General features: G+C 40.2%; 2 protein-coding genes across 3 annotated transcripts; both read right to left on the bottom strand.

The window, feature by feature from the left end:
- Positions 1-15532: 15532 nt before the first annotated feature.
- On the bottom strand, positions 15533-18975 carry DPH3 (diphthamide biosynthesis 3). The gene is made up of 3 exons (XM_075262800.1): positions 18808-18975; positions 17633-17707; positions 15533-15988 (listed from the first exon to the last, which is right to left on the bottom strand). Exons 1-3 carry the CDS (start codon positions 18913-18915, stop codon positions 15920-15922), a joined length of 252 nt encoding a protein of 83 aa, XP_075118901.1. The 5' UTR covers positions 18916-18975; the 3' UTR covers positions 15533-15919.
- A 5742-nt stretch (positions 18976-24717) lies between these two features.
- Positions 24718-67595, bottom strand: SEPTIN10 (septin 10). 2 transcript variants are annotated; one of them, XM_075265083.1, is made up of 11 exons: positions 67498-67595; positions 56974-57045; positions 53914-54031; positions 47806-48001; positions 45633-45819; positions 44678-44839; positions 44154-44250; positions 43446-43614; positions 30798-30930; positions 27761-27945; positions 24718-25715 (listed from the first exon to the last, which is right to left on the bottom strand). In XM_075265083.1, exons 1-11 carry the CDS (start codon positions 67528-67530, stop codon positions 25706-25708), a joined length of 1362 nt encoding a protein of 453 aa, XP_075121184.1. In that variant the 5' UTR covers positions 67531-67595; the 3' UTR covers positions 24718-25705. The 2 variants fall into 2 exon arrangements, with proteins under 2 accessions (XP_075121184.1, XP_075121185.1); XM_075265084.1 differs by having other exon boundaries at positions 53914-54028.
- Between the last annotated feature and the right edge of the window lie 4494 nt (positions 67596-72089).

Below are 72089 nucleotides of genomic sequence, written 5' to 3'. Positions count from 1 at the left end.
TGAAGACTCCGACGACCCGACTGATGACCTCCCCTCACACTCCTGCACCCACTATTATGGGGAATAATACTTTGTGCAGGAGCCAGTATGGGGCATAATTTATGCCCAATAGTGGCCCCTGAACTAAGTATTATGACCCATAGTAGCCCTTGCACACAGTATTATGACCCATTGTGGCCCCTGCACACAGTGTCATGCCCCATAGTGGCCACTTCACATAGTATTATGTTCCATAGTGTGGCCTACACACAGTATTATGCCCCATTGTGGACACCCATGAACAATTATTACACTCTGGGGTCTTTTTAGGCCCCAGAGTATAAAAATTGGAGAAACAGGGGAGCAAAAAAAATAAAAACCTCTCCCTGGTTCCGACACACTCTCTGCAGATGTTGGCCATCTTCACTGATGTACGGGACGTCATGTGGGCAGGGGCTTGCGTCGCGATGCATAAGGATGCAAGCCCCGGCCCATGTGACGTTTGGGACGTCACCAAGTTGGCCTGAAGCCTTTCGGAGCCAGGAGAGGTAAGTAACATTGTTTTTTATGTTTTGCATTCTGGGTCAGACAATTTCATAGTTTATAACCACTGTGTACAACAATAACTCAGATCTGAGAAAAATAACCTGTTCTTGGATGACCCCAGTATTTACCAGTAACTCAGATTGTGCTCATTAACTCCAACAAGAGAGTATATTGTGAGTTTATGGCTTTGTGGTATCATCTTTATTTAGAGGTTCGTTTCCAGGGTCTGTAATTATTTAGGGGAATTGTCAGATTTGTTGTGCTGCTGCAGAAGCTTTTAATGGCTTCAGAAATGAGGGGCCACGGCAGCAAACTGGAGGTAGTTAGGGGGCCAAAGATGTTTTGGCAGCATAGTCTATAGTCACCAGGAGATGTTGTTGTGGCAATCTAGGCATAGTGTAGAACAGGGGTAGGCAACCTTTTTTGTTCGGCGTGCCGATTTAAATTAAAAAATCAAAGATGAGGTCCTCGGAGTGCCGGGCAATAATTGTAAAGCTGACGACACCTACACTAAAGTCATATAGCACAAACCACAACATAGGGGTGCTGTCATACTGCGCTCCGAGCCACATGCGCTTACCACTATTTGCCTGGATACACATGTTCTTTTCCTTTAGAAGCAATGTAAGTACATGCGTAACCCACAATTAGTGGTAATGTATGTGACTGGGAGCAGAGTAAGGTCATACCTGTAAAAAGCTGACACACAATGTACCTGTATGCTCCATCCAGTCCTTGGCCGTTAGTAACTTCAGTTTTCTGTAAGGGAGCGTTCACACTATCGTCGGTGTCCGACAGCTAGTGTCCGCTGCTAATGTCCATTCAAAATCTTGTGCGGATATTAGTATCGGATACTAGCTGTGTCCGTGACATTTTGCATTGATTTAAATGGACACCGGGTGCGTTCTTTTACTGTTTGTGGGTGTCCTTAAGTGTCCGTTCCCAAAGATGTCCGACTTTTCAAGCGGACAGCAAAACCCGACATGTAGGTTTTTCTGTCCGCTTGAAAAGTCGGACATCTTTGGGAACGGACACTTAAGGACACCCACAGACAGTAAAAGAACGCACCCGATTTAAATCAAATGCAAAATGTCACAGACACAGCTAGTGTCCGATGCTAATGTCCACACAAGATTTTGAACAGACATTAGCAGCGGACATTGCCTGACGGACACAGACGGTAGTGTGAACGCTCCCTAAGTGAAACGCAGATTAATTTGTCACTTTTAGTTGCTGTCGGTGCAGTAACAGCAAAACCCCAGCCAGAAATTAATCAGTGTCACACTTTCAACAAAGTGGCCGCACTGGTGCCCAGGAACTGGATTTGGCTATAATTGCATCTAGTTACAGTGTCACCACCCAATAGAATCACACTAAGGGTGCATTCACACTGAGTAAACGCTAGCTTATTCTGAATGTAAAACACGTTCAGAATAAGCGGCGTCTAAAGCAGCTCCATTCATTTCTATGGGAGCGGGGATACGAGCGTTCCCCATAGAAATGAATGGGCTGCTTCTTTCACTCCGTGCAGTCCCATTGAAGTGAATGGGGAGTGCCGGCGTGTACGCTCCGGCATGAGCAGAGCTTGCCGTATACGCCGGCACTCCCCATTCACTTCAATGGGACTGCACGGAGTGAAAGAAGCAGCCCATTCATTTCTATGGGGAGCGCTCGTATCCCCGCTCCCATAGAAATGAATGGAGCTGCTTTAGACGCCGCTTATTCTGAACGTGTTTTACGTTCAGAATAAGCTAGCATTTACTCAGTGTGAATGCACCCTAAGGCTGAGGCCCCACATTACAAAAATGCAGCTTTTTTATTGCAGATTTAGCTGCGGGTTTTTTTTACGTCAAAGCCAAGAATGGCTAGAAAACGAATGGGAAATATATAGGAAGCATCTTATATGTCTCCCTCCTGCTCAATCTACTCCTGGCTTCGGCTCAAAAAAACCCCTGCAAAATCTGCAACGAAAAAAAGCTGTTTCTGCAACGTGGGGCTTTAGCCTAAGGCCCCCACGTTGTTGGAACACAGCTTTTTTTGTTACATATTTTGCTGCGTTTTTCTGAGCTTGAGCCAGGAGTGGATTGAGCAGAAGGGAAACGTATAAGAAGCTTCCTATATATTTCCCATTCCTTCTGTAGCCATTTTTAGCTTTGGTTGAAATAAACCGCATCAAAATCTGCTACAAAAATGCTGCATTTCTGCAACGTGGGGCCTCAGCCTTAGGCCTCCTGCATACAAATGGCAAGGATGTGGTTTTCACTGACCTATATGTTAAAAATGAATTGACAGGGCTGCAAATGCAGACAGATATAGGGGATGTATAGGGCAGATATAGGGGACGTATAGGACTGATATAGGGTACGTATAGGACAGATATAGGGGATGTATAGGACAGATATAGGGTATGTATAGGGCAGATATAGGGGACGTATAGGACTGATATAGGGTACGTATAGGACAGATATAGGGTATGTATAGGGCAGATATAGGGGACGTATAGGACTGATATAGGGTACGTATAGGACAGATATAGGGGATGTATAGGACAGATATAGGGTATGTATAGGGCAGATATAGGGGACGTATAGGACTGATATAGGGTACGTATAGGACAGATATAGGGTATGTATAGGGCAGATATAGGGGACATATAGGACTGATATAGGGTACGTATAGGACAGATATAGGGGATGTATAGGACAGATATAGGGGATGTATAGGACAGATATAGGGGATGTATAGGACAGATATAGGACCTGCTCAATAGTTTTCAGCTCTCCAATTTGGCCCAGATACACAGCCACAAAAAGAATGGCTGTATATATGGGTCAATTGAAATATATACAGTCCTATGAAAAAGTTTGGGCACCCCTATTAAGCTTAATCATTTTTTGTTCTAAATATTTTGGTGTTTGCAACAGCCATTTCAGTTTGATATATCTAATAACTGATGGACACAGTAATATTTCAGGATTGAAATGAGGTTTATTGTACTAACAGAAAATGTGCAATATGCATTAAACCCAAATTTGACCAGTGCAAAAGTATGGGCACCCTTATCATTTTATTGATTTGAATTCCCCTAACTACTTTTTACTGACTTACTGAAGCACAAAATTGGTTTTGTAACCTCAGTGAGCTTTGAACTTCATAGCCAGATGTATCCAATCATAAGAAAAGGTATTTAAGGTGGCCAATTGCAAGTTGATCTCCTATTTGAATCTCCTCTGAAGAGTGGCATCATGGGCTACTCAAAACAACTCTCAAATGATCTGAAAACAAAGATTGTTCAACATAGTTGTTCAGGGGAAGGATACAAAAAGTTGTCTCAGAGATTTAACCTGTCAGTTTCCACTGTGAGGAACATAGTAAGGAAATGGAAGACCACAGGGACAGTTCTTGTTAAGCCCAAAAGTGGCAGGCCAAGAAAAATATCAGAAAGGCAGAGAAGAAGAATGGTGAGAACAGTCAAGGACAATCCACAGACCACCTCCAAAGAGCTGCAGCATCATCTTGCTGCAGATGGTGTCACTGTGCATCGGTCAACTATACAGCGCACTTTGCACAAATAGAAGCTGTATGGGAGAGTGATGAGAAAGAAGCCGTTTCTGCACGTACGCCACAAATAGAGTTGCCTGAGGTATGAAAAAGCACATTTGGACAAGGCAGCTTCATTTTGGAAACAAAAATTGAGTTGTTTGGTTCTAAAAAAAGGCGTTATGCATGGCGTCCAAAAAGAAACAGCATTCCAAGAAAAACACATGCTACCTACTGTAAAATTTGGTGGAGGTTCCATCATGCTTTGGGGCTGTGTGGCCAATGCCGGCATCGGGAATCTTGTTAAAGTTGAGAGTCGCATGGATTCCACTCAGTATCAGCAGATTCTTGAGAATAATGTTCAAGAATCAGTGACGAAGTTGAAGTTACGCCGGGGATGGATATTTCAGCAAGACAATGATCCAAAACACCGCTCCAAATCCTCAGGCATTCATGCAGAGGAACAATTACAATGTTCTGGAATGGCCATCCCAGTCCCCAGACCTGAATATCATTGAACATCTGTGGGATGATTTGAAGCGGGCTGTCCATGCTCGGCGACCATCTAACTTAACTGAACTTGAATTGTTTGTCCAAAATACCTTTATCCAGGATCCAGGAACTGATTAAAAGCTACAGGAAGCGACTAGAGGCTATTATCTTTGCAAAAGGAGGATCTACTAAATATTAATGTCACTTTTCTGTTGAGGTGCCCATACTTTTGCACCGGTCAAATTTTGGTTTAATGCATATTGCACATTTTCTGTTAGTACAATAAACCTCATTTCAATCCTGAAATATTACTGTGTCCATCAGTTATTAGATATATCAAACTGAAATGGCTGTTATAAACACCAAAATATTTAGAACTAAAAATGATTAAGATTAATAGGAGTGCCCAAACTTTTTCATAGGACTGTAGGTCTGTACTTTTATCCACAGTTGTAGATAGAGTCTGGTCATGTGCATTGCAGGTTACAACTCAATGTGCCTCATATTAATAGCAGTTAACCCCATCATGTCCTTCACATTAACCCCCTGTGTGCTTTACATAAGGGACACTGATATGTGAGACATATGGAGGTAATAAGTGAACATCTTCATTATATAGGTCCTTTATTAGTACCCCCATATGTCTCACACATCAGTAACCCTTATGTGAGCCACACAGGGTTAATGTGAGGGACATGATGGGGTTAACTGCTATTAATGTGAGGCACATGGGGTTACTAAAACTAAATTAATAACCCCAAATGCCTGACATTAATAAGAATAGTTAGTAACACACGTACCTGGTGTTTTTACTTTCACTTTGCTCCCCGAAGCTTCCTCTCCTATTCAGGGCTGCAGACGGCAGGAGCTCCTCCTCACATGTAGCAGCAGGTCCAGAGAGCCCTTATCCTGTGCAGTGAGAGGCTCGCCTCTGATTGGTGGCAGGGAGAGAAGGGGGCGTGTCCTACACCGCAGCTCTACCAGAGCACTGAAGGGACGCTCTCTCTCTCAATTTGTATGAAAGTTGCGGGCTGGCTACCGTGCCAGCAAAATATGCCTCGCGTGCCAGTCTTGGCACGCATGCCAGGGGTTGCCGACCCCTGGTGTAGAATAAAATGAAAGATAACACTGGCAGTCAGAGAAGATGTCACCTGTGAGTCACTGGATTTATAGATGTACTGTATCTGTTATAATAAATACTTGCATTCCATAAGAACTATGCAGAAGGCCTCAGAACAGTCCAGACCACTTGTCAATACTAGCGCATGGCAATTGTGGTTAAAAGCAGAGATGGCCCAGGTTATGGGAACAGCCCAGGGTCTATGGTATATTTAATTGTCCGCTGGAGACACACTACCAGAAGGTAGTGTAATGCAATTTTGTGATAAATTCCCTCATAATGTCTATATTGCATGACTCCAGTCACCTTAGTTTATTTTTCTGAAATAGTCATATATGTAACATTAGGTTATTGTCCACATTAACATGTATTTCACATTGCCAGTTTTTGCAAGTAACAATATGCAGCAATACAATAACATTTGCACAATATAAAATATGACACATGAGTTTACAATGTTTCTACTTGTATAAACATATTTTATGGTACACCCTAGAACACAGACAGCTCTGTCCAAGAATGGCACGCTTCACCAGCAGTAAGCATTGACTTATATGTGACAGATACCAGAGCGTTGTGTCATGTTTGTAATTTATGCCAGATTAACCACATGGCATTTTTGTTCCGACTATGGCTAAGCAAAAAAAAAGCCATTTTAGGTATTGTTACATACTTGTTAATTTTTTTTTTTCTTGTTCTATTTTTGAAACTCAACTGTCTTACATTAGTTACACATGGAATATGTACCAAATTAAATGTGAGAAGTTTACAACTATGAACGCATATTGAATTTCAAGATTAATTTGACCCAACCTGATGTTCTGAAAAGGGTTGACAATTTTGGGTATGTTCACATGGAAGAATTTGGAGAGGAATTCAAGGTGGTCTTCCACCTCAAAATCCTCTCCAAAGACCAGACAGAATCTACCTCCCATTTGACACAGTTTCTGCAGCTCTACTTCAGCTAACACTAGCACTTCCACTGCTCTGTTCAAAATGGGGGGACAAAACGTCGCTGTTGTCCTGAGCAGTGGAAGATGGACCCCACCAATATGCAGGTTATACTGTATCCTTTGAATAGGGGATAACTTCTGACAACTTCCCATTGGTCAGTTTTAAAACCCATTAAAAGCAAACTGCTGATGTCTGTATGTAGCCTCTCCACCTGGAAACCATTTTTTTTGGCTGGACGCAAAGTGGTACATGCAGGACTTTGTGTCCGGCCAAAAAAATACAATTCTCCAGTGGAGAGGTTGCATACAGATGACGGCAGTTTGCTTTTAAAACCCATTCAAACAAATGAGTTTTAAAACTGACCACCAGGAAGTTGTCCCCTGTCTAGTTCCACTTAGAAGGGAAACCTCACGGAATGACACAAGGCGCACAGGGGCACAAGTGTGAACGCCCTCTAAGACTTCTGCTTTTTAAGTAAAATGGGAAAGGATATTAGACATCACTACAAACCTATAGACAATATGTACATGACCGGGTGTGCATCTGAGGTAGGGGTGAGTTTGCAGTAGAATGCAGTCAGATGGTACCCAAAGTGACATCCGAGTGAAATTCTGTGATGCCCTTGCATCTATGGGGGATTCCCTGGATATATGTCCATTCTACAGACAACCTGAATGCACAACTTGTGATGTTATTATGCTAGAAAAAGGCATCCAGATCATTCTTAGATACAAGGTATCAACCGTCACAACATTGTGTAGTAGATAATTCCATACTTTCACTGTTCTTACAATAAAGACTCCTCCCTATTATAAAGTAAAACCTTTTTTCTTCCCGAGGATATACCCTTGTCGTTGTTACAGACTTTAATGTAAAAAGATTATTAGAAATATTTTAGTTGAAGCACAAATATTCTAGTAGCGTGTTCACATCCAAACTCAAAGAGCCAAGCCCATGACAGCTTTCTTTTTATTGCCACTTGTCTGTACAATTTCTATTACATTATCAGCATCTGTTCTATTGGGATTATATTACCAAGGCTAGTTTAGGCCCTGCAATGTCAGGTCACTAAGCAGAAGACAATCCTATTTGAAACAGTGTTGACCATTGAATTCTCGGTCTGACTCGGTCTGACTTTTAAGGTATGGTGCAACATTGATCTTGGCCACCTTTTTTCATCCTTACCATCTGGAGGATCGTAGGAAATTAATTTTTAATTCTGCAATTGATTATTAATAGATAATCCATCTTTCCTGCATGCACTGATGAGCCATAACATTAAAATCTAAAATATAGTGTAGGTCTTGCTCAGATCACCAAAAGAATTATGACCATTGAGACAGGAATTACACAAGACTTCTGACAGCAACCTGTATCTGCAACCATGATTTTAAAACCATATGCCTCTGAATCCAGTATATTGTGAAGTGAGGTTTCCATAGATTAGACTTGTTGTTCTAGTACATCTTACAAAGGCTTGAAAAGATTGAGATATGAGGAATTTGAAGGGTAAACCTTAACCTCTCTGTTATGTTCCTCAAGCCATTCTGAAACCATTTTTGTAGTGTGGCAAGGTGCATTAATACTGTTTGGAAGTGGCCACTGCAAGAAAACTGTAGAAGTACTCTTTAAGTAGCCACACTTGTGCCATTAAGGAGTGTGCTTGGTGTGAAACAATGTTTAGGTAGAAAAGTTTTTTTAAAAAAAAGTGATCCTGCATCATACATAAAATCCACACTTAAAACATAAAGCAGGTCAATATATACAAATCTACATAAAACTTATGCGTTTTGATTTTAATTTATTTACTGCAGCATTGAATCTAAGTATGAATATGGCCACCCGGTTTGCATCTGTTTTTAGCACCCACTTCAAGAACTACGGGCACCGCACGGAAAACACACGGACTCCTTTATAGTCTATGGGGTCCATGCGCTTTCATTACTCTCCGCTTTTTAATGCGTTTGGTATTCCGTCCCCAAGCAGACTCCCAAAATGGAATACCGAACACAGATGTGAACCAGGCCTAATTTTTTAAAAGCTATCAAAACATTGCAAATACTGTATAAGTTTAGTATTGTTGTGATTGTACTGACCCACAGAATACAGGTGACATGTCATTTTTACCACACAGTGAAGGCTGTAAAAATTCAAACCATTCCCAGTATATTGTACAGGATATTGATTGGTGCCATTACAAAGTACAATTTGTTTCGGAAACAAAAAGCCATCAAGTGAATCTGTGAACTGAAAGCTAAAAAGTTATGGCTCTTGGAATGTGGAGAGATAACAACGAAAATGTAAAAACGAAAATTGTCCTGGTCCTTAAGGGGTTAAATCTGTCAGCAGATCTTAACAGGTAACATTGAACATAAAGAGATAGGAAAACAAGAAAAGAGAACACATAGATTTGGGGGAGAATTAATTTGGGGTAATAGGAAATGGTTTGCAATCATTATAAGGGGCATGTATGGTTTGCCACAACCTGCTAGTTCATTTTTTAAAGGTTTTAGGGTTCCCTATGTCAGGCACTTACCCATCAGCTGGAAGGAGAACTAAATGGCGTAGAATAGCTGAGATTGTTTTATACAACATGCAAACTGCAGAACTCTTTACAATGTTTAATGAAAACCAATTACATAAAGCATTTTAGTCCATAATACATGTATGTTAATAAAAATTGTCAAAAGGTGACCATAGATTTTAATTGTGTAATAATTTAGTCTTCGTTCAACTTCTTAAAAATGAAGGTTAGACCACTTCCAAATTTGGCTATGGATTTTTAAGAGTCAGGGCTCGTTCACATCTGCGTTCTCCTCTCATTCATTTGAATGGGTGAGAAAGCTGTCCGGCCGTGAGCGGCAGAGAGCATAAAACCCTCACCGCCGCTCACAGCCAGACCCGGTCTGTGGTTTCCGTCTTATGGCATGCAGAAGACAGAAACCACAGAACGGAGACCCTGAACGCAGGTGTGAACCTAGCGTCATAAAGAAGAAAGAGATCAGTTTTTGATTCTTATAAAGAATGCCTTAAACAGGCTTATTAGGGTATGTACACACTAAAAGACTCAATACATTAGGAAAAATCAGAAATGGGGTTGTCTATATGTCTTTGCAAAATACATGCACAATAAAGTGGCTTTTGTTATGGCTCTTCCTTTGGGCTGCATTGCAACGGCTGAAAGCTGCAGGGAAAATCCATAGCATAAACTGGCGTTCTCTGGGTCATTTTGGGCCATTCACATCACATTTACATCCATTTAGCAGATCTGTTTAATGGATGTTAAAAACAGATGCAATTCAACAGCTATGTGTTTACACAGACATCAATGTAAAAAAAAAAAAAAAAAAAGGTTTTTTTTTGTCAGTGGTATACTACTCTTTTTTGTTTCTGAAAAAAATGGATGGAAACTGATCCTTTTCTATACACTGACATCACATAAACATACAGTCATCTGTTTGCGACTAGAGATGAGCGAACACTGTTCGGAACAGCCGTTCCGAACAGCACGCTCCCATAGAAATGAATGGAAGCAACCAGCTGCCGGCAAAGTCTGCGTGACAGGTGCTTCCATTCATTTCTATGGGAGCGTGCTGTTCGGATCGGCTGATCCGAACAGTGTTCGCTCATCTCTATTTGCAACCATTGAATAGATTTGGATGATTCTGAGTAGAGATTCCTATAGTTCCTACTCAAGCAAAGACCAATAACAGTATTAATAACACTCCAGCAAAGCTGACCCACTGTCTTGTCAGGGGCCTAAGGGGGCAGCTTATAACATAGGGTTACAAAAAACTGGACTGTTACTTTCATTATTATAATATAATGCATTGCTAATAACTAATATATGTGACATTGCTGTAATATATTTTACACAATACAAAAGAAATGTGCATTTCTTTTACTGTACAAGCAGACTAGAAGTATTATATTGTTCAATTATTTTCCATCAAGTCAGTCCTAATAATAATAGTAGAGTACAAATAGTATGATGAATGCATAGGTGGCTGTATATCATACAAGCAATACATTTCCTTAGGAATCTGGCGTGCTGCCAGTCAGAGCTTCTGTTTGGTGATTCCTTCCAGGAGGCTTTTCCACAGAGAATATTTATGGGCTGCTCAGAAACATGCAGCTTCTCAATATACTAAATAATGTCATGACATGAAGATTTCCCAGAAAATCTGGATATAGTCAGGGATAAGTGGAAGAGCTAAACTATTGTGAAACTGGTCTTTTCTGTATTTAAAGGAGTTGTCCAGACTTAGCTAAATCTTGGTGCTGCCCATATGCACAATCCAATGGATCTGGTGCCTGGACTATATACTGGGAGTTAAGGGCACCCCTCTACACAAGTCAGTAAACTAGACACATTTTAGAACTTAGAAGGTTCGCTCTTCAGTCCTCTATGGACGCAGATGTGTTGAATCCGGGACATACCTCCCGTCGACCTGGACTGTGGGACAGGTACCAGAATCTGGGACTGTCTCACTGAATCCGGGACGGTTGGGAGGTATGGTTAACCTTCCTAATGAGGGCCCTATGGTCAGGAGGTGTGGGTAATAAATACTAATACCTATGAAATCACCATCATGCTACTACTCTCAGCAGGCACCATCCCCAGGTTACCTATGTTTCTTGCAGTGCAGCCTGTGCTTTTTCATGTAGTCATTTTTCTTCTTGAAGATGCACGTGGACCCACCCACAAGGAGAACATGCCCTCTCTCCCAGCAACTTTACAGTTTAACAGACACACTTGTAGACTCTGCAGTCAGTCCCAGAATGTTCTGGTCTAGTTATACCTGTTTAGTCATCTGTCCGATGCTTAAATGACATAGGTTCTTGGATATCAATTTCCTGCACGGCTTTCATGTTTGTATTCTGGCTTGATTTCTGACTTTGGTTCTGATACTGTCCCTGATCTGCTATTACTCTTGCACGACTTCCAATCATACCTACATCTCCGCTGTCTGCCCGACCTTCATGAAAAAAAGACAATGGTGCCGCACACTCACAAATTTAGAAAGTGTGGTGCAGACGTCAAAGGGTCCTTCGACCCCACAATCAGATTAATCAAAAAATGTTGTCGCACACACAGGTTTTGTTGCCAAAAAGGGAAATAAATTTATTTACAACATCGTGTACATCATTTGTTGTGCCTTTGGATATAGGGGTCGCAGTAATATATAAAAGACTAATAGATCACAATAGTTAACTATTGTGATCTATTAGTCTTTTTCATATTACTGCGACCCCTATGTCCAAAGGCACAACAAATGATGTACACGATGTTGTAAATAAATTTATTTCCCTTTTTGGCAACAAAACCTATGTGTGCGACAACATTTTTTGATTAATCTGCCCCTGACCTTCAGACCAGACTCCACCAGTCTTTTGCCTGATCCTCTCGTTTTTGGGTCAGCTGTTAGCTATACTGGGACCATTTCTAGTAGTATACAGGACTCAGGACTAGCCCAAAGTCAAATAGTTTAGGTGGCACAGTGGGTCTACAATCTGCTTTACATTACACTTATTCTTTGGTGTCATATTCACATATTTTGTTTATGTCATTTTTTATATTTATGAATTGATATTATTATTGTGATATGTTTAATATTGCTTATATTGTTTTTTAGCCATATATCATTCTAAGTAATAGCTCTATATAGTTTCACCATTTTCCGATCATACTGGACTTTAATTTATTTGATATATTTTTCCAACTAATGGTTGAGTCTTGAGTGCCATATCAGTATCTTTTATGACAATTTACATTATTAGACTAAGGGCCCATGTAGAATCCTGCAGCAAAAATGTGACGTCAGTTGTTCAATAGGTCTGTAGTTATAGCAACGCTATGTGAACAATGAGAGGAATAAGTTCACAAAGCAGGCAAACAAAGCAGCATTTCTAAAAAAAAAAAATATTTAGGAAAAGTCTTCAATTAACAAAAGCTACCAGTATAGATAGGATCCTTGAGATGGGACAACCCCTTTAAACACATTACGTCAAAATGTATCAACCATCTTGAAAATGCACAAACAATTTTGTAATAGATGGTGCCTATACCTTACTAAACTTTCTAGAATCTTTCCAAAATGCTAGAAACATAATTCATATGAAGGTTCTTTGCTTACATGTATGGAGGACTTGTAACTCAATAGCTTATATGTGAAAAGAAGTGCTCCATTTAATATCAGGAATAACTAGCTTCCAGATACAACCTGATCCAAGTCCAGCTCTTCTTTCATTTAAACTAGTCAGCATGGCTGGTCGTTTTTATACAGTAACTAGCCAAAAAATTACATTTCACTGGAAGAAGCAAAAATTCTAACAGGAGTCAATGATAATTGCGGATGTGAAAGCATGCATGCTTCACCTAGTAAAAATAGAAATGTCTACTACTGGCTCATAAGTATATACAATGTGTGTGTATATACATATATATAGTTAATTATTCCTCCCTCTGACTGAAAATTGTCCTATTTATTTTGACACTTTCCAGATTCCTTGTAAATCCATGGTTGTCATAACCATACATTTCAATCAACTCTATTAATAGATTTTGCTTTTCCAGTTTTTTCTTTCTGAGGATATATTCATTTGCTTTTATATTGCATACTATAATGTACTTTATGGTAAGACTTGAAAAATATTAAATAAAAACTAATGCTTCAGAAAAAAAAAAAAAAAGAACAAAACTCAAGGGTAGAAAAAAATGTCCCTACACTGCCACCTACTGTTCAATTTGTTTTCTGCAAGCTTCAGACTTAAAAAGTAAAACAGTGGAAGATCATATATATTTTAACATAAATTTCAGTAATAAGAACAGAGCAGAGCAGCATGGTGGCGGGGTCATGCACAGTTACATATTCGGAACTACCAATACACAAGACATCTTCCTAGTCTCTTGTGACTCTTCTAATGTATAATTTATTTGGAGTTTCTATATACTGTATGATACAGTAACTCTAGAATTCACTGTACTTCACATACAACAGAACATAGACTGTATACATCAGAAAACATCTAGCAGCGCCTGCATATACTGTATAAGGTATATTAATATTCCACACCAAAGAGTTATAAATGTATAATTGACAGCTTTTGTTTAGAAAAAATTGATTTAATAAACAGCATGTGATTTATATTGCTCACATATAAAACCTTTGGTAATTAAATAATATAGATGAGAACAATGTAAAGGGCAAAACAAAGTGACCATTATATGATAAATAAAAGATGCTGTGAATAATTCTGCCCATCTCTCCACTTGTGTTGTCATATCCCTGTGGTCATGCGAGAAGCTTCCCATCGGGCATGCACTAAGTTATTTCGAAGTTCACACCTGTTTTGGGGTTTCCTTTCTTCAGGTCCTTTCTTCAGGTGCACTTAATAACCATAGTCCACTGGGTTTCCGCCTGAAAAATGCAGAGAGAGAAGTCCTGCTTGCAGGACTTTTCTCTCCAAATTTTTCAAGTAAAATGGGGTACGAAATCCTCAAATGGTCACCCAGTGGAGGTGTAACTATAGCCTTAGGCTAAGGCTCCATGTAAAAGGCTGCAGCAAAAAAGCGCTGTGGGAAAAACGCAGCGGAAACACATCACAGTTTTTCCTGCATCGCATTCTGGTTCCATTATACTTATGAGGAACCGCCAGTGTTTCTGTAGGTATAACTGACATGCTGCAATTTCCAAAACTGTGACCGTTTAGGAAATTGTAGAGTAACTGCTGCGTATATTTTTCAGCAATGTGTGGATGGGATCCGCTAGAATTCCATCCACTTTGCAGCGAGTGTAAAACGCCTCAGCCTAAAGGAGGAAAAATATCAGTGTGGTTTTTGATTGCATTGGAAGTTTTTGTTTTACTTTTTTTTATGACAGAAAATAAAACCGAAAGGTACTCTCCTCCACCCACACAGCTTTGTATCAATACCTGTAATCAGAAAACACATTACTATAGTGGAATAGGTGTCAGTCTATACAAGAGCTCCAGGGGACTATTTAATAAAAGACTATGCAGGAACTAAACTTGAGTCTCGGATTCACACAGCACACCTCACACCAGTACATAAGAGATTAAACCAGGTGATGATGTGCCATTCTTGATAACATTCGCCAGTTATGTTGATTCTCCCTTTATCACTCTTATTTATATGCAGGGGATCTGTAGACAAACTACATTTCCCACGATTCATCTGCCTGCTCTCACTCTGTGTGCCCTTCCCTTCTTCCCTGCAAAGAAATCACTTGTAATACACATAAAAAAAAAACAAACAAACATGACAGCAGTATGTGACCTTGGATGTGGGAGTGATTTCTTTGCAGGGGAGTAGGGACGGGTACAAAGAGAATGAGAGCAGGTAGATGAATCATGGGAAATGTACATTGTCCACGGATTTATGTAAATAACAATAAAACAAGAAGAAGCAAGTAAAATAAAGCCAAGCAAAGGCTACATAAGTGAATATTTTAGAACCGCTCTGGATGTATTTGCAGATAACTTTTCAAAGCTGGATGATTCCCTTTAATATTGCCGAATGCTGTACTTCAGCCATCTCCAGTACCCCCACTAAAGATAGGGGGGAGTCTGCATCTACCAGGTGTCACTCCTTGAGACTGCATTTATAACCGGAGTAAACACCTCCAGTTTTCAGGATTGGTGGGGGCCTCAGCGGTCCTTCCCCTCTCCCTCTTGTCTTGACAAGGGGATGTGTGTCTATAGTGGGAAAATCCCTTTAGAAAATTAGTGCAGTCAGTACTTGGACAGGACAAAGCAAACCATAGGATAGCATGTATGCTTAGTATGACCACTTACACCATGCGCCCTGACATTTCCAGCATATGTAAATATGTAATATTTATGCTTTGTGAATACCACATTAATTTAAGCCCTCAATGATGACAATAAAAATATATTTTTATTAAAATAAATATAAACAGGTTGCATTTAACATTGCCATGGTTTGTAATATCAGTATGTATGTAACTCCAGACTAACATAAATAATGTCCTTATATAGTTTGCGAGTCTCCAGGGATTCACTACAAAGCTATAACCAACCTCACGTCATGTTCAAGCAGCAAAATATTTCAAGGTGTTTGGAAATCTCCAGAAATGTACCTCAGATATGCTAAATTGACATAAAAAGTTCAGATTTTGATTTAAAAAAAAGTTGGAAAGAAATAAAAAATAAATCTTCTGAAGTTAAGGTTTGAAATCCGAAAAGTACTGATAGTCGGTAGACTTCGTCTCTGGAGAACTGGAGAAGTTTCCTCTGCGATGGGAGTCAGCACTTTAATAGCTCAGTTGTGCTTGCTGCAGGTTCAGAGATGACCTCTCCTGCCATAAATTCATCCTGTAATAAAAGGAAATCACATTTACTTAAAAAAAAGAGAAGAAAATAGCATTTTCCAATTTAGTTAAAAAGACTAGTATACAATTAAGAAAACATGGCTGCCCGACCGACCGATCAGATATTAAGGACATATCCTGCAGAAAAAAATTGCCTGGAAAATGTCTTTATGTCCTGTTCCCACACTGCTGCAAACGTAAGGAACAAGCATAAATGCATTAATGCAATTTACCATACATTTATGGCGTACAAAGTTTGTTGATCACTTGCTGTTGCAACGAGTGGAAATATAGCAGTTATGATCCTGGCAGTTTAGCTCCTTACATGCTGTGATGGATAGAGACTGTCACAACAATCATAACTGGGCAGCTATGATAGATACGAGGAGTTTGGAGGAGTCACAGAAACAGTTAAAAAAATGTTATACATACACACATACACACACACACACACACACACACACACACAGTAAAGACCAAAAGTTTGGACACACCTACTCATTCAAAGAGTTTTCTGTATTTTCATGACTATGAAAATTGTAGTCTGTACTATATATATATATATATATATATATATATATATATATATATATATATATATTTGTAAAACACTTTACCAGTGTTCGTTTAGCATGTATGGTGCAAGTTATACAAGTGGGAGGAAACCCACACAAACACTCGGAGAATATACAATCTTTTTGCAGATGTTGTCTTTAGTCAGATTTGAACCTAAGGCTTCAGCGCTGCAAGAATGTAGGGCTAATAACTGTTTCTGTTGTTTTTTATATTCAAGCCCACAAATCTTTACATTTTACCGCTGCAGTAGAGAAATATTAAATGATGTTGTTGAAAAATATTACTTGGTCCATTAATAAACATGACCTCATATGACTATATTAACGGAAAAAAAAAAATATAAGGCTCATTATGGTTTATAGCATAACATTTCCTCCCTCTGACATTAATGGTCCATTCACACGGAGGAAAATGGTGAGGAATTTGGTGTAGAATTTCAGCGCTAAAAAAAAGCCTCCTATTGAAGTCAATGGGAGGCTTTTTTTCAGCGCTGAAATTCCACACCAAATTCCTCACCATTTTTCTCCATGTGAATGCACCCTAAAGGGGTTGATTGGGCTGTTGATTTTTTTTTTTTTTTTACAAATACATGTACAAATATATGATTGGTAGGGGGCTGGCTGGCCTGATCCTTTGTACAGAGCCACTTCTTGCACCTGAACAGTACACAATACGGGGCCGAAAGCAGAAAACAGTGAAGGCAGAGCTTTCTACTTCCAGCTGTGTATTGTTTACAGGACGAGAACCAGAAATAGCTCTGTACAGATGATAGGTGTAGGGGCTAGGTATCGGCCCTCAACTGGTCAAATATTTATGGCCTATCCTGAAATAGGCCATTAAAAAAAAATAGAATAAAAAATGATCATAACATGTAACTAGAGATGAGCGAACCCTGTTCGGATCAGCCGATCTGAACAGCACGCTCCCATAGAAATGAATGGAAGCACCTGTGACGCTGACTTTGCCGGCGGCCGGCGTCACAGGTGCTTCCATTCATTTCTATGGGTGCGTGCTGTTCGGTTCTGCTGATCCGAACAGTGTTCGCTCATCTCTACATGTAACCAGTACGTACCTTGTCATAGATAACTCTTACAATCAGTGAACAGCTTGGACAAGTTGCAACTTCTTCTCCATTTTCAAGGTCTTCCTAAAATACACAATGTAATAGATACAAGCGTCACTGAAGACATATGGGACATTGTACGTGATCTACGACCAGTCTAAAAGAATATCCCAGCACTTTCACAAGATATAAGCAATGGCCTAGATTATCTAATAGTTAGACAGTCAGTCTGAAAATACACCAGATTTATTACAGTGGCTGATGCTGGAGGATAAATCAGGCGAATCTTTAAATGTATACTGTGCGTTTATACTACGTTTTGCTGGCTTAGTTTGAGCCAGTATTTAATGACACAATGCTGATCCACAACTGATTCAGCCATAGAATGAGTGACACTAGACACAGCTCACTAGCCCCATTGTATCTACGAGTAAAGTCAAAGCACTGCTTCAATTTTCAGTCACAGAAAGAATCAGGAATCTGGGGCAGAAGACGCCTCAAATTCCTCTTCAAATTGTGTCCTGTGAACCCGACCCAAGACAACTATTGGTTAATTTAATACAACTACAGAAAATCTGTAAATATAAGACATAAGCAAGATACTAATATAGTTACTGTATGTCAAATCAGGGCGGTTTCACACCTGTGCCTGCTCTCCGCTTTCGGGTTTCCATCTTCTGCCGAGAGAAACTTGAATGGGTTTGCAAAGTGACCGCCCGTGAGCGTCTTCTGCCTCTCTGTGTCCAGTTAAAAGAAAACGGTTTCGCCGCAGAGAGGCAGAAGACGCTCACGGGCGGTCACTTTGCAAACCCATTCAAGTGAATGGGTTTGAAAACTGACTGCCGGGTTTCCGTCTCCTGTCCAGTTTCTCATGACAGAAGACAGAAACCTGAAAACGAATTCTGGGCGCAGGAGTGAAGCTATCATCTTGTGATGACGTCATTCAATAGCTGGCACAGTCATTACTATTATCATATCAGCTTGTCACCAGCCACAGATACTCCATGATGACATCACTGAATGGGGAGAGATTGGACCATTAGAATTTTCTACAGTTTCTTCAGATTACTTAAAACACCAAGAAACCTCCTTTAAGACATTTCTGAGTTACTTCCCAAGGATTCTCCAGTGAGCCACGAGCGCTAAGTAATCCTTCAGGTTAAAGCTTTAGCAGTGTAGTGTACCTTGGTAATGGCGAATCTATCTCCACACGGACATGGGTAGTAATAGGTCTCAGTGTCGTCGTCATACTCGAAGTCCTCGATCTCCACCTCGTCGTGGTACACGGACATCCCGGCGCCTGCACAGGCGATCCCAGCTTGTCACACCCGGTATCAGCGTGGTCTCCACATCTACACGTCACTGCCTGGTCTTCAGATTAATACGTCATTTCCCGACATAAATCTTCGGCCATTTTTGATTCCGGCGACCGCACGCTATACACGGAGTCACCGCTAGGTGGCGCCTGTGACTTTGCCAGTGCTATCGCAGCTTGTGAGATACAGCAGGCTGGCGGTGGGCGGTGCTAGCGAGCTGTCTATAGCGCCGTGTACCTGAGATAGCCGCAGAGACGGTAGAGAGGGCTATATATATTATTCTGACATTTGTCTATGACGGCTGAGAACAGGGAAGGATACCTTGCATGTTAGATCAGTGAATGGACAAGTTTAGGGTCCTGTTCACAAAATGCTCTGATTTTTAAATATACATTTTTATTTTTGGGGATAAAGGCTACCTCCTGAAAAGTGCCTTGCTATAAATTTCTAGGGTTAAAGGGGGGTTACATTACATGGTGACAAGTAAGATGAGTGACTGCTTGTGTAATGGAGGACGTGTCGAGGCAACCAGCAGCTTCTATATAGTGTCCCAAGTATACAGGCCTCTATGATGTGTCTATGGGTGCTTTTACATGTGCCAAAATGCTGTACCATGTGACAAAGCCATGTGCCTTTTACTGTAGAAACAACTGTAAGCTCTTAGGCCGAGACCACACGTGGCGTAGTCACATCGCTATACAGTACCAGTCTTGTGGATAGGTCACTCTCACTAAAACATCAGTGGAGATAGGACTCCCTCATCCTGTTCTCTTCTATGGGACAAGCCGCCATTAAACAAATACCATACAGTGTAAGCAATGAAGGGGTTTCAGCACCATGGCCCCCTTCTAACTGCTGATCAGCGAAGGTCATCCCTAAAAAAGATCTGGACAGTGCCGGAATCAAATTTGATTCACACACTGCTGACAAACCCACAACACAAAGGAAGCTTCAGTCTCAGATGATAACTTGGTTATTTGGACCAACCTAGGAAAATGGACATGTTGGACAAGTTCTATTTTTGTCCATTGTCATGGATCCATCAAGTCTATGAGGGATCTATAAAAACAGCTGCACCACAGATGCAAAACAGCTCTAAAATAAATTGATTTTGCATCTGCTTTTTACGAGTATCCTAACAACTTTCATGATATGTATTTCTCTCCATTCCCATGTGAAAAAAGATGAGGTGTATCACTGAAAAATGTGTAAAATTCTGCTGAACCCATAGACAATACAAATTACTTAGCTGGGACAGTGGGTTTCTTGCATACAACAAGTATGCAAATGTCCAAGTTGCCAAAATTCACCAGACAGATCCCTTTATTAATTTTCAATATCTGGTAAAGAAATCTTTGTTTGCTATCGACGATGCTGGCACTATTTGTTACTGTGGTTGGATTTATCCATAGTTTCTACACTGACAGACAAAATTTGAGGACAATAATAATAAAAAATAAAACGTGAAAGATTGACAGTGAACAAAGAATACATGGCTCATCCAGTCTGCCCTTATGTTATTACCATTTTGTTTTAGGAGAGACATGTTTATCCCTGCTATGCTTAAATCCACTTAAAGCTGAGGCCCCACGTTGCGTAAACGCAGCTTCTTTTGTTTCAGTTTTTGCTGTGGTTTTTTGAGCCAAAGCCAAGAATGGCTACAGAGGGAATGGGAGATATAAAGGAAGTTCTTATACTTCTCCCTTCTGCTTAATCCAATCCTGGCTTTGGCTCAAGAAACCACAGCAAAATCTGCAACAAAAGAAGCTGTGTTTCTGAAACGTGGGGCCTTAGCCTAAGGCCCCGCCTTGCAGAAATGAGGCTTTTTTTCTTGCAGATTTTGTTTCCATTTTTTGAGCCAAGAATGGTTACAAAAGGAATGGGGAATATATAGAAAGCTTCTTATACTTATATCTTCTGCTCAATCCACTCCTGGCTTTGGCTCAAAAAACCGCAACAAATTCTGCAACCAAAAAAGCTGCGTTTCTGCAATGTGGGGCCTTAGCCTAAAGGGGTTTTCCCATGAAGATAACTATTTTTAATTTTTTGGATAATTAAAAGTTAAACATTTTTGCAAATATAAGTAATTAAACATTTTGCAGTTTTAAAGATTTTCTCAAAATATCTTTTGGTCACAGTCTGTTGTCTTGATCGGTTGCCAATGGATACTACTATGAATGCAGGAACTTTCTAAGATCAGAAACTCTGCTAAGATTTCCTTATTGTGGCAGGATATCTTGTCATATATGTAGAGATAACGGATGCAAAAAAACTGATGCAAAATGCTGGGCATCTGTTTACATAGAGATCAGTGCATAATAGGATTCTGTGTCCTTGTTTTTGCGCTCATTCTTTACATCTGATAAATGGATATGCTGAACAGATGTTAAAAAAAAAAAAAACAATATGAATGGAGCCTAATGCTTGGTTCACACATCAGTATGCCATTCGTCAGTTTGAATTCAGTTTGAGACTAAAAACGGACTGATGCACATACTGATTGTATACTGACGCTAGGTTCACACCTGCGTTCGGGTCTCCGTTCTGTGCTTTCCGTCTTCTACATGCAAGAAGACAGAAAGCACAGACCGGGTCCGGCCGTGAGCGGTGGTGAACCTTTTATGCTCTCCTGTGGGGCATAATAGAGGTTGCAGGGGCCACAGTGGCCATGGCAGTCCAAAGGGAAGACATCTAGAAATGAGGAAGCCTGGAAATGTGGGAAGATGTCTCCTATAACAAAATATTACTGCACGGTATTCACTGTAATGTTACCGCTAGGACACACACCTTACCCCTGTTACCTGATGCAAACGGATCAAAAGAAAAACCTAATCGCGCCACCCCCGCCCCATAACCCTGATCCCCCTTGTCTTCAGTCCGGGGGGGGGGGGGGGTGCCTCTTTTGATCATCCGCCTCAGGCAGCAGAGGGGCTAGGTTCACCACTGGTTGGGTAATCTATTGTTCGGGAGTACCAGATGACAGAGAGCCGGACAGGTAAAACAGCAGTTACCGATAGAACCCATAGACTGTAATGGGGTCCACCAGGCTTTATACTGAAACTGGCGGAGAGAAAAGATTTCCTCTGTGCATTTTCTGCAGTTTGATATGAACCTAGCCTTAGTCAGGTGTTCTGGATAGAAGGAGTAATAAAGTGACGGTGCACATTCTGATAGAGGCTTTCTTCTGTTGTGTTTGTCATTATTTTGTGTACACAGAAATTTTTCTGATTGCAAAGTAAATAAACAAGATAGAGGTCATTAAAGTCAATGATGATGGATGCAGAAAACATGTACCATCTGTATCTGTCATGTTATTACTTTTTCAGTCCATTGTTCTGATCTTATGAAGGATAAAAACAATGGACTAAACAGGGGAACCGTGAACTAAGGGTCCTTAATGCAGAAACACAACATTTTTGTTGAAGATTTTGCTGCAGGCTTTTGAACCAAACTCAGGTACGAAAAGACAATGGTACTGCACATTCGCAGTTGCAGAAATCAGGTCCTTCGACCCCACAGCAAATACAAAGAAATGCTGCTGCACACACTAATTGTGAAAAAAGTACGATAATTTTATTGAGAAGATACAAAAAAAGTTGTGACGAACTGCTATGTTATGGACATTGAAAAAAATTTCCATAAGTGAAAAGGACTAGATCAGAAGATTAACGTTTCGGTCATGCGACCTTCATCAGAATTGATCTAGTATGGAAACAGCAGGTGTATGCTACACACGCCTTGGATAGCATACACCTGCCATTTCCATACTAGATCAATTCTTATGAAGGTCGCATGACCGAAACGTTAATCTTCTGATCTAGTCCTTTTCACTTATGGCAATATTTTTCAATGTCCATGGCGTAGCAATTTGTCACAACTTTTTTTGTATCTTTTCAATAAAATTATCTTACTTTTTTTCACAATTAGTGTGTGCAGCAGCATTTCTTTGTATTTAAACAAAACTCAGGCCATTCCTGACATTGGCCTAAAAAAATGTAGCAAAATCTACAACAAAAAAATCCAAAACAACGCATTTCCGCAATGTGGGGAGTTAGCTCACATTTCCCCTGTTATTCTATTCTTTTAATCTTTCATAAGCCTAAACCTTACTCATTCAGCAAAAAACAAGCCCTCATATGACTATATTGATCGGAAAATGAAAAAATAATGGGTCTCTGAGTACAATAAAAAATAAGGGTTTTTTCCCTTTAAAACTTAATTGTGAAAAAAAAATTAAACAGTTTGTTTACAATAAAGTTAATTATATTTTTACTGCATGGTAAATAGCAGGAAAAAAAAAAACAAAAACATATTGACAGACGGATTCTGCAATGAAAAAAACAACAACTCATTAAGCAGCAAATATGCCTAGCCATTAAGGGGTTAAATATATTGCAGACATATATGCTGTATCTAATCTTCATAGTCTGCTTATTTTTCTGACCCTTAAAGGGATTCTATCATTAAAATTGTATTTTTTCTGCCTACCACATTGGAATAGGCTATTAGGCTATTCTCCTACCTTTAGAAGTCTTCTCCTGGCCGCCGTTCGGTGGAAATCCCGATTGTCATCAGTATGCAAATGAGTTCTCCCACAGCACTGGGGGCGTCCCCAATGCTGCGAGAGAAATCTCCAGCGCCACCTTCATCTGGAACGGCCTCTCTTCGCGTCTTCTTCCAGAGCAGGGTTCAAACTTATAGGCCTCGGGCAAAGCCGACTGCGCATGCCCGCTGGCCACAAGAAAATGGCCACTTACACTTACTGTACTGCGGCGGAAAAAATCACAGCGTTGTACAGTACTTGCAAAGTGGATGGGATTCATGCGAATCCCATGCCCACTTTGCCAAAAAAAATAAATAAAAATATTGCAGTTTTGAAAATCGCAGCATGTCAATTACATCTACAGAAATGCCGGCGGCTTTCCCATAGATATAACTGTAACAGAGAGTCTGCGGAGGAAAACTCTGTGAACTTTCTGTTCAAAGCGCTGCGGGAAGAACCGCAATTCGTTCACGCCGCGGTTATTCCCACAGTGCTTTGGCACAGCAGTTCCGACCCGTGGGGCCTTAGGATACATTCACACAGAGAAAAATGGTGAGGAATTTGGTGTGGAATTTCAGCGCTTAAAAAGTAAAAGTAAACCCATTGAACCCATTAGCAGTAAAAGGAACCCATTGAAGTCAAAGGGAGGCTTTTTTTTTTCAGTGCTGAAATTCCACACCAAATTCCTCACCATTTTCCTCTGTGTGAATGCACCCTTGACGCAAAATCACGGCCGCACTTTACTCCGTGTGAACTCACCCTAAAACTTCTTGCTGGATTGGTGGTCACTTGCTGAGAAACTGAAGCTGCATCGCCCTCCTCACTTTCTTTGACTTACTGTTTTGCAATATATACAAAATCCCAGCAGGCCAGGAAAAAAATACTACAGCTTGTTGAAAATGGATAACATAATATTGCAAAGTTTTACATATTCACTTGTATTATTGATTTAGGCACGCTTTAAGATGATATTTGGAATGTAAACAACAGAATAGCTATCAGCAGCTGAAAGAAACAGGTACATTTTTTGGTTAGCCCATAATAAATGATATGGCCGGGAACTATTAAAAGAAAAAAAAAAATCACAAAACACCAAATATTATTTTATGTTGTTTAAACAAAATGTAACAACAACTTTAAAAAAAATGCAATAAGCATGTAAAAAACTGTTCTATGTTTAAATGATGCTGGAAGGTTACTAAAGGAGATTGGAAATTATTATTTAGTATATACATATACAAATAATAAACCCTTTACTGATATGTTAGAACATTTTTCATGTGTGGAATTTATAAATTCATCTAAACAGATCCAAATATGACCTGAATGAATAAAAACTTTTAGGATAAGGCTCCATGTAGCAAAATGCAGCTAGAAAACACATTGCGGTTTTTCCGCAGTGGTTTTCATTGCATTTTTTGTGTTTTTCTCTGCAGCTTTTCTTACCTTATTAAATGTATAGGGAATATGCCTGTGCTGCTGCACGTAAAATTGTCATGTTGCGTTTTGTCACCCATGCATTTCTGAAAACACAGCTTTTTATTTTTCCGCACTGTGTGGATGGGATTAGCCAGAATCTCATTCACTTTGTTAGTACTGTAAAACACAGTTTGTTTGATTTTTGCTGCGTTTCCACCGAAAGCAAAATGTTAGGTTTCTGCAATGCGGGGCCTTAATCTTAAGTAATTTAGAAAGGAGAGGAATGTATAAGATATGTTTTTACTGTGTAAAAGTCATCCATATGAATGCAGTTTGGGGCACGGAATCCTGCTATCTCCTCTGTGACAATATACTGTATATGACAACGTGTGGACAACACTTTCTTCTGCAGCTTTGTAACAAGTGTGAATTCAATATAAAATATCCCATAGTCTTTCCAGATTGCACATGCTAACCTTACATATAACCAATCACGAATCCTCTTATTACATACAATTGTTCCACCAAACACATTCAAAGTATAAACAGTCTTGTAACAAAGCTGTAACCCAACAGTCTTTTATTTTCCTTTGGTATGAGCGAGCTCCAGAAGTTTAAAGGACACAGTGGTTTGATGGTCGGCGTGCTATGAATCTGAGGTGGTGATTGTCCTTTTTGCTGGCAGTATTCATTGCTTCTTGTTATTTGCTTAAAGTGGTCAGGGAATCAGGAATACATTTTTGTAAAAAAAAAAATTAAAAAAGCAAACGCCTACATTTGTAGTATCATATGGGTTCCATCGGATTACATGAAACTGCAAAACAAAGAACCAACAAATATTACGGAAACAGACATGGTATACTAAGTTTCCAACAACCTTAGTCTTTTCTATCCTCTCACTTTGTGATATCATGTGAATGTGACTTCATTAGAATTACTATCTCCATATGTTGTGATGATACGGTTATATCCCTGTGCTAGGATGTCATAGTAGGCATTATCACTGTACTGTACTGGACAGTTGGTATTAGCGGTGAGGTATGTCTTACATATATGGCATGATGTAACATTGCTGGATGGTATTGGTATATACACTGTTTTACTAATAGGACCGGAATTTCAACATTGATTCACTAAATGTCTGATTCTCATAGATGGTCCGTATGTTATATATGGTGCTTACACTGTATCCTACCCATCCATGTTCATTACATAGCTTTTAACTCATATCTATTATATAATATGTACTACCCACCCCTTTGGTACACTAGTATTATGACTTCATAGTCCTCCCTGGTCTTGTCTGTGACCTCATATCTATGGCGCTCCCATTGAGGTAAATACGAGAAGGGATGCATCTCTCTCCACCAGGGAAATTGGGTACTTTTCATGCAGCTGCGTTCCCAACAGGGGTATCTTTGGGGGTCTTAGTGGTCAGTCCCCCATTGATAAACAACTAATCCTTTCTCCTATGGATAGGGGATAAATATATTTTGTGGCATGCATGCAGTTTTTAAAAGGGGTTTTCCCCACATGCACATCAGTTTTTGTATAAAACTTGAGTAATTATTTTGATTAACCGTCTTCACAGTAACTGTGGTTTCACCAACGTCCTATGTGGCTTCTCTTCCTCTTTTCTTATGCACCCCATAACTCTATAACAATTGTCAGCCTACAATGATACTTACTGTACTATGCAGCATGTGACTGTCGGCTTCACTAGTAAAAACTACATTTCTCAGGTGCACCTTGCTCTGTATGAGTCCTAACTGCTGTACTGACCATTCCTCCTAATAGAAATGATTCATATGTAGCACCTGCACCATCTGTTGGGACATGTATGATTATATAGCACTGATCTAATAAGAAGCTAAAAGTTAGGAAGGAAACTGAGCATTCTTGTCCTGGATGATGATGGACTACAGGGCATATCCAGGGGCAACAGTGCTCAAACAGTGATAAGGAAAGGGGGATTTCATTAAGGTTTTTCTAGAGATATATACAATTTGGCTAATTATTGTCAATGATATATTGCAAAGTACTTTTATAGGAAATTTGATTGTTGTTTTGGGAATGCCCCTTTACGTAAAAAAGCTGTTAGGCCCCATGAGCACGAACATATTTTTCATTTACTGTATGTGCTATTCATTACTATGGATTCGTAATAGCGGTGATTATATGGACCCACTAACTTCTATGGACAATATACATGTCTGTAGTTTTTACGGATCTGTCTGGGAGCCACTTGTTATATCCTTATCCAATTTTGCAGTTTGGTTTTCCTATTCTGTTAACAGGGTCTGTCAAAAACACAGATTACACAGGTTTTCATCCCTGTGCTGTCTGTTCCATTCTCAACACATCTGCATGACTACATTCGTGTGCGTGGGCCCTAAACTCAGCCTTAATTTATATGCCTCAAGAATTCTGTGTTAGCTCCTAGAAACAGTAGTCTAGAAAATAAAGGATATCCATCTGTAGCTGGCCATGTGTATTACAACTAAGAGGGGCTTCCAGGGGAGATGTAAGAGTTGTCACACAAAGATCTAAATATTTTAGTATTGTTAAATAATATTAGGGGTTCCAGCCTCTTGATAACTCCGGCACACCAGGGAAGGTGCCATGCACCAGAACTGAAATGTAAACCAGTCAGGGCCTGGCATAGACTTCAGTTATGAAGGTTTACCCACGTTGAGTGCCGTCCTACTTTACCCACCTTTCTCTGGCTTTGAAAGCAGGTTGAAAAGTAGACAATGTGGCACATTATTGGTACGTTTTTCACAAAAGGTCATGGATCAAAATTGTTTCTCAGCAGCAGTAAAGGTACAGACAATTAACAAACTGCATGAATGATCTTACGTTTTGCGGTCCTTTTTCAAGCTGGTGTTGGCAACACTTCCAAATGCTTGTCCTTGTAGCAGATCTGTTGCTGCCTTACGTTTAGTAAATGCATTTATTTCCTCTTGCAACTCTTTCCTTTTCTCCTCTAGGCTCGTCCTTTCATCATGATGAAGTCTCTTCAACTGCTCAAATCTGTTCTGAAGCTATATAAATCACACGTTATCAATAAGGGTATAATATTCAATATAACAGCTCTTTATAAGGGCCGTTATACATTTTTTGATTAATATATTAATAGAATATGAAATCATAGAGTTTTCTAATGAACCATGAGGACAATGGGATAAATGTTTTATGCCCATATAGCAGAAAAGTTGAGTAAAATTGGTGCAAACTCAAGGTGCAAGGCCCTTGCAAGCTGTTGCAAATGGCATTTTTACTTTGCCATCCCAAATTTTTTGAAAGTAGGTGTAGTGTGGGCGGGGACATTGGCCCATTTAGATTTATCATTATTAATGCCAGTTTTCTAGATGCCTGGAAGCTGGCACCACATGTTGACAACAATGCATGATGCTATGCACCTTCAGTTACTGAGGGTCCATTCACAAGGAGGAAAATGGCGCTGAATTTCAGCGCTGAAAAAAAATCCTCCCATTGACTTCAATGGGTTCCAAAGGAACCTATTGAAGTCAATGGGAGGATTTTTTTCCAGCGCTGAAATTCAGCACCAAATTCAGTGCCATTTTCCTCCATGTGAATGAACCCTAATACTGTATAAGTTGTACACTTCAACAGACTACTGTTCACCCGTGCGATACCTGGACAGTGATAATTGAATACCAGGGGGTCACATGATTAATTCCAACTTTAGCCCATTTTGATTAACATGGACTCCTACCATTCTTTTTTTTCTAGAGAGCCCTACTACATAAGTATAAGGTATGTCAGCAAATAAATAAATTTACATTAGAAAATTGTATGATATCCTATTCTACAAATAAATAAATACAAACTGCACACCCCTTAAAAGTTAGGGTTTGCCATGTTCTTTGTTATTTAAACTCCTTCCACATTCCCGAGCTGAAGTATATTTGTGTTGGTAGCTAGCATTTCCTTTCTGTACTGCAGAACTAAAAAAATACATTTCATAATTGGAATTATTTCTCCAACAAATGCATAGATTTTTTTCATATCCCATTTAGAAATTTCTGCAAGAAATCGAAGTGTAAATATACCCTTAAAAAGCTTGTCCAGGCAAAAATTTTATTTTTAAACAGGCTGGGGAAGGTGGAAAAAAAAAAAAAAAAACATGCTCGCCTGTTACAGATGCCTTCCAGCATGGTCCAGTCGTGCTGGTCCATTGTTGTCTTCTGACAGAAGTCCCCGTTGAATGTGTCCGCTGAGGCCACTAATTGGCCTGGGACATCACAGACCGCGAGGAATTTCACTTCAAGAAGACAGCTGAGCAACAAGACCGGATGCACTTAGAGGACACTGGAGCAGCAGGGACAGGCGAGTATGATTTTTTTTCACCTCCCCTTTTTTGCCTAGACAGCCTCTTTAATGGCCACTTTACATGTAATGTTAACAAATGCATTACAGATTTATATAGTTTAAATTACTAATGTATCTTTATTAGAGATGAGCGAGTACTATTCGAAATGGTAGTTTCGAATAGCACGCTCCCATAGGAATGAATGGGAGTGGCCGGCGAGCAGGGGGTTAAGGGGTAAGATGCTGGCCCCGGCTGCATCCATTCGTTCCTATGGGAGCGTGCTATTAGTACTCGCTCATCTCTAATCTTTATTATTATTTTAGGTTTTGGGCAGGACTGACTATGCTAGATGCAACCCACCTTTATTTGAAATTCACTTTGCCTGCACTAGTTTCATGCATACCCAAGAGCTGCACAAGTGCACATAAAAACTTTGTGTAACACAGTGGTGTAACTGGGAATACCTGGGCCCTAAGGCAGACATTTCACATGGCCCCAAATTATAATGATCAGAGACCCAGGGGATGATATAAAAAACACTGTTACCTACCTCTCCCTGGCTCCGGCGCACTCCCTGCTACTCTCGATCATCTTCAATGTTGGGACACACGTCACATGAGCCAGGCATAATGGCGCATGTCCTGCCCACATGACATCTGGAATGTCACCAAACAGACCCGAAGCCTGCCGAAAGGCAGGAGAGGTAAATAATACAGATGAGCGAATATACTCGATCGAATACCTCTTCTGCCTAGCTCCCATTGAAAAAACACTTCCAGGGCTTTGCATTTTTACTGCAATGCGGCAGAGATATTCGATCGAGTATATTCGCTCATCTCTAGTAAATAACCACATTTTTTTATGTTCCCTCACCTCCCCTGGTCCTCCGATCATTATATTCTGAGGCTTTATACATGAGGCTTTCACTTACCGATCCCTGCTCCTGCTCACAGCAGGCAGGCGTGAACAGGAGCGGGGATTGGTAAGTAAATAGGGCTCATCACCTGCTGGGATTACTCCAGCAGGTAACGGCCTATTGAAAAAAAAACAAACAAACATAAGTAGCCCAACGGGCCCCGTAATGTCCCAGGCCCTGTGGCAGCTGCTACTGCTGCTACCCCAGTAGTTATGCCACTGGTGTAACACCTTCATCTGCACTTAGGCAGCTTGAGGAATTCAGATCCAGTATTAGTATAAGTCCTTCCTCAGACAGCACCAATAGGCCAGGTTTTGAAGATGTTCTGTAGAAGGAATATATGTGTCACTCACTTTTATAGTCCCTTGTCCTAAATATGTGAAAGCCTCATGTATTCTTTCTATTGAACTTCTTTAAAGAGACATTCCAGTGATTATTTTTGACTCCTTAATAAAAGTTTCTACTCGCAGTTGTCTTTGCTCATCCTGCTTTTCTTCTGAATTTCAGACACAGATTATTAATTGTTGGGGCGCAACCTGTCCAGATTTATTGAACACAATACTTCTATACTAACAAAGCAGTTCTTAGTGTTGAGTCTATTAAACAGTGTGAGGGATAAAAGGGGTTTGGAATGAGCACAATACCTCTCTCTCCGCTTCTTTCAAAACGGTCTCTTTTTCTCTTACTCTTTGCACAAACGTCTGTCTCATCTCTTCCTCCTTCCTCTGTAGTTCCTCGAAGAACTCTTGGCGCTTTGCTTCATAAGTTTCTTGCAAACTGAAGTACAAACAAACCATAGTGTGATTCCACTGAGCTGAGGGTCATAGATTGGCCAATAGTGCATATCTATCCTCAAGTATTTAGTTCTTTAAGTATTTACTTATTTAAGGGTGATGTAAAGAATATGAATCCAAATTTACAGGACCTGATAGATCTACTCTAACATTCACTACTTACTCTGCGGAGAATATGCAAATCTGTCTCCCAAGATGTAAACAGGGAGACAGTGCCTCTGTTATGCTGCCCTCTATAGCAAGCACCCTGAACAACATGCCCGACTTCCCAGAAGCCTTTACTGCATGATGCAAGGTTATAACCAAATCAATTTCTCAGCTACGGACGGCACCGTTTCTGTCTCTTTGGACTTCATCAGCGCAGCCTAGAGAGAATTGATTTGGTTTAAGTGAGAGGCTGAAAGACCAGATTGTCGTTATTGGATAGACGTTATCCCCACAATCTACTTACTCTGCATCATATTAAAAACAACTGGGTTTACAGTACACCCTCTGTTGGAATATTTTATCTACAGTGTAATATATTTCCATTGACTTATTTCAATGTCGTTTTCCACTTTATGGCATGTACTGGGCTGACACAGACAATAGCAATGTTTTTTTTATAATGAAAACAAAAGCAAGCTGTATACATCAGGTATACAAGTTTTCAACAAGCCGCATTACAAAGGAGAGACACTATTTAATCACAACATGCTGAAGGTCTATTAGGCATACCTATCTATAGCACTACAAGGGTACTATATCATACTAGTCCTTGTGTGACATGAAGATTTCTTGGAAGCGATGGCATTTGAGGATTTGCAACATAAGCATTTTAAATGGCTGCTATCGACAAAATATTAATTTATTTCAAAATATGCAAATATGGTGCACCAAGTGTGACTCCATTACAATGCCCCGCACTGTTCTAATACGCCCTCCTTCCCCCTTTCCATCTTTGACAGACAGAGCCACGTGAGATTTTAGCATAGTTTGCTGATCCTGTCAAAAAAAAAAAAAAAAAAAGCGCTACAGTCAGGGGCGCCTGACCTACCTACCTGTGTTTCTGGTTTAGTAAGCTTCACCTAGGTGGCAAACTCCCTTAAAGACTAATTCACATAGAAATGGAACCCGTACAGCGACAATGACTACTATTTGTAATGTATTTTTCTCACCAAGGGACTCAAAGCGCAAACATGGGGAGAACATAGAAGCTACACGCAGATGTTGCCTTTGGTCAGATTGAAAGTGTTGCAAGGCACCACTTTTATTGGAGACCTGTAGGCCTTCTGTGTGTAGCTATATGGTGCCTCTGTTAGCAATGCTTCCTAGGTAAAGCCAGGATGACATGGAGTGGGGGACAGAATTGGGAAACAACGGGTATAATTTATTGGATATGTATTAAAGCTCCAAATTCACTGAGATTATTAAAACACTATTATAATACCAGCAGAGAGAAAAAAAAATGGGCTGTTACATTGTAACACTTATGCGTGATTGATAGCACAGTTTGAGAACTATGCAGCTCAGTTAAGGACTCCCTGTCTGTGATATTGTGGTTATGCCTGCTGGAATGCACATTTTGCCATGTATCATGAAAGAGGCTGGGTACCAAATATACTATTGTTAAATATAGCAAGTCAGAAAATGGGTACAGTGGTAGTGTTCTGGGTGGATACATATCCATAAGGACTGCATTACAATATTACAGCCCATTTTTCTATCTACTGGGTTTAGAATGGTGTTTTTAATAACAATGAACTTTACCTCCGTCAGCCCTTCTAACACAGATTCCTCCCCCTCATTATGTGAATTGATTTATTACTCTGTAATCTCTCAATGTAATACAGATCTATAATGCATTTGATTGTATGAGTCCTAAAATTTTATAACAATTGTTCCAGTGTCTATTCAGTCTACTAGAAATTGCATAAAAGAGTGCTGTATTAAAACAGAAATAAATGTTTCAGTTTATAATTTAGTTTATCTTTTTATCAATCTTTATTATACAATTTGTTACAAATATAATAAAGAAAGGAAGTAAAGAAGTAAAAAATGACATACATATTCTCCAACCTTAGATGGCAGTAGACATACAGTAGAAGATTTACAGCTTCATTGCTTTATTACTTCTATTCAGCCTCTCGCTTTCAAAAACAGGCTTTGTCAGCATATACTTTCAATATATCTACCATATAATATACAATATTTAATATTTTTAGATAATTGATAACAAATAAGGGCAATTACAAGAGGAACTAAAGTCCTGTCCAATTCTCAACTGTATCCCAAGCACATGTCTGTAACAGACACTATTGTGCTGCTATTCATGCTGCACAAAAGCGTTACTGAATATGTGATTAGCAGTGGAAAACCCTATAGGCGGAGGCTGCATCTGATGTTAACCCATCACCCAGTAGCTAACATCCCTTGTATATCCAACCTCTTTTGCTGGTCAATGTGATCCCCTATTTTATATGCTGAAATGAGTGCTAGTAACATACAGAAAACCACAGAGAGCTTAGCTCTAGTATCCTAATAGTAGTGACACTGGTTATAATATTCTTGATAGCCTGGTAAATTTACTAAATGCAATTCTAAGGATGTGCTCAGTTTTTTCTCTGACACTCAGTATCTCTCTCTCTATATATATATCTCGTACCTACATATTCTGCAAAAATTTGATTTGTCAAGATTTTTAGATAACTATTTCTCAGCCTCCTCCTTATATTGTTAGTAGGACAGCATCTCTCTACAGAATAGTGGATATCTGAACTAAAAATGCCCAAATGCTCTTGTGGTAAGGAGCTGTGCACCCGTGTGTCCATCATATGGCCATAGAATGATTTTTATCCACTAGAAGTAGTAATTGTTGGACTATCCTTTGGGAGGGGCCAGCAACTTGAGATGATTTGGAGTTTGACTCTTAGTACCCCCAATGATTAGGTGTGTTTCCACTTCTGCATGGCTGAATTTTCTTTAAGGCTGAGGCTCTATGTTACAGAAACACAGCTTTTTTTGTTGCAGATTTTGCTGTGGTTTTTTTTCAGCCAAACACCTGAGTAGTTTGAACAGAAGGGAGAAGTTAGGCCGATTCACATGGGGTGATGCGTCAGGAGGCCGCCTCAGATTCCAGTCCAAAAAGCGGGTAGCTGCAATTGGATGTCGGTGTAGTGCACAGGCATTCAGTGGTAGCACTCCGCTCCGGATTAGGCCCAAATGAATGGGCCTTGTCGGAGGAGGGAGTGTCTTCAGGTGGATGTCACGAGGCGAATCCTCCTGAAGAATGAGCATGTCGCTTCTTTTTTCCGGGAACTGGAAAAAGCCGCACTCGGAAAAAAGGAATTGACTGGCTCCCATTGATTTCAATGGGAGATGTTTTTTAGGTCAGGATTTTGAAGCAGATTCCGCCTCAAAATGCTGACCAAAATACCCCGTGTGAACTCAGCCTAAGGGTGCATGCACACTACGTAACGCCGGGCGTGTATGAGAGCCGTACACGCCGGCATTACGGCAGACTGCCGAACACTTCCCATTCACTTCAATGGGAGCGCTCGTAACAGCGGCGTTTACGAGCGCTCCCATTGAAGTGAATGGGAAGTGTTCGGCAGCCCTGCTGTAACGCCGGCGTGTACGGCTCTCATACACGCCCGGCGTTACGTAGTGTGCATGCACCCTAAAAGTACTTCCTATACATGTCCCATTCCTTTTGTAGCCATTCTTGTCTTTGGCTCAAAAAACGTCAGCAATATCTGCAATACAATCTGCATTGTGGGACATTAGCCTAAAAGGTTTCACCAAGACTATTGATGGCTTAATCTTAAAAAGGTTGTCGCAGTATGGACACTTATGAGGGCCCTGAAGTTCCCCAAAGGACTTTTGTCAATGAAGCATCAGTACACTTGCATGACCAGTGCTCCATTCACTTTTAGGCTGCCTTCACACGGAGTAACGCCGGGCTTGTAAAAATCCTCATTCAAAGCCGTACACGCGAGCGCTGCGGAAGGCTCCCGAACACTTCCCATTCACTTCAATGGGAGTGCTCGTAACGCTGGCGTTCAGCGAGAACCGGAAGTCTCAGCGAGCACTGTCTCTCTCCTGTGTGTACAGCACAGGCTGCTGCTGATGTATCATCTACCTGATCTCACACACATAGAAGACAGCGTTCCCTGAGACTTCCGGGGTGCTTGCTGGAGGCTAATTAGCATATGCATAAAAACGGGCTAGTTCAAAAACTACTGAGGCGCTTTACATACAAAAGTTATGTGTGGAATAACCTTTCTAAAGACTATGCAAGTATGTGCTTAGTTAAAAATTAGTTTATCCAATGATAGAGCCCCTTTAAGATCAGCTCATCGACTCCACAAAGATGACAACTACAGCTGCTCTTAATATATTAATGCCAGCACTGGTCACTGATACAGCTGGACACAGAAGATAAGACAGGGCTTCATTTGTACTCCACACAATAGACAATCTGCTTCTAATGTGTTCTTCTGGACAGTAGTCACACATTATACAAAGGATTGCTGGCGTAAAAACAGTATAAACTGACATTATTTTCATTAACCCTTAAACTATATTATTAAAAGAGGAATAGATTATTTCCAATCACAAAGGGATTTACCAGTCATAAGGCATGATAAACAGATTATAAATATGCAATAATGGTTAACAAACTGGGAATGCTACTGTATATGTAAAACAGGTGAAATTTCAGCCATTTCTATAAGACCTAAACTAATGGACTGTAACAAGGACAGTCTACTTAGTACTGAGGTAGGAAAAAGGTGACAAAGGTGTAGCTTTTAGACCTCAGGAGAAGACTAAATACCTTTATGTACAGAAATGAAGCGAAAGAGGGACCGTCCTCCTTGTGGAAGATGAAAGGAAAACCGCGCTCGCCCAGGTACAGTGAAAAGACTTTATTTTGCACAACGCGTTTCGAGCATCCTGCTCTTTCTCAAGTGCATATGATCAACCTTCCCAAGTTGAGTGTTAGTGCTTGAAGTAAACAAGGCGTTTTGCGCTGTCAATAGCGCTTTCTCAAGCCTTGAATGCATTCAAGGCTTGAGAAAGCGCTATTGACAGCGCGAAATGGCTGTTGCCTCTACACGCCTGTATGTGCGCTTTCTCCCTTCCACAAGGATGGTTTTAAACATTGTGACCTAATAAAGGACGTTGTTTTAAAGAAAATTCGTCTGAGTGGTGAGTGCCCCCCTTCTTTTCCTTCTATTTTTGAAAACACTACAAATACATTTGGCAACACACAATAAAAATGCAGATGCTCAATAAAGCAAGTTGTACGTCTTTGGCTTCAGCGGCACAATAGTCATACAATGCCCAGGGCTGCCGGAGAAGTGTCCTAGACTCCCAGAGGTGAAATATTATTAAACTTAAAAACAGAGGACCAGCCAGAAATGATATATGATTTATGGTGACAATTTCTAAGCATACTGACATGCTATGTTGAGATTCTGCTAACCTGGTTTCCCTTTTTTTTTTTTTTTTTTTTTTTTTACTTTTCTTAGCTTTATTTTAGTCAGAATAATGCACTAATCCAATAAACATTTTTGCAGTGTGCTGAAAGTGTATGTGCACATCTGTGTTGGAGGAATGTAGATGGATGTGCCACTGCACATGTAGTGAACAGATGTGAACACAGCCTCTAGAACTTCCTCACTTTAGGAAGCTTTTACTGATCTATTGCAATGCAAAGATTGAAATTTGTGGGGGACCTGCATAAGAAAGACTAAGGTAAGCCACAGAAAAAATGTCCACTTTTGGCAAACACTATAAAAAAAATTGCAGTCTGTATGTCCCATGAGGCCCTAGCATGGGGGAAAAATATTACGAATGACATGAATGAATTCTGCTACATTTATTAACCTCTAGGCTACTGGCGGTTTAATCCTCCGGTCAGACAGTAATTGTACAGAAGCACAGGATCTAGATAGGGCACATGTAGTCACTGTGTTACATCAGATACATCTTACGATGTATGTATTAAAGCATACTGACAATTATGATTGCAATAATCTTAGACAAAGTATAGTAACACATGGCAGTGTATGGTGCAGCTGTTATCTAGATAGCTATGTCAGGAATTCTGTGTGTCCAGTGGGTGCATAGGTCACAACCATAAATCACTTCAGTCAGTGGAACATGTTATCAGGATGACTGCAGATATTAAGTATATTAGTGTTATTAACAATTACAATGTATAGCTTAGTTGTTTTTAACGTTCAGTTGATTTAGAATAAAGTTATGTTTTGTAAGTGATTCACTCCATGATAACTAAAATACCAGATCCATTTATTGAGCTCCACACCATGTCATTACTGCCGTCTAGACAAATGATTTATGCCTACAGAGTTGTACATGAATGATGGATGTACGGTTTATGAATATTACAAAGTAGCCTTAGGTCCAGACGTTTGTGTAACCATATGCAGCTGTCCTAGTAAAAGGTGTTTAAATGTAAGTAAAGGAAACTATCTGAGAGATATGCATCAAAGAACAATACACAACCCAAGCATAAAGCAAATAAAGAAGAAAAAACAGCAAGAAAACCATGGCGCTAGTACTAACAGTGTGTACCACACGACCTTGTCCGGACTGAGTACAATAAGCTGCACTGTATGAGGCTGTGGGGGTAATTCAGACTGGCGAAGAATAAACAGGATATAAGACCCATAAACTCATCCTGAGAATTCATTTCACTGCCCTGTGAAAATGCTTGGGAAGCAGATTGTCTGCAAAATAACCTAAAACCTACTTCCTAAAGCAATGCACTGCAGATTAAATCATTTCCTGCAAGAAAAAAATTGCCATCAATTTTCTCTTCTCAATAAACACACAGTAACACCTTCTGAAGGAAAAAGATATTTTAAGAACAAAATATACAGTATCTTAAAATATGAAGTAAAGTAGTTAGCGCTATGCTAATATTCTCTTTCACCCTACTTACCTAGTTATCTAAGATAGTAGGAGTCCCTGCCTGCCAGAAAAATACTGTTACTAGTGATTACAGCACACAATAGTATTTCGCAGGTAGGGCAGGGACTCCTAGCATTATAGATAACTCGAATGCTAAGAGTGAGGGATCGAGTCTCACAGATGAAACTCGGTTGTGTGAATAAGCCCATGAGAGTTAGAGAGTTAAAATAGCTTTCATGTCTGTACAATGCTCCCACCTGTTCACTAAACCAGGTTTCAGGGAATCTTATAATATCTCCCTGCTGTCACCAAAACGCTATAGCAGTGAGGTTCCTATTGACAAGACTAACAGGCAGTAATAGGCAGGTATGCTCTTTCCTGCACTACCTACTCAACTGGACTTAGCTGGAAAACCCCTTTAAATGTGCCCTCTATACAGTCCTGGGAAGCGATGTAAATATAAATACAGCTTGGGCTCTATTGTGTCCTTAACCCCCCCAAAAAAGACAGAAACTGATCCACTGACAACGGATACATTGTCTATGTAAATTGATGGCCAACCGTTTGCGTCCGTTTTTTTTGGCATCCATTCGACAGATGTACGAAAATGTGATCTGAACGAAGCCTCAGAATGGCATAGAGTCCACATGTTCACGTCAGTACTTCATTGCTCAAGCATAAAGCACAGAAACAAGTGGAGAATATTACTTACTTACTATTTTAGGGCACTATGTTTTAAAAAAAAAAAGAGTTAAGTTGGCCATACAAATTAGAAAGCTGTCTGCCTACCAACCAGATGAGCATGCTTGTTCATTTTGGTGGGGGAGAAGAAAATGACATGATGATAAAACTTGGATGGTATTACAGATTTCAAGAGGCAAAGTGCGGCTTAAGACATAAATGCACTCAAGGCACTAGAATGAAAATTTAAGAGGCCAAGCAAGTACAATAAATGAATGATAAATGTATATTGCATACTTGTCAGAAACAGTTTGCACCTTATTTACACTAGTGAAAATGAAAGGAAACTGTTAATTCACAAAGGAGGCAATTCATAAGCATGCAGACAATGCAAGTGACATGAGATTATAAGAAAGATGTATTTTACTAAGTGAAAACATTGTAGACAAGTTTATGGGCTGAGTCTGACTGCTACAGGATTTATTATCCTCCCAGAATAGGAATAAAGAGTGATGTTCTGCGTATCCTGCATGATGTGTTATCTTAGATGAAGTCTCGCTTGCTTGGAAAGTACCAAGACTTTTCATCAAGCCATTCTATTGGAGGCTGACGGGTTTGTAGATGGAGTGAGATACTTGGCGTATTACGATAAAAAGAGTTTCATGTTTTTCATAAGATTTGTGCTTCTTCAGTGAAATGGTACAGATCCTCAGAACACAAGGTACATTCATTAGAGGAACACTCGGCACTAAACACAAGCTTTCTTATAGAGAAGGGATACCAGAACAGAGTGATGGAAAACAGAAGATAAGGAGGATTTCACATATTCACTGACAGGGCTCTAAACTGGCAGCTAAGTCTCAACGTGGAATAGAAGTGAGTAGAGCAGAATCTGTCAACATTAATCTAAAGTGTATGGTGAAAATTGTAGCACCAAGTTTATTTATACTTTTCCGGGAGAAATAAAAGAAGCACAATGCATTCTTTACATATGTATTGTATATTTTTCAATTGCTATTATTTTTCTAAAGTAGTGTTACTAAAATATTTTCTCAAATAACAAGATACATATATTACCTTGGTATTTGAAAAATAAAACTACTTCATAAAGACATGCTCCAGAATTAGAATACCAATATACAGTAATACAGACATGTCAGGAATGGTGACAGGTGCTCCTTAAGTTTCCTCTAAAGCTAAGTCACTGACAGTCTTCCTGATCTTACGTGTACACTGCTGGATCCAAGCTAAATATTTCTACCAACTTAAAATTACTACTGCACCATACAGGGACCAAGAAAGAGCAATTATAGTAAGTGAGGGATTACTATATTATATTGTTGTATACTGTATATGTATTGTCATTTACTGACTTTCTTAAAGAGGACCCTTCACCAATTTGGGCACAGGCAGTTCTATATACTGCTGGAAAGCTGACTGTCGGCTTTCCCGATCTGTGCCCCAGGTAAAGAGCTATCGGTCCCGGTACCATGGCTCTTTACAGTCAGAAGGGCGTTTCTGACAGTCTATCAGGAATGCCCTTCTCCACAGCAGCGCCTATCGCGCTGTGCAGTGTGAGTGAGGAGGAACGCTCCCTCCCCTCATGATAATACTATCTATCTATGGACGAGCACTGTGAGCAGAGGGAGGGGGCGTTCCTCCCCGCTCACACAGTACAGCGCAATAGGCGCTGCTGTGAAGAAGGACATACCTGACTGACTGTCAGGAACGCCCTTCTGACTGTAAAGAGCTACAGTACCAGGACCGATAGCTCTTTACCTGGGACACAGATTGGGAAAGCTGACAGTGCGCTGAACTCAGCACACTGTCAGCTTTCCAGCAGTATATAACACTGCCTGGGCCCAAATCAGTGAAAGGTCCTCTTTAAAAGAGGTTACATAGTAGATGAGGTTGGATAAAGACATTAGTCCATCAAGTCCAACCTAAAACCCTACAATCCCTACAGTGTTGATCCAGGGGAAGGCAAAAAAAACCATAACGCTCATGCCAATTGCCTCATTTCAGGGGAAAAAATTCCTTCCTGACTCCAATCTGGCAGTCAGTATAAAAACCCTGGATCAACGTGTCCTTAAAATCTAGAGTCCATAACCTGTTATATTTTTCTCTTCAAGAAAGGCATCCAGGCCGTCCTTGAACTTGTTTAATGAATCCGCCATCACCACTTCCTGGGGCAGCGAGTTCCATAGCCTCACTGTTCTTACTGTGAAGAATCCCCTTCTATGTTTCTGGTGAAACTTCAGGACTTATATATTGATGACCTATCTTCAGGATAGGTCATCAACATTTGATCAGTGGGGCTCTGACACTTAGGACCCCATCTGACCAGCCTCTTCACTGAATACCAGGCACAGCATTGTACATTGTAAAGGGGCTGTGCTTGGTACTGCATCTCCATTCATGTGAAAGGGATTGAGCTGCAGCTGTACTGTGTGAGTGATGAAGGTGTGCACATGGAAAAAGCTGCAGTGGAATGATGACCCATCCTAAGGTTAGGCTGGCAGTCATCATTTCAGCCCATAAAAACTCCTTTAAACACTTTATATAGAATCTTTTTAAGGAGTCAGATTCCTATAGATTGCTCATTGATGGCCTGTCAGCACCAGAAATGTTCTAAAATCAGCCGCAGTACCTTATAACGCTCAGAGCTCAGTGCTATAATTTGTTTGTAGAATGACCCCCTAATTTTGCAGAAAAGAAGCTTTTTATTCCTATTCAAACAAGATAAGAGTGCATCAGGGGAGTGTTCTGGGGTGGCTGAGCATCGTGGCAAGATCTTCCTCTTAGGAGGAGGTGAAGGAAAGCTCTGATCACTTTGAGTGTTACTGGGAGGGGTATTGACCAAGAGGAAGCTCTTGCCATACTGTTCAGCGGCCCTAGAATAGCCCTCCGAGGTACTCTTAGATCATTTGCATAGGAATAGAAAGCTGGGGTTTTTTTGGTCAAAATCAAACAGTGATTCTACAAACAAATTATACCACTTTACTCCCTGCTCTCAGCAGTACACTGTACTGGTTTAATACTGATTTTGTTGCTGACAGACTCTCTTTAAACAACTCTGTTAAGCTGCTTTATTTCCTCGCTGATTCAATCTATGACCTGGCTATGATCTCTTTTCACTTGCACCACTGTTTAGTCAGACATCAGCACTTTGCTCTCCACACCAACATTCCTGGCAGGACTGATTCAAATGAACAGTAAGAAACAGCTGGGCAAGCAACAGGTGCAGGATGAGGTCTCCAAATACTGCTACAACCAAAAGCACTAATAGAAAAATGTACAGATGGGGATGGGAGCTCTAAGACATGCTAATCTTCTTATATTCCCTTACATGCTATTCCACTCTCAAAATAGATTCATCTACAAAATGTAGCATGAAAGGTGTAAAACATTTCTTCTGTGTTAAAGACTCCAGGATTAAAATAGATCCTCCCGTCTGGAGTAGCTTTCCTACCAAAAGAGCTAATTTTATGTTCATTAGTCATGACGTCAATCTCTGATCATTGAGGGGTACCCAATGATGTAAGGAACGAAGAGGTCATGGCTGCTTCAGCTTATTTATGAAATGACAACACTTTTCATCCACTGCTGCATTGGACATTGCAACATAGCTCTATTTATGTGAATGCTGCTGTGCAATTGTGACATTGTTTCACACTACCTGTTATATTTGCTCACTACAGACTGCTGTAATCCTTAGTATTTAGAGTGACGTACTCAATCCCTGAACTCCCAGTTTTATTCTTTCATCATTCAAGCAATTTCCAATATTATAAGTGAAATACAAATAAACCAGGGATACCCTTTAATAAAGTTGACCATGGACACATCAATAATTCTTCTCATGAAGAAGATAACCTGTCACCAAATTTTAGGCTCCTAAAAATGCCAACCATGCTGTTACTCCTAAAAGTAATATATTTCTAAAAATACCCCTGTATAAACTATCCATTTGCAGCGTAGACTAAAAAATGAAGCTATAATGTATTGAGTGCTGTATATTCATTTCTGGTGAAGAATCATCTGGTAGCCTCCATCTCTTGTTCTCACGCCCATTCTGACTTGACGGATATCCTACAGGTCAAGCCAGCTCATAAAGTCGAGGTCAGTATGTTTTAATGCACTGTGCATAACTTCTGACCTCTCCTCTAGAGATCAGGACCACCCACATGACTTTTCATTAATGATCATATAGCATACAGTTGTTTATAACTTTATTTTATATACTTTACACTACGAGGAATACTTAAGACAGGAGATCTATATACTGTCAGGTATAGCATTGTGGCGGTTTAGGAGGCCTATAATGTGGTGACAGTTTTCCCTTAACAGGATGATTGTCCCCTCAGGCTCCATAAAAGCCAACCAAAGAACACTGATACTAACTATGCATGTAACCGGGAGATTGAAGTCATACAGTTGATTTATTTCCGACATGCTCAATCATGACCCTTATAAGTCAAAGAAAAGTGCTAAAAGGCATGGAAGTTGTTTAGGGTCATATATAGTGAAATATCTTAAACAACAGTAGAAGTACTTGCTGTACACAGTTGAGCAATAATGAATTAAAAAAATCTTCATTCCCTGCTTTTTGCTCTTCCTATTTTGGTTTCCAAAAGTACCATATTTATTGAAATAAAACAGAAGAACAGAATACAAAACAAGTAGCAAAACTGTCATTATGACAGTACAAATAAGCAAGGCATTGCTCTTCCTATTTTGGATGACTTATTAGGAATAAGCTGAACTTTGCCTTTATATCTCATATTAATGACATACAGACAAAATCAGCATTTACTAGTTATATTGCTGCCGTACACTACACACAAAGCATAATATGAAAATTTATGACAGGATATTTCATATTAAAATACCTACCTCACTGGCTTATCTCCGGGACCCATATCTTGAAATCCCATTTCTTCCAACTTGCAGCGGCGATATAGTTCATAATGCTTGCTGTGAGTCTGCTCTCTCAAGTCCTCCATATTAGTGCAAATCAGCATTTCACGCAACTTTACAAAATCACAATGGTTCTCATTCTCCACTAGTAAAAGAAATGGCAGACAAAATATTCAGCAACTTCATTTTAATACACATACTCTAACCTAAAGGGACTTTTAGACAAACAATATTGATGACCTTTCTTTATGACAGGTTATCGCTATCATTCAGGTGGCCCGACACGTAGGACCCCTTCCAATTACCTGTTCTCATCTGCTGTTATGTTTTCAAAATCCTGCACAAACTCTTTAATATTGTCAATCATACACTATAGGCCACATGACCAAAATCTTGCAACAAGGATGAGTGTTTAGAAGCAAACACATATACAAAGAGCATGATGACCGGAAATGACAATGACAATCATTTGCTGAAGTGTTCTGCAGTTCACTTGCACACTCGTCTGATACACGTCTGTTACAGATGTAACTAGAAACATAGTAACATTTGTTGTTTCGTCTTTTAACACATTTTGTTAAAAAGAATGATTTCCCAAATTCAATCTGATGTCATACAAACTGTTAAAATGTGAACCTAATGGTTATTTAGTGACTACCAACATAAATAAGGTGGATTCTTTACCTTGCACAATGCCCCATGGATACTGCCGAGCCTTTACCATTTTGTTTCCAATCTTTACTTCCTCCATACTCCCCACCACAGCAAAAGGTAGCTGTGTCTGAAGAAAGCAAAAATATACAACTGTCAAGTTAACATACTCTTACAGTGGTCTCAAGTTCTCATGCTGTATAGGCATATGATGGCATTTGTCAACCAACGGGATCCTACTGTAAAAAGAAAATCATGTAGTATGCTTTTTTTTTTTTTTTTTTTTTACTGGATGCCTTGGTATAGAATAGTGTAGACTGCTGTGCTATTCCAAACATCAAATGTATATTAACCTGATGGAAGCTAAAAGTACACTGTTTTGGCCTCTGTTAAATGAAATGGAAGGGGTATGGCAAACATACACTGCAAATGCAGTGTGAATGTAACCGAACAATTAATTCAGGTATTCTACAGTTCAAGCCATAAAACACAACAGTGAAGACTTCCAATAAACCCTCCCAACCTAATGATATGACAGAACATTGCTAAAATCTTACATTCATTGAGGCATTCAGCTTGCTAATAGTCTCATCATCAGTAGGGAACTGGTAGATCTGCACTCCATTGCTGACCAACTCACTCATCAGCTTGGTTTTGAACTTCTGTAGTTCAGACTTTGAGATGACATCTGCTTTAGCAATGACAGGTATGATGTTCACCTGAGAAAGAGCACATTCCACATGTGAGATAAAAGACAATTCACACAGACACCTGGACAGAAATAAAGTGTACAAAATGAAACACTAAAATTCCATTGTAAATGCTACGGCAAATAAAGGAAATTTATGATGATATGTCTACACTCTTTGACAGATGTGTGATGACCACCCAACTCTGTAGCCTATGCTGTATCTAACCAAAAAGTGTGTTATAGATGTGCAGTAAAAATAGGCATGAAAATAGGTTGTAGTGATTCTTTGTGAGCAAAGCTCAACAAATACTATTTACATACATTAAACTGAAACATTTCCTAGTTTTATGAGACAATGCTGAAACCACAATTAAGGTCAGGCCATCAATATCAGACTGGTGATGGTCCCACTTGCAGAAGCCCCACTGAACAGCTTTTTACATTGGTTTGCACAAAGCACCATAGTTTTAGTAGTGATGGTATTTGGCATTTCAACTCTGTTTCATTCAAATAAATGGGATAAAGCAGAAATATAGAAATACTCTGCATCACTGCAACTGAAAGTATTGTGCTCTGCATAGTCATTGTAAACAATTGTCTAAGTACAATGATACCCTTCAAATAGATGTTCAGAAGGGCTCTCAAGATTTGGATCGCCACATTTAATGCTAGTAATATATGGCCTATCTTATGATCCCACAGACTGCCAAAATCACAAAGATATACCAAGAAATATATATAATCACATTAGTGAAACCAAAGGAATACATGAATCATTATTGTATATTCTGTATGTGATAATAACCATAAGAACATAGTACCTTGCTGTCCAGCTTCTTCATGGTTATGAGGTCAAGAGATTTGAGGGAATGTCCAGTTGGAGCAATGAAGTAAAGGCACACATGAATGCGTGTGTCATGGTATTTGTACAATAATCTTTTTATCTTTAACTCTTCTTGTAAATAGGCTTCAAACTGTGTGTCAATATAGTCAACAATGGGCATGTAGCTGGAAAAGAATAAAATGTTATATATAGCAGTAGAAAAGAATCCCTAAAAAGGATTTCAGTTTTATGCAAATTAGCTGTATTTAGAGGCTCTGTACATTTGTCTAGATAAATGGCGTAAACTGCTGCCCACCTCCGCCCCCATTGCTTGAGTGACATTTCCCACTTAGTTTGCAGTTAGGGGCGGTTATCTAGAGCAGAAAGTGAAGCCACGGCAGTAGAAGGAACACTCCAAAAGCCATTTACAGCTCATTTACATAATTGAATAAAATGCTGATTTTCATAAAAAAAGGAGCTGCAATACAGGATAAGAAAGGTATTTTTGGAAAGTCCAGAAGCTGCCCTACAATGTACAATCATTGCCGGTAGTATACAGATTTTTCTGCTGACGGGACTTTCATGAGGGCTTATCTGACTAAACACTTTCAATAGCTATTACTTTGCCCTATACAACAGCACACTTGGTTCAGCCAAGTTTGTATGTGTCTGCAAAAGAAAAAGGGGAATGCACAGCTTCCAGACTTTGGCAGCAGTTTACCTTCTGTGGGAACAAAGTATTGGGTAGCGAACTCCTTCCTTCCTCCCAAAATGCTGGTCCAACTGAAACTTGTGGGTTCAGATGATTTTTCTATAATGCGTATGGAAATCTTAAGATTCACCAATCCTATAGGATCCCTTGGACACATATTGCATACTACGAAGTCTCTAACTGTACTCCCACCGACCCCCTTTATCTTAGCCCTTCCTCTACTCTTAGTCTTTGCCTAAGTCTTTCATTATTCTCTTGATTTTTTTCTGCCGTGTTAAGCTGCTTTTGTCATGTTGCTGAATTTATTTCTCTTTCATTTTTCTGTATGGTTTGGAAAACTTTAATAAAAACTACAGTTATAAAAAAAGATTCACCAGTCCTAACATAAAAAAACTAAAAACTTCTTCAGGTCTTCAGTACGTGATAGCTTTTTTAATGGCTAACTCATAATGATGACAGAATATGACGTTTCGAAGCTTACTCTGGGCTTCTTCTTCAGATATTTCTAAAAACACTTTCTGCTGGCTGCATATCTATGTACAACTGGACACATAGGGATAGGATTACAGGACAGAGGGGGGAAGAGGCTTATTACTATATACATATAAAAACAAATAATCAATTCCCAGTTCCCAGGTTCTTTATCTTTATGGCTGTCGTAGTTCACTGATTTGTATAGAATGACATGAAACCATGTGATGCATTCATTCCATTATGTCAGATTTTGTAAACACTTGTATCCCCATGTGATAGCAATTCTATTATGTTATCAAAAATGCAAGTATAAACAGACATATTGCAAGCATTTAAAGGGTTTGCCCCTGAAGTAAAGTTAAAAGGCCTTTTCTTATGCTCCACATTCAACCAAGCTAAATGTGGGACAGAACTGGGGATGGTCGGTGCTCCTATTTAGTTCAATGGGAGAGTTGGAGATAGCTGAGCATTCAGCTATCTCTAGCGCTACCATTAAAGTCAATTGGAGGGATGACAGTCATCAATCCCACCCACATTCAGCCTGGCTGTGGCCAGGTTCAATGTGGCCATGAGGAAAGGTCCTTTCCACTTTACTTTTTGGGTTTTTTCCCCACTACTAACATGTGGCTACAGGATAGCTGGTAAATATCTGATCCTTGGGTGTTGAACTGTTGGGACCCACAATAAGAACAAGAACAGGGGTCTCCATATGTCTCATGATAACTGAGCAGTGTTGTGCATACAGGATTTTCGCCTCATTCACTTATATGAGCTGACAGAAATCGTCATTGTGGAAGTCCCATAGTAGTGAATGAAGCAGTGCTCATACATGTGCAGAACTGCTCACTTCACATGAAAGAAAACTCTGCTCCCATGATCACTGCGGGTAAAGATAAAAGATTGTGTAGGAAAAAACCCTTTATCCTCTACATCATCAACATTTTCTCAATATAAATATACACTACAAGGCAAATGTAAAACAAACCTGTCTTCTTTGTTTATCTGGTCCCCAAAACCCACTGTATTCACAATGGTCAGCTTCAAGCGCACATTGCTCTCAAGGAGGTCGTAAGTTTGTGCTTTTAACTTTACAGAAGGCTCATAATGGCTGGATTCATTTTCTTCAAAGTTAGTATTGAACAGGGTGTTGATCAGAGTTGACTTGCCAATTCCAGTTTCCCCTAAAATAATATAAAATAAAGTGTTGTCATTTGAATACACCAAATTAGTTAGTAGCCTGGTGTATTGTATATACATTACCCATAAGGAAATGGATAAAATTTAGACTTTCTGATCACAAAAAATATAGCTTTTTCCTAACCTGTGCCTCACCAGTAACACTTTACTACATGACACACTTTTCCATTCTAAAACAATGCTTCTTATATATACAGGACAAATAAGATCCAGATGATTACATAAGCATGGGCAATTCATAGATGGCTATATTCACACTTTCTGTGGATTGCTTTTTGTTAAATAATGCTGTTATGTGTTTACTAAAGAAATAAAAGTTGTAAATGACCCGATGTAAAACTATGTTCATAGTGAAGACACTTTTTACATGTGGTTTTCAATACTGTGGGTTTTCCCCAATTAAATTAATAGACAACCATAATAAAAAGAGCATGCTGCAGTTTTGTAATACAGCAAAACCTAAAAACACCCACTTATTTAAATGCAAATTGTGAACTGTATTTTCAAAAATTCTGGGCAGACCCTAAACAAAAAAAAAACAAAGCACAGTTTATATTCACCAAGAGATGACTGTATGACTGATACATGTGCAGTCTATCAATAGAGCTGCTGGGAAGGGGCAGTATATCTTCACTGCCCTGGTTTTACTGGAGAACTGCGTATGTGGTGGGAGGACCTGAGAAGAGTCTGGTCACAACATTGTACTTATCCCTTGGTAACTATTAGGGTTTTTATGCTGGTGGTTTAGTGTCCCCAACAATTACCCTTTAAAAGGGAGTCTGTCAGGTCCAAAATGCCTACAAAACCAATCATAGTAGCGTGTAGGTGCTTTAAATAGAAATTTTAACATATAAGCTGAAAAAGCAATGCAGAGAAAAATCATCTTTTGTATATATGTCTGCAGGTTAATCTGTTAAATCAGACTTGCCCCCATGAATATACAGTCTGATATACAAATCTATATAGAGATGTTTATCTCTGCATTGATTCACTGTCTTTGTGGCCACAAAGGAATGTTTCTGCTTATATTAAAGGACACAGCACTATTAATGGTTTAGGAGGAATTTTGGACCCAACGCTCTTTAAAGAATTCATCTTATCTGAAAATCTTGCAATCTCTGTCTTTAAGTAAAGAATGCCATAAAACCTAGATAGCTGTTCCAACAGCTATTCTCATGAAGCTGGGGCTATTCCTGAAGTACCTAATGTCCATGAGTTCTTAATAGGAGAAGAATAAGATGATTTATCTCCCTTGAGAACAAAGGATCAGGCATGTAAAAATCCAACAAGACACTTTTTTTTCTCCCCATATTTGCTAACAGAAGAAAATCTGGAAGCTCCCATACACATTAGATGATTTGCAGTACAGACGGACAGGTAGGTTTGGTAGTTTGACTAATGTGTATGGCCACTTTGAAACTCTGTCACCTAAACACACTTTTATGCAAAAACTATTAAAACAACTTTCCATCCTTTTCCTCATCTATTCTGTAGTATATGAAATACTAGTCAAAAAATTTGCACACTCCTTTTCATTCCATGGGGTATTTTGTGTGGTTTTTTTTTTTTTTTTTTTTTAAATTTGATACATTGTAGATTCAAATTAAAGTCTTGAAAACTTTAAAAACACATATTGGATTACAGCCTAATTTGAAAAAAGTTGGGATGCTCATATAATCATATTTTATTCACAGAATAACATAGAACACATAGCAAAAGTTGGAACATAGTTGAAAATTGTCACATGACTTGTGTATACAAAGAGCATGTCACAGAGGCAAATCATCCTAGAAGCAAAGATGCCCAGAACATCACCAATCTGTGAAAAACTACATCTAGAAATTGTGGAACAATTTCAGAAAAACTTTCAACATAAAATTGCAAAGACTTTGAATATCCAATCATGTACAATACATTATATCAAAAGATTCAGAGAATCTGGAGAATCTATGGGCTCTCAGGTAATGCTGCATTAAAATCAGTAATCTAAATCACTGCATGGACTCAGGAATACTTGCAGACATCACTCTCTGTGATGATGTGCCATGCAAATACAAGAAATACAAGTGAAAAAAGACACCATAGATCAATATAATTCAGAAATATTGTGTTTTCTCTGTCAAAGCTTCTTTAAAATGGAGTGAGACAAAATGAAAAACTATTCTGTGGTCAGATGAATCTAAATTTTAAATTAATAAATTCATTATGGAAACCACAGAAGCCGTATACAGCTGACTTAAGCCCCTTGCAGACAACCGTGTGAAATATCAGGTTTTTCCCAAATAGCACACTGACCCATTCATTTCTATGGGCCTGTACACATGACCGTGAATTACGTCCGGGCTGCAAAATATGGCACAGGTCCTATTCCTGTCCGATTTTGCGGCCCCGCATGGGCACCAGTTGTGCCTTTCATTCACGGTTATGTGCAACCAGCCTTAATAGGACAGAGTTCATCCAGCTTGTTATCAGCACACAGTTCAAAAACCTGCATCTCTGCTGGTATGGGGCTGCAGTTTACACATCTCCAAGGGCACTATCAATGATGAGCAGCATATAGAGGTTTTAGAACAACATATAGCCCCAGAGCCGTTACAAAAGACTCCTGGGCTTAGATGCAAAATCTTTAACAGAGCCCCCACATGTGCCATGTATAATACAAGTGTCTTATTATGCTGTAGTGAAGCTTTTGGGTCCTCTCAGCTTCAGGGCCCAGTAGAAACCCCTATAGCTACGCGCCAGTATGATTCCCTTTAGACACTGTCTTTTTCAGGGAAGGTCTTGCATATTTCAGCAAGACAATGCTAAACCACTTACAGCATTCATCTCACCAGTATGACTTCACAGACAGTCTGCAGTCCAGACCTTTCACCAATAGCAAACATTTGGCACATTATGAAATTAACAATCCAGCAAAGAACAACCAGGACTGTTGAGTAGCTAGAATCCTACATCACACAAGAATAGGACAACATTCCCATTCTCCCAAAACTCAATAGCAATAGCTCTCCTCACTTCCCAGATGTTTACAGACTATTCTAAAAAGAAGAATGGATATTACGCAATGGTAGACATGACCATGTCCAAACTTTTTTGAAAAGAGTTTCTGACATCAATTTCTAAACAAGTTAATACTTTTTAATGACAATGAATAAAAAATGTCTAACTTTCAACTTCTGTTGTGTTCTATTGTTTTACTGTGAATATAAACACATTTATGTGAGATTATCAAAACACTGCATTCTAGTTTTCTTTACACTTTACACTGCATCCCAAATTTTGGGATTGGAGTTAGAACTAGTGAACAAAAAAGTCTTAAACCAGAACATGTTTTATATTTTGAATTTTCCACAGTAGCTCCCTTTTACTTTGATGACAGCTTTACTTGTGGCATTCTATACATTAGCTTCACAAGGTAATCACCTGTTATGGTTTTCTAACAGTCTTGAAGGAGTTCTCAGAGGTGCTTTTTCCTTCACTATTCAGTCCAACTCATTCAAAACCATCTCAATTGGGTTTTGACTGGGTGATTATGAAGGCCATGTCATCTGATGCAGCGCTCCATCGCTCTCATTCTTAGTTAAGTAGTCCTTAGATAGCCTGCAGGTGTATTTGGGGTTACTGGTACTGCTGAAAAGCAAACCGTGGCCCCACTGAGTTCAAACCAGTTGGGATGGCATGTCAGTGCAGAATGCTGTGGTAGCCATGCTGGTTGAGTGTGTCTGTAATTATGAATAAATCACTGACAATGTCACCAGCAAAACACCCCCACATCTTCACATCTCCTCTACGTCTCACAGTGGGAACCACATATGAAGAAACCATCCACTTGCATTTTCTCTGTCTCACAAAGACATGACATCCAAATTTTTTAATCAGCAAATTTTTACTGGTCTAATGTCTTTCCATTCCTTACATTTCTTGTCCCAAGCAATTCTTGTTGTTGTTCCTCAGTAGTAGCTTCTTTGCACAATTCGACCAAAAATACGTGATTCTCACATTGTCCTCTGAACAGCTGTTACTGAGATTTGTTTGGTACTTTATCTCTGAATCATTTATGTGGCTTCTAATCTCATGTGCTGTTAATTTCCAGTCTTTGGGGCTGCTAATGTTAATGAATTTATCCTCTAAACCAGAAGAAACTTTTGGTCCTCCTTTCCTGGGGTCGTCTTCATGAGAGTCAGTCTCATAAAAAGTCATGACTGCACTTGAGCATACCTTTAAAGTTCTTGAAATGTTCTGGATTGACTGATCCTCATGAGTCAAAGTAGTGATGGATTGTTGTTTCTCGTTACTTAGTAGAGTTGTTCTTGTCATAATGTGGATTAAAACCATACTTGCATAAGGGCAAACATTGTATGGAACAGTGCACCAATCCTGCGCAACACAACTGATGGTCTGAAACACATTATGAATGCAACAAATCAACTCTTAACAAGGTAACCTTGTTAACTCAACACCATTCCAGGTGACTACCTCATGAACCTGACTAAGAGAATGCCAAGAGTGTGCAAAGCGGTCATCAGAGCAACAGGGGGCTACTTTGGAAATCTAAAGTATATATGCTTCACTTCATAGTTTTCATGTCTGTAATAAGAATCTGCAATTTAGAAAACAAACAAAAAATACAACAACATGGAATGAAAAAGTGTGTACAAACCTTTAACTGGTACCGTATGTCCAACTAAAATGCCATATAGGTTGATCATCTTCCAGAAAAAAACACATCTTACACAAATTATATTCCACTAAATAAAATCAACTGCATTTGTTACAAAGCTACAGGAAAAGGGTTGGGCATTCAGATTTCATTACAGGATGTGTGCCAGATTGGATGAAATCCAGTGTAACCTCCAGCCATTATTAGTTGATGTCAGTGAAATCACAAAGCAAGTGCAACAGACTAGCCATAGCGTGTACACTACAGAGCAGATCAATTCCTGCTCGATTCTAGGAATACAGAAGCTGTATGACCAATACAGATGCACAAAATAGCACTGTTGGTATTATAAATAAGGACCATGGCATTATCAGAGCGTGAAATTATGCAGTCAGGGCAATATTAAGTGAAATATAAATGAATGTCATGAACTTTATAGCTGTTGCTGTCTGGAACAAAATCCTACTGGGACTGGTAACTAGTTTTTAGCAGCGATATTTTATATTTTTATCAGTCACATATCTAGAGTTATACTTCTTTTCTGCAGATACCCAGTTCTTTGACTTTGACTCAAAGAGCAGGATGGGACTTGGTGTCATGATGACAAGCTGGATGCAACATCTTGTCTTTTTCACTATCCAAGTTTTCGTCATCTTGATGTGAAAAAACACTTGACCGAGAAACATTTGCTTTTCACTCCACAGGTGTTTGTGATGTTTGTCCAGTTGTCTACTGAATGCCATTTTAATCTTTACTGTATACTGTATTGACAGGAGAGGGGATTTAGCTATCTCTGTGACAGACTGTTCAATATCATGTCTCTAAATGCTCGTTCACTTCTGCACCCCGGGTCTCGGAAACGGAAACCTGCAGGCATCTTTCAAATCTATTCATTTGAATGGGTCTGAAAAGTGTCCGGCCGTGATCGTTTTGTGCTCTCCGCGGCAAAACTTTTTTTTTTTTTTAACCAGACACAAAGTCGGACATGCAGGACTTTGTGTCCGGTTAAAAAAAAAAAACGGTTTCGCCGTGGAGAGCACAAAACGCTCACGGCCGGACACGGTCTGACAGGATTCCGTCTTCTGTCTGCAGAAGATGGAAACCTGAGAACGGAGACCGAGGCGCAGGTGTGAACCCAGCGTTAGTTGTTTTTTTTTTACCTTCATGATGCAATCATCTTGTTTTTGCAATAATACAAATATGTTCATTACTGAGATAGACAGATGGCTGACTTACCTATACATAGAATATTGAAGCAAAAGCCTTGATGGACTGATCTGTTGACTAGTTGATCTGGTAAACTGTCAAAACCCACATGACCAGCAAGAGGTAATGCACGGACATTTTCATTCTGCTCCGAAAAATTAATTGATAGGATTAAGCAGAAATCAATGCTATTCCATAATAAACATACAAATACAATGGTCCTAAAATTTATAAGTGTACGTGCAAATGATAAGCACACACTGATATATACAATATACTGAAATAATAGTGCCTGGCATTTTCTATAGACAGGTGTAGACTACTAACTGTAAGGGGTGGATGCAAGTAATGCTTGTTTCATGTGCATTACTGAATACTTTTAAATAGAGATGAGTGAATAGTATTCAAAACTAGAGTTTCGAATACCTCTCTCCCATAGGAATGCATGGGAGCGGCCGTACAGCAAGGGGTTAAGCGCCGGCGCCTTAATATATCTGCACTCTCAGCTCAACCAAGAAAGCACGTTCTCGATGGGTAGAGGATAGAGGAAATAAGCTGTTGCCAGATACTTCTGAAATCCCTCTCATCCTTTTTTCCTGATATATCTGCTGTCAGGAAAACTTTGGGACACCCCATACACATCATATTGTTAGACCAAAAATCTGTGGGTTTGTCAAACATTAGACTAATGTGTACAGCCAGCTTAACCACTTCCAGACCGTCCATTGGATTTTTATGTCCGGAAGGTTGCCGCCTTGTTCTGCAAGGACATACCGCCAGTGTTTCCGTAGGTATAATTGATATGCTGCGATTTCCAAAAACGCGCTGGTTTTGATAATCGCTGCATGTCCTCACCATAGTTTTTACTGCAAAGTGAGCACGGCATTCGCTAGAATTTCATCCACTTTGCTCTGACTGTAAAACGCTGTGATTTCCACAACGGATAAATTGCAGCGTTTCTGCCACATGGAGCCCCAGCTTTATAAAGTTTTTAGTAGCACTTTGTGTTATTGGAAAAAAAAAAAATGAAAAGTGAAAATGGACAATTTTTTCCCTCCTCTTTTGTTTATATTTTCCTGGATATAAAAAAAGATTAAAACACATGCAAAAATAAAAACAACTCGAGATGAGCGAACAGTGAAATATTCGAGATTCAATATTTGTTTCGAGTAGAGCCTCAATATTCGACTACTAGTTCGAATATAGAATCCCATTATAGTCTATGGGAAAAAATGCTCGTTTCAGGGGAATCCACTATTCGACTAAAGGAGAGTCACCAAGCCCATGAATAGTAGGAGGAGAGTGTTTAGGAGGAGCGCTGCGCAGTTAAAGCGCATGGACCCCATTATAGTCTATGGGATCCGTTCGCTTTAACTGCACAGCGCTTGCAGTTGCGCTGCTAAAAAGTAAGCTCGCTCGTAACATCAAGCTGCCAGCTCTCCTGACTAGCAAGGATGAGCCTGCGGCAAATCAACACTGGTTCTGCAGCAGGCTCATCCTTGCTAGTCGGGAGAGCTGGTAGCTTGCTGTTACGAGGGAGCTGACTTTTTTGTCATAGGAATGCATTGACCAGCGTTGATTGGCCAGTGTACAGCATTCGGCCAATCAACGCTGGTTCTGCCGGAGACTCGTCTGAGAGGAGGCGGAGTCTAAGATCGGACCACAATGGAGACTGCTGTAGTCGATCTTAGACTCTGCCTCCTCACAGATGAGCCTCCGGCAGAACCAGTGTTGAATGCTGCACACTGGCCAATCAACACTGGTCAATGCAATCCTATGAGAAAAAGTAAGCTCCCTCGTAACAGCAAGCTGCCAGCTCTCTCGACTAGCAAGGACGAGCCTGCTGCAGAACCAGCATTGATTTGCCGAATGCTATACACTGTATAGCATTCGGCCAATGAACACTGGTTCTGAATCGAATATTTACTGCGAACAGCTAGTAGTATTCGATCGAGTACGAATATTTCGAATACCGTAGTATTCGATCAAATACCTACTCAATCGACTACTACTCGCTCATCTCTAAAAACAACATAACATAAAAATAAAGCCCTATGTGTCACCAGAAAAAGACGCCGAAATTAGTTGAATAACTCAAATGTTAAAAATGGTAGAGCCCTCAAAACCGCACATACAAAAATTCCAAAAATGTGTCTGATCCTGGACCAGAAATAGGCCTGATACTGAAGTGGTTAAAGGGGTTGCCCACTTTCAGACCAATATTGATAGTTTTTTTTCAATGACTGCATCTTAGGATAAGTTCACACAGAGGCATTTGCTGAGGATTTGGGATTCTGCCCCCAAATCCAGAGTAGATGCCTCCCATAGTTTTCAATGGGAGGCAGAGATCGCAGCAGAACACGGAAAAAGAAGCATCCTGCTCTATCTTGCCGCGGATTCCACTGACAGAGTACGCTGCTCTAGACTCTCTCCTGATTAGGCCCATTCATCTGGGCTTAATCAGGGGTGCCGCGACAGAATGCTAATGCACTGTATTGGCACCCCGCTGCGCTAGCCTGCGCGAAAATGGCGGCGGAAAATGAAAATGAATTTCCACTTAATTTTCTGCCATGTAAAAGGACAGTTAAAGGGTTGGCTAATACTGAGAGACAAATGTTATTATTTGTATAACAAAAAGTTGTACAATTTTCCAATATACTTTCTGTATCAAATCCTCACAGTTTTCTAGATCTCTGCTTGCTGTCATTCATTCTGCTTACTGCCAGTGGATAAAAATCAGTCCATGGTCATGTGATGAAGTGCAGAGCTCGTTATAGTCACAGCACAGTAATCAAACCTCTGCCTGGTAATGAGCTGTGCACCTGTGTGCTCATCACATGACCATGGACTGTATATCACATGACCATGGACTGGTTTGTATCCACTGCGAGTAAGCAGAATGAATAATAGCAAGCAGAGATCTAGAAAACTGTGAGGAATTGATACAGAAAGTATATTGGAGAATAGTACAACTTTTTGACATACAACTAATAACATTTGTCTCTTAATATTAGTCAACCCTTTAAGGCTCAGTCATTGAAAAAAAAAAACTACATAAAGAATGCTTTAACGGTTACATGGATAACTCACTTTTCTTCCATCTCGGGTATTATCATGCAAAGGGCTTTGCGGGGTCCTCATTCCAAAACTGGATTGGTGAGCCTGCAGTAAGAACATAATTCAATATATTTACATTCCTAAAGAAAATTAAATATACTGTCTTAATAAGAATAAAATAGTATATGGTATTAGGCCGGGTTCACACGATGTATTTTGGCACGTAATGTGGCACGTAGACGCCGCGGGAGCTTTTGCGGGCCGTATATGCTCCCATTGTTTTCAATGGGAGCCGGTACTGTATACGCGGCGGTATTTTGCGGCCGTGATTTTGCGGCGGCTGCAAAATAGCACCGCGTATATGGTCCCGGCTCCCATTGAAAACAATGGGAGCGTATATGGCTCGCAAAAGCTCCCGCAGCATCTACGTGCCACATTACGTGCCAAAATACATTGTGTGAACTCGGCCTTATATTGTTTATTTCCCATCTTTTACATGTTATGCAATATTTTCAAAATCGGCAAGAAGTCCAAAAATAAGAGACATTTCTGCAGTAAAAAAGGAAAACAACTTAATATGTATTTGTAAATGAGTGAGACCAATAGGGTTCACCGACCACATTGTAAGATGGAGGCTGAGTCTTATCCAAAATATGTGCAACCATCTTTGAGATTTTTATATTTATACTATTATTAATACAGCTGCAACATATTTATCAATTACAGCAAGAAAGTACACTGGCAAGTATTGAAGGCTCAGTGTCTGTAGAAACATATTATATAGGTTCACACTAGCGTTCGGGGACTCCATCTCCCATGTTGCTTAAAATAGGCAGAGAGAAAGGAAGGCCTTTTCTCTTTGCTGATTTCAGTATAAAATCAGTAGAAACTGGGTATAAACCAGGTGGGCTTCATTATAGTCTATGTGGTCCGTGGGTTTCCGCAAGTAGCCACTTTTTAAGAAGATAGGGTTTCTGTTGTTTGGGTCCCCAAGCAGACCAGGAGGATGAAGACCTGAACCCTAGAGTGAACTTCATGTTAGGTCATTGGGAAGGATCACTTGACATCTTGGACAAATTTTAAAATGGACTGAACAGAAAAGAGCAGATCTTCATGTACCTATAACATATCATTTAGAAATCAGAATGAAGATGAAAAATGAGAAAATATATTATTATCTATATATGCTAATGCAGCACATTTATAGAGAATCTAAAAGTCTATAAATCTGTTAACATAGTTATAACGGCAATGGAGAGCACAATGAAAATGTCTTGACTCTTGGTGGAATTGCAGGTATCCAGGGGACATAGGCTTCATGTGAAATGTCCAATACTCTCTGCAATGAACGCCCTCAGACCCCCTCCCTCTGCTCTACTACTATATAGGGTCTGATGAGCCCAGGGTGCTACGCACAAAAAGACCCCTCTCCCCTTTACACTTCAGATTGTGGCACCAGGAAAATTAACTTTAATTTCTTGGTCATACAAGAATCAAGACCATGCACATAGATATGTTATACTCTGTCGCCTACACAGTGTCAGCAGCTCTGAATGGTCAAGACTGCTGACACTCCCTTTAGTAGGTTAAAATAAATTGCACTATGCCTACCAGAAATAAACAAAACATACTGTTTCCAGCCCACTACAACAGAGCTGTCAGTGACTCATGGACAGGAAGCATGAGAAGGGAAAAGCTTCATGAGTGCAAAGATTCCCCAGCACTATTATAGAAGCCACTGGCTGGTGAAGATTTACCATACACACCTAGAAGCTTCACTAGGACAAAGAGGCTTGTTTGTTCTGTGGCCATAATGCTGCCAGCTAGCCGTCATTCCAACAGTGACGGAATACAGTACAGCTTTTAGCCAGCCTGACAGGAAATACATTCATGTCACTGACCTTCTTCTTAACTTATTCACAGCTCTGGGAACTAATAGGCAGAGTGCAGACAATGACAACCTGAAAGGGACCTTTACATCTCCTTCACCAGTCGGCCATCATTTATACAGCTATAAATGCTATATAATCTGACGTCTGGCAAGGAGACAAAGTAGATCACCTTCTTCTACCCGTTCTCACACTGAAACAGAATAATATTCAGCCAATATTCCTTGCTCTAGATCTTCCCTTACAAAAGTGAAGGTAATGGAAGTACTGAGGAGAAGCATAGAACCTCTTAGCACTTGTATAACGCAGAAAGTTACCACATTGGTTTCCACAGGAGGAACGGATACTATGTATTTTGCTTCTGGCCACAAAAACTTAGTGCACCATATTTGTGGACATAACATTCGGCAATCTAAAATACTATGAAACGACATGGAATGAAAATATTGTGGTGCATATTAATATTTGGTCTTTCAGATATTTTCTTTAGAACATTTTCAATATATGTAAAATATTAATATGTAACTAAAATGTGTACAATTCTCTCACTATAATGTAACATTTGCAATCTCTCTCTGTGCCTTTGTATATAGGTTTTCACCGCATCCAGTCTTCTCCTTGTACTGGGGATAGTAACACCTCTCCTTATAAAAGAAGTGTGCTTCTGCTGAAATCTGGGAAGGAAGCCACTTGTTTGGAACAGCCCACATTCTTATGTCACCAAGTTCAGGAGAGCAGGGCCGAGAAAGGCACATATGGAAAGCATTACTGTAAGGAAGGAATTTCACATATAAGGAGTGGCTCTGGAACGAACAAGAGGCAGCCTAAACTTCCCCTCTTCTGAGCTCTTACAGACACTACCATGACAGAACAATGCTGTGACTTCTGCAGCACAGATTCCGAATCCTCAAACCAATACTACGCTACTGGGAGCCTGCCAGTCATTGGTCACTTATGATATAATAAGAATCTACCATGCTCTTGTACTCCGTTGCAACGTCTGCCAGACAAAAAAGTTCTGTATACACAGCTTTTTCACTGCTGCTTTTTCAGTTTTAAAATGACAGACACCTTATGTAACTACTATTTCAGTGGTCCACCCATCAGTTGTTCGGGTCTTACGATGGACTAGAACAACAGATAGCTGTCGCTAATGTGAACTTTTTCTCGTCTCATGAGCTACATCATAGTAAATGTCATTACTCTATACATCTTTAGGTTAGGTCATTTTACTGAAGACCTATCAATGTTAAATCTGAAGACTCAAATGTACCCACTAAAAGCTAAATTCTAATCTTGAGGAGTTGACAGAGATTTGAGGAAGATGCCACACCAAAGTTACTTCAAATCCATGCTCAAAGTGGTTTCATGCAAGTAAATGGCCCTCCTGCAACCCCATTCACATTGAAAAGAAAAATCTGCACACATGTTTGGTTAACCCTCTGAGAATAATGAAAACATTCATTCTTGGGATTTCCACACAGAAAACTGCAGGGTAATCCTGGTGGCAATCCAATGCACATCCACGGCAGAAATCCTACTGTCAGTCACTGGTTTTTGTCGCAGATCCTCCTGTAAAATACACATTCTATTTGCTCTAGACTAAATCTGCCTACAGATATTGGATAGACAATAATGGGGGTTTCCACGGGATAGATGAGTCTGACAGCAAGAACTCCCACTGGTCATTGCACAACCATAGTTATGATGAGTTTAATGAGCTAACTATTGTTAGGACCAGTCGGCTACAACAACAGATTTACAAAAAAAAAAAAAAAAAAAAAAGGTAAATACTAACCAGAAACATGATCTATGCCATAGGCCATACCACATAGGGAACACACTGGGCTTTTAGCTAGCTGCTCTGTCTGCTGTGCAACATTTTGCTGAGAGAACTGAGTTTGCTTTAGTGAAAATCCATTATATAGAAAAAATTGAGACATTCATGTCCACACATGTAGCGTTTTTCTTGCAATATGGCTGAGAATCGGACAGTTTTTACAAGAAGCCAGAAGGCTAGGTTCGTACCTGCTCCTGATCTCTGCTAGTGGATTCTTTTCCCCATTCCGCTTTAAAAATGCTCATGTGCATTTTTCGGGCGAAACCTGGTGGACCCCATTATAGTCTATGTTGTCCGCTGGTTTCCACGAGTAATAGATTTTCCATTTATGGGGTCCCCAAGAGGACCAAACGAACTGAAACCTGAACCCAGGTGTGAACCTAGCGTCAAGCACCCGTGAAACACATAAAACCATGTGCTTCATTTATACTTGCTGTAAGGCTAAAAACTGCATAAGGGTGCATTCACACTGAGTAAACGCTAGCTTATTCTGAACGTAAAACACGTTCAGAATAAGCGGCGTCTAAAGCAGCTCCATTCATTTCTATGGGAGCGGGGATACGAGCGCTCCCCATAGAAATGAATGGGCTGCTTCTTTCACTCCGTGCAGTCCCATTGAAGTGAATGGGGAGTGCCGGCGTATACGGCTAGCTCTGCTCATGCCGGAGCGTACACGCCGGCACTCCCCATTCACTTCAATGGGACTGCACGGAGTGAAAGAAGCAGCCCATTCATTTCTATGGGGAGCGCTCGTATCCCCGCTCCCATAGAAATGAATGGAGCTGCTTTAGACGCCGCTTATTCTGAACGTGTTTTACGTTCAGAATAAGCTAGCGTTTACTCAGTGTGAATGCACCCTAAAAATGGTGGCAATTTGTAGTAAGCCATATGTGGTTGCTAACTACATGGCCCAAGCTACTACATGTACATGCACACTATCAGATCCGTAAGCATGGAGCCTGTGCATTCTTCCAAATTTGTGTTGGTTTTCTCAAACATGGCGGTTATATTTTCCCACACTTCAGGAAATGTATGGATAGGTTGGTTGTTCCCTGTGAAAACAACCATAACATGGATGTGTCTGAAGAAGGGGTTTTAGACTGTGTGTCCATTTTATTGCATTCACAGCTGTTGCTGTCATTTATATTGCTAGGAACAGATTTTGTACATAATCCAGCTGTAGTCTCTATAAACTGCAGCAGCAAATATACAGTATTTTCAGTTTTATAATTTATCTACTGACTTTGCCACCAGCTAATATTGCCTGAGACAGCAGATTATATGTTGGACCAGTAAATTTGATTTGGTGCTGACGCGTTCCTTGTCCACCTTAGTCTCAACCCGATTTTGTAAAAAGTAGCAATCAGGGCACAGAATCAAGAAAGCCAAAGGTGTGACATATTTGCACCCATCTAAACTATAAAACAGATATAGAAAGGCTATTATATACCCCCACAGTGTATGACAGCTCACTGTGTATGGGACTGTGTAGTCCATTCTGACTGCCCATACTAACCCCTGTGCATCACCGAAGCATTTACAATGAGCTTCAGAACTGAACCGTGGAGCAATGTGAGAAGGTGAATCATGTTTTCTTTTACATTATGTGCATATGAAAAGAAGACAAGCTGGCAAAGACAGTGTGACAGTGAACAATTGCCTGCTTTAAACATGGGGCCCTGCCATTCATGTGGATGTTACTTGGTGTCACATACCATCAACTTAAACATTGTTGACCAAGTACACAGCTTCATGACAACAGTAAGGGAAGTGACCATTCAGCAGGATAGTACACCCTGCAAAAACTTTAAGAACAGTTTGAGGAACATAAAACCCAGAACACACGTTGACTCACAAAATCTAATGGAGCATCTGTGAGATGTGTGGGAAATATAGGTCCAATCCATGAAGTTCCAATATGCAAGTGACAAGACGTCTGCTGAGATTTCCACAGATCACAAGAACAGGGATCACTTATAACCCCACTTGACTGCAGACAACTCTATGGGCCTGCCAGAGATTGCTGGCTTCTCTTAAGACACATACAGTATGACCTATCCTGTGAATTGGTGAGAATTTGTCAACTAGCCACAATTTCATAAAGGATTAGTTCACACGGGGCACGGGATGGCGTATTTTGGTCCTGATTTTAACGAATCAGAATAGGACTATAATGCACCAGCCACGACTGTTGCGGCTTCCAACAGTCACAGCTTCCCGCTCCAGAGTAGGCCCAAATGAATGGGCTTAAACCCATTAGCCGCAGATCAGCCACAGAATCCGCCTGAAGAAAGGGCAGCTCGCTTCTTTTTTCTGTGAGCGGGAATATACCGCTCACGGAAAAAAGGAAGCTAGCGGTCTGCATAGACCTCTATTGCGAGGGGGGATTCTGACATGGATTCAGCGCCAAAATCCGCCCCTCTTGCCCCGTGTGAACGAGCCCTTATGGGTCTGCTTAGATGTACCAGGACACATTTTAAAATACCCCTCCCCATTAATTCATAACCAGGCTTTATAGTCAACTGTACTGTAAAGTCCATTACATCAGTAAGTAATAAAAAGTTAGTGATAGTGGAAACTGGATAACTCATGGTGTATTAGGAGAAGTGACAAGGCTGCACTCTTTCCAGCTATGTCAATGCTCAGTTATGTACAAATTGGGCTGCAACTCACAAACCAAGACAATGAATGGAGAAGGAAAGGCCCGAGGCTAGGAAACACAGAGAGGACTGTGTCTGTACAGAAACTGCAGGCTGGGTGTGACTTTTATCACTACTGCTGCTTGTGACATTTTCTGTATCAGAGTAATGTACTACTGAGGGATAGATAATGTGAAATACTGTGAGCAGCTTACAAAATGCCATTCATGCCATGGGATTATGTGCCTGTATATATGGAGCATGTATTATAGCAAGTGTGTAATGTATGTATTCAGCACAGGAAAATGTGGTAAACCAGGAACTTTTGCACCATCCTACCATCCCGATTTACGGAAAACGTGTTAGAACCTATCATAACCAAATGCTTCACTTCCTTTACAAATGAATTCAGCGGCTCTGGTTTATACCACTTTAGACCACCAGCTCTCATAGATAGACATGTATGCCTTTAAATGGCACCCAGAACTAGTTCTGGGCACTATTCCAACAAGCTTGGGTCATATTACTGAATGTAGCACTAACCCAAATAATGACATCAGCAAGAAATGTACACATGTAATAAAATGGACAATAGTGAATGAGATAGGTCAAGACTATTTCCTTGATAAAACAACGCGTTAGGGAAGCTAAAATTGAAATGCTATGATTTATGTTAAAAGTTAGTGTTCTAGGATATGGAGGAGCTAGCGGATGTGGAGTTGCTGCATCGTAGCTGTATTCCATCAGGGGCGCTGTTCAGGCAGCACCACTTGTGGTTTTAAAGTTTTTGATCAGCACTTCATAGAAAAAATGGAATACAACACCCCAAACGTTAGTTGACTCAAGTTCAGATTCTCTCTCTGTGTGACACTCTTGTACCAGAACATACTGGTTTTTGCGTTTTACCCCTAGGCACCTGGATGGAAGTGGTGGACGCTAAAAGCACCAGTGAGGTGGTGGTAGTGGAGGGGATTCAGCGTTTGATCATTCTATACATTACAGTAATGACTGTATGATTCAGAAACCCTATTAGTGCACACTGAGTCTATCTCTACTAGCCATACTGCTATCTGAAGAAGGCTGAGGCCATTCAAGCTGAATCTTCTTCTCTGTATACAGCAACTGATCAGCACTCATTTAAAGGGATTTTTTCTCCCTAACATGTCAGAATAGCCTTAAGAAAGGCTATTCGTCTCCTACCTTTACTTTTCTTCTCCGCGCCGCCATTTGCCTGCAATCCCAGTTTTTCTTGGATGCAAATGAGCTCTCTCGCAGCACTGGGGGCGAGCCCCAGCGCTGAAACAGTACTGGGAGCATCCCCAATGCTGCCAGAGAGCTCTCCAGCGCTGCCTCCATCTTCTTCTACGACGAGGTCTTCACCGCGTCTTCTTCCGGCGGCGTCTTCCTACTTCTAGACCTCGGGCAAGCTGACTGCGCAGGCCCGCCGGCCACGAGAAAATGGTCGCTTACAATACTGTGGAAGCAGTGCTGCGAGAGAGCTCATTTACATACCGAGAAAACCGGGATTACAGGCGAATGGCGGCGCAGAGAAGAAAAGGAAAGGTAGGAGATTCCTTTAAGGTCCAACAGAAGAAATATCACTTATAGTGATTTTGCAGTGGTGTCCCATTCAAGTTTATGGGACTTGTGAAGTTGTTATGGTCGACCACGCAGGCATGTCCCAGAAGGGACTGTACAAAGCGGAGAACCCTTTTAACTACAGACATAAAATAACTGCTTGTTAATATTTGTTCATATCTTCTTTGATCCTTTCATGGTAAAAAAGGGTATCAGCATTCATCTAAATCTACATAAAAAGCTGAGATTTACTATGCACTATACAGAAAACTGGCATACAAGGCATAAAAAGTTGCAAATTTTGAAAACATGGTTTTGCATTAAAAAAAAATTGAAACTTGTTAAAAGCAGTGCCACTTTCCCAAAAAAGGACATAGTCAATACACAAAGAGGGCCCTGCCGGATACAACATACAGTAATTTACATCAGAAATAGTGGTATACAGCCTGGTAGAGGGTGGCCTAGATTTATGAGGAGGCATGCCCCTTGTCATTTCTGAGGTGTACCCTCCACTGGTTCCGGGGCTATGAAGACTGGCGTTAGTAATGCCAGTCCTCATAAATCTGCCCTATATCATTTATGATGAGTAAAATGACCAAAACACAAAAACTGTGATGAAACCATCCTGTATGAATATACCTTTATAATCTGGCATATGCTGAACTCCTAATATTTACTGCACTCGATTATTATTGAACAGACTCCATGGGTATCAAGGGAGCACAAACACTAAGAGGGGCATAGGATTTAAAGGGATCCTATAGTTTATAAACTTTTTTTTCTAGCTGACACATCGGAATAGCCTTAAGAAAGTCTATTCGTCTCCTACTTTTATCAGTTTCCTCCGGCACGCCGTTCGGTAGAAACACCAGTCTTTACCGGTATACAAATGAGTTCTTACGCAGCACTGGGGGTGGGCCCCAGCGCTCATACAGCACTGGAGGCATCCCTAATGCTGCCAAAGAACTCTCTCCAGTGATGCCTCCATCTTCAACAGCAACCGCCTCTTCTGCGTCTTCATCCGGCTGGGGTCACACTCCGGTGCCTGCGCAGTCGGCTCTGCCATCGGGACACAGGCAAGAGTCGAGTGCACAGGCCGGTGGCCATTTTTTGGGGGGCCGTTACGTGCGCTCCTGTAGTTCTATGGAGAACAGGACGCAGAAGAGGCGGTTGCTGTTGAAGAAACAGGTATATGGGGTTTGTTTGTTGTTTTTTTTTTTTGGGGGGGGGTTGTTTTTTTGTTTTTACGCAGAACTTTGTTTAACAGCTGGACATCCCCTTTAATACAGGGTACACATAATATTGCTATACAGAGAGACTAAATAATTGCAATGATTGAGCAGTAAAGTATATCAGAGATGTTCAAGTAAGATGAGAACAGGCTATATATAGTGGGGACCTCTAATAATAATAATAATACATTTTATTTATATAGCGCCAACATATTCCGCAGCGCTGTACAATTTATAGGGTTCAGATACAGACATACATAACAAAGAACGTCATTTCACACAATGGGACTGAGGGCCCTGCTCAAAAGAGCTTACAATCTATGAGGTAGAGGGGGTGACACAAGAGGTAGCAGGGGCGGCATTGCTTATACAGTGTTCAGACAATTTTGTGCATTAGGAATTGTGATAGGCTTGTCTGAAAAGATGCGTCTTTAGTTTGCGTTTGAAACTGTAGAAGTTGGGAGTTAATCTTATTGTCCGGGGTAGAGCATTCCAGAGAAGTGGTGCAACTCGGGAGAAGTCTTGTATACGAGTGTGGGAGGTTCTGATAATAGAGGATGTAAGTGTTAGGTCATTGAGTGAGCGGAGAGCACGGGTTGGGCGGTAGACAGAGATGAGGGAAGAAATGTAGGGAGGTGCGGTATTATGGAGAGCCTTGTGGATGAGAGTAATAACTTTATATTTTATTCTATAATGAATAGGCAGCCAATGTAGTGACTGGCACAGACCCGAGGCATCGCTGTAGCGTCTAGCCTGATAGATGAGCCTGGCTGCTGCATTCAGAATAGATTGTAGAGGGGAGAGTTTAGTGAGGGGAAGACCGATTAGTAAGGAATTACAGTAGTCAAGGCGAGAATGAATCATAGAGACAATAAGTGTCTTTAGTGTATCTCTGGTAAGACCTCTAAATGGTGGGATCCCCCAAACTTCCCCTCTTTCCTGTTTACTCTGACAATCCCACAAATATCTTGCGGCCTATATATACAGTATATATAATATTATATTTATCATGTAGTAGTATATAGGAAAGCATCCCCAGAGTGACTGATTCACATTCACAGTAAAGTAACGAAAGTAACACAACTTCCAGTGCCCCCAATATATTCCCTTTTACACAAGCCCTGTATAAAGCCACAAATACTGTCATACCCAAACCAGCCCATGACAAAGTCAGCTCTACTACATCTGAGAAGAGCCGCACAGCACTCCCACTGCCCCCCATGTCCATGTATTCTGGGTGTGTCCCGTTGCCCCCTGGATGGGCACTGTACTGCTGCTACACTGTAAGTCCATTAGCGGACATGACATAAAGTTCAGCATACACGGCGCTACTAAGTTACTTAGGACCTGCACTCACAGCGGAGCGGTCTCACACTTACCAGATGCCGGGAGAGATCAGGCGAAGCGTCCATAACTTGTACAGGCGACCTCACAATCCCGCCCCGATCAACGCTCCCTCTCAGCACTGTCCAGCCTCAGGAGCCCCGCCCCGAGCCCAACAGTACAGCCCCTCCCCCTCCGTCCTGTATTCAGACGGCCAGGTACTGCAGCTGCTGCGAGCACGACCAGCTGTGGTGACATCTCTATATGGCTGTCACCAGTCACTGTACTCAAGCCATTGCTGGGTGCTATTGTAGAGAGGGCGCTGTTCAGACACTGGGAAACGTGTTACATGCTCCTTTTTTGAGATGTGCAGTACTAGAGTGCCCTTATAATAGTACAAGTAATAGTACTGTACTACATTACCACAATGAATACCACCATAACTGTGCCAGAGTCCTTGTAACAGTGTCGGCTACAGCCACCATAACCACGCTAGCCACGTAGGTTACATACCCTTACACAGTGGCGTAACTAGGAATGGCGGGGCCCTGTGGCGAACTTTTGACATGCCCCCTCCCCCGACCGACGCCGAAGACCTCGACCAACCCCCTCCTACGCATTCCTGCGCGTTCTATTATGCCCCATATTGGCCCCTTCACACAGTATTATCCCCCATAGTGGCCCCTGCACACAGTATTATCTCTAATAGTGGCCCCTGCACACAGTCTTATCCCCAATAGTGGCCCTTGCACACAGTATTATTCCCCAATAGTGGCCCCTGCACACCGTATTATCCCCCATAGTGGTCCCTGCACACAGTATTATTCCCCATAGTGGCCCCTGCACACAGTATTAACCCCAATAGTGGCCCCTGCACACAGTGTTATCCCTAATAGTGGCCCCTGCACACAGTATTATCCCCAATAGTGGCCCCTGCACACAGTATTATCCCCAATAGTGGCCCCTGCACACAGTATTATCGCCAACAGTGGCCCCTGCACACAGTATTATCCCCCACAGTGGCCCCTGCACACAGTATTATCCCTCATAGTGGCCCCTGCACAAAGTATTATGTCCCTTAGTGGCCCCTGCACACAGGATTATCCCACATAGTGGCCCCTGCACACAGTATTATCCCCAATAGTGGCCCCTGCACACAGTATTATCCCCAATAGTGGCCCCTGCACACAGTATTATCCCCGGCAGTGGCCCTGGCACACAGTATTATCCCCAATAGTGGCCCCTGCACACAGTATTATCCCCCACAGTGGCCCCTGCACACAGTATTATCCCCTATAGTGGCCCCTGCACTCAGTATTATCCCAATAGTGGCCCCTGCACACAGTATTATCCCCCACAGTGGCCCCTGCACACAGTATTATGTCCCATAGTGGCCCCTGCACACAGTATTATCCCCCATAGTGGCTCCTGCACACAGTATTATCCCCCATAGTGGCTCCTGCACACAGTATTATGTCCCATAGTGGCTCCTGCACACAGTATTATGTCCCACTGTGGACACCCATAAACAATTATTATACTCTGGGGTCTTTTCAGACCCTAGAGTATAATAATCGGAGACCCGGGGGAATAATAACATAAAATGATGTCGGACGTCACATGACACGGGAAGCAGGCCAGGTTCATGTGACATCAGAGACATCAGTCAACTAGGAAGGAGGCCTGGCAGGATCGTGGAGAGGTAAGTAGTGTTTTTTATGTTTCTATTCTAAAATGTGTTATGGTAGCCCACTATACTACATATAAGTATTACCAGACCCCCTGTTGCAAATTCCTAAGACTGAGTCAACACTCTTAAAGAGGACCTTTCATGGGTTTGGGCACAGACTGTCAGGAACGCCCTTCTAACGATAAAGAGCTATGGTACCGGTACCGATAGCTCTTCACCTGGGGTACAGATCGGGAAAGCCGACAGTGCGCGCACTGTTAGCTTTCCAGTGGTATATAACACCGCATGTGCCCAAACCCATGAAAGGTCCTCTTTAAGTCCTTATAGCTCTGTGAGTCATGGATACATGTTTACATAGTTGTAGGCCTTAGGCAGCAAGGTAATGTAATGGAGTCCTTGCAGCAATATTGAGAAGTTAGGGGGACATACTAAAAAGAATGAAGAAAAAGAATAAAGAAAAAGAATGAACATTATTACCAATGGGGAAAGATGTAAAATAAAGATTTAGTGAGCTTTCTAGGTTTAAAAGAACTGGAATAAACAGGATATATCTGTAGTCTCTACTGGAATGAACATATATTCCATAGAAACAGATGTATAACACTTTTCCTGTGCTAGATACACCAGGAATGAACAGGATATATCTGTAGTCTATAGTGGAATGAACATATATTCCATAAAAACAGATGTATAACACTTTTCCTGTGCTAGATACACCAGGAATGAACAGGATATATCTGTAGTCTATAGTGGAATGAACAAATATTCCATAGAAACACATGTATAACATTTTCCTGTGCTAGATACACCAGGAATGAACAGGATATATCTGTAGTGTATAGTGGAATGAACATATATTCCATAGAAACAGACGTATAACACTTTTCCTGTGCTAGATACACCAGGAATGAACAGGATATATCTGTAGTCTATAGTGTAATGAACATATATTCCATAGAAGCAGATGTATAACACTTTTCCTGCGCTAGATACACCAGGAATGAACAGGATATATCTGTAGTGTATAGAGAAATGAACATATATTCCATAGAAACAGATGTATAACACTTTTCCAGTGCTAGATACACCAGGAATGAACAGGATATATCTGAAGTCTCTGAAGGAATGAACATATATTCCATAGAAACAGATGTATAACACTTTTCCTGTGCTAGATACACCAGGAATGAACAGGATATATCTGTAGTCTATAGTGTAATGAACATATATTCCATAGAAGCAGATGTATAACACTTTTCCTGCGCTAGATACACCAGGAATGAACAGGATATATCTGTAGTGTATAGAGAAATGAACATATATTCCATAGAAACAGATGTATAACACTTTTCCAGTGCTAGATACACCAGGAATGAACAGGATATATCTGAAGTCTCTGAAGGAATGAACATATATTCCATAGAAACAGATGTATAATACTTTTCCTGTGCTAGATACACCAGGAATGAACAGGATATATCTGTAGTGTATAGTGGAATGAACACATATTCCATAGAAACAGATGTATAATACTTTTCCTGTGCTAGATACACCAGGAATAAACAGGATATATCAGTAGTCTATAGTGGAATGAACATATATTCCATAGAAACAGATGTATAACACTTTACCTGTGCTAGATACACCAGGAATGAACAGGATATATCTGTAGTGTATAGTGGAATGAACATATATTCCATAGAAACAGATGTATAACACTTTTCCTGTGCTAGATACACCAGGAATGAACAGGATATATCTTTAGTGAATAAAGAAATGAACATATATTCCATAGAAACAGATTTATAACACTTTTCCTGTGCTAGATACACCAGGAATGAACAGGATATATCTTTAGTGAATAAAGAAATGAACATATATTCCATAGAAACAGATGTATAACACTTTTCCAGTGATAGATACACCAGGAATGAACAGAATACATCTGTAGTGTATAGTGGAATGAACATATATTCCATAGAAACAGATGTATAACACTTTTCCTGTGCTAGATACACCAGGAATGAACAGGATATATCTGTAGTATATAGTGAAATGAACATATATTTCATAGAAACAGATGTATAACACTTTTCCTGTGCTAGATACAGCAGGAATGAACAGGATATATCTGTAGTGTATAGTGGAATGAGCATATATTCCATAGAAACAGATGTATAATACTTTTCCTGTGCTAGATACACCAGGAATGAACAGGATATATCTGTAGTCTATAGTGGAATGAACAAATATTCCATAGAAACAGACGTATAACACGTTTCCTGTGCTAGATACACCAGGAATGAACAGGATATATCTGTAGTGTATAGTGGAATGAGCATATATTCCATAGAAACAGATGTATAACATTTTTCCAGTGGTAGATACACCAGGAATGAACAGAATACATCTGTAGTGTATAGTGGAATGACCATATATTCCATAGAAACAGATGTATAACACTTTTCCTGTGCTAGATACACCAGGAATGAACAGGATATATCTGTAGTGTATAGTGGAATGAACATATATTCCATAGAAACAGATGTATAACACTTTTCCTGTGCTAGATACACCAGGAATGAACAGGATATATATGTACTGTCAGACAAAAAAATATAGGGCAAATCTAGGTAGTATTTATAAGAACTATCCACCTCGGCCTATAGGCCAACTACCACAAAAAGACAGAATAATCTCTCAAAAAATATATAAATTTATTGAAAATTACATAAAAATTAACAATATATTCAGAAGCAATGGTGCAACCAGTAATAGATGCAATGAACATACATACTAGTAGGTTTTCATGGTATACTCAATAAATAGTCAATGCAATGCTCCATGATATAACATTTTAAGAAAGTGAATGTCACTGGCTATATAAGAATAAATATAAGAACTTGGAATTACCAAAAGCATACTAGGTTACAAGGCCAATGATTTAACACTTAGTGT

Source organism: Leptodactylus fuscus, chromosome 2, assembly GCF_031893055.1.
Source record: "Leptodactylus fuscus isolate aLepFus1 chromosome 2, aLepFus1.hap2, whole genome shotgun sequence".
Taxonomy (NCBI): Eukaryota; Metazoa; Chordata; class Amphibia; order Anura; family Leptodactylidae; genus Leptodactylus; species Leptodactylus fuscus.
Note: the sequence above shows the minus strand (reverse complement) of the source record. Positions and strands in the feature narration are given on the sequence as shown.

Coding starts and splice junctions, on each gene's coding strand:
- SEPTIN10 (XM_075265083.1), bottom strand. CDS start 67,530: ATGGACGCTTCGCCTGATCTCTCCCGGCATCTG. Junction 43,615..44,153: donor TCCATGGGGCATTGTGCAAG/GTAAAGAATCCA, acceptor TTCTTTTACTAG/TGGAGAATGAGAACCATTGT. Junction 30,931..43,445: donor CCCGGAGATAAGCCAGTGAG/GTAGGTATTTTA, acceptor TTTGTACTTCAG/TTTGCAAGAAACTTATGAAG.
- DPH3 (XM_075262800.1), bottom strand. CDS start 18,915: ATGTCCGTGTACCACGACGAGGTGGAGATCGAGGACTTCGAGTATGAC. Junction 17,708..18,807: donor ATAGATTCGCCATTACCAAG/GTACACTACACT, acceptor TGTGTATTTTAG/GAAGACCTTGAAAATGGAGA. Junction 15,989..17,632: donor TAAGAGTTATCTATGACAAG/GTACGTACTGGT, acceptor CTTTTATTACAG/GATGAATTTATGGCAGGAGA.